The sequence below is a fragment of the Rhineura floridana genome, chromosome 6 (assembly GCF_030035675.1).
Source record: "Rhineura floridana isolate rRhiFlo1 chromosome 6, rRhiFlo1.hap2, whole genome shotgun sequence".
Lineage (NCBI taxonomy): Eukaryota > Metazoa > Chordata > Lepidosauria > Squamata > Rhineuridae > Rhineura > Rhineura floridana.
This window is the reverse complement of record NC_084485.1, coordinates 81838075-81910163: the sequence shown is the minus strand read 5'-3', so window position 1 is coordinate 81910163 and position 72089 is coordinate 81838075.

Here is a 72089-nt window from a genome sequence, read left to right as displayed (position 1 = left end):
TGGATAAGGCATCTGCTCTCTGGTTTTTGGCTTGGGCATGATAAGTAATTTTGAAGTTAAACCTAGTGAAGAACTGGGACCATCTTATCTGTCTCTGGTTCAGCTTTCTGGCTGTTTGGAGGCTTTCAAGATTCTTGTGGTCGGAGCGCACTTCAATCTGATGAGAGGTCCCCTCTAGGTATTGTCTCCAGTTTTCAAAAGAATCCTTGATGACCAGCAGCTCCTTCTCCCATACTGTGTAGTTCTTCTCTGCAGGCTTTAACTTCCTAGAGAAGTACGCGCAGGGGTGCAGCTCCTTCCCTTCTTGGTCTAATTGCAGAAGGACCCTCACCGATGGCAAAATCCGAAGCATCTGCTTCCACGACGAAAGGGCGGTTCGGATCAGCAAAGCGCAGAATGGGCTCGGTAGCAAACCTCCTCTTCAGCTCCTCAAAGGCCTTGGTGGCGTTCTCTGTCCATTGAAACTTCTTCTTTCCCCTTAAACAGTCAGTCAGAGGAGCTGTTAATTTGGAAAACCCTGGAATGAACTTTCTGTAATAATTGGCAAACCCTAGAAACCGTTGTACATCCTTTTTGGTAACAGGTTGGCCCCAGTCCAATATACAGCTTACTTTCCCTGGGTCCATCTCCACGCCTTCCGCTGAGATTCGATACCCAAGGAAGTCCAAAGACTTGAGGTCAAATCCACATTTCTCTAACTTAGCATACAAGTGATTCTCTCTCAGTCTCTTCAACACCGTTTTCACATGCTGGTCGTGGTCTTCCTGGTTCTTTGAGAACACCAGGATATCATCTAAGTAACAGATTACATACGTGTCCAACAGGTCTCTAAACACGTCGTTCATGAACTTTTGAAACACGCCTGGGCTTCCACAAAGCCCGAACGGCATGACCAGGTACTCAAACTGTCCATAAGTGGTCAAGAATCCTGTTTTCCATTCATCTCCCTCCTTCATTCTGATCAGATTGTACGCTCCTCTCAAATCCAGCTTCGTGAAGATTTTTGCGGAGCGCAGTCGGTCTAGCAGCTCTGAGATCAGGGGCAGCGGGTAGCTGTTAGGGAAGGTGATCTGGTTCAATGCGTGATAGTCGTTACGAGGTCTGAGTCCCCCCCCTTCTTTTTCACAAACAATAGTGGCGCTCCCGCAGGCGACTGTGAGGGGCGTATGAATCCTCGCCTCAGGTTTTTATCCAGAAATTCCTTCAGGGCCTCCCTCTCAGTCTCTGTCAGAGAGTAAATTCTCCCCGATGGGATGCTGGCTCCTGGCACGAGATCAATCGCACAGTCGTAAGGGCGGTGGGGGGGTAGAGTCTCTGCCTCTTTTTCATCAAATACATCTTTGAATTCCTCATACTTCAGCGGCAGGGTCACTTGCTCAATCTCTTGCACTGCCCCCGCTAAGGTGTTCTTGATTCCTTCAGGTTGACAGTTCTCCTGACAATACTGTGAGGTGAACCACACCACCGCCTCCTTCCAACTTATTTTGGGTTCCTGCTTGGCTAGCCAGGGCATTCCCAGAATCACCTCAAAGTTCGAGAGATCTGACACGTATAGCGAAATGAACTCTTCATGCCCAGGGATTTGAAGTTTCACTTCCTCCGTGGCTTGTGTCACCCCTCCTGACTTCAGGGGTCTCCCATCGATGGTCTCCACAGATAAGGGAGCGTCCAGTCTCCACCGGGAAATTCCATGACACTTGACTAGCTTTGCATCAATAAAATTTGTGGAGGCTCCACTGTCAGTTAAGGCGGTAGAATTAAACACCACTCCTCTGGAAGTTGTAATCCGAATAGGTAAGACTAACACCCCTTTTGAGGGAGGTTGGATCATTGGGGGACCTTTATACAACGCTGCCCCCAGTCCACCGGCCTGCACGTGGACTGGGTGTTCTAGTTTCCCAACGGCTCGGCTTTCCCCCCTTTCAGTCCACAGTCTCTGGCCACATGGCCCGGTTTTGAACAATAAAAGCATAAACGTTCTCGGCGTCGTCTTTCCTTTTCTTCTTCTGACAGTCTTGGCCTAGCCCCTCCCTGTCCCTCAGTTGCATTACCTGCCATCCCTGCAGTGGAAAGGGTCTTGCTGCGGGATGCTGAGGCTGAGTATCTCGGGACCTCCTGCTTCTTTTCCAGGCGCCTTCCTTCCAGCCGGTGATCTATCTGTAGGCATAGCCGGATTAGCTCTGGCAGGTCAGTGGGGGGGGGGGAGGTCCTGGCCAGCTCATCCAGGATTTCAGCATTTAATCCACTCCGGTACATAAACACCAGGCCGCATCATTATAACCAGTTTCCTGGGACAAAATTTTAAAAGTGTTAGTGTACTCGGAAACAGTCCCTTTAGCTTGCTTCAGAGCGCCTAGCTGCCGCGCCACTGTTTCAGCTCTTTGCGGGTCTTTTTTTTTTTTTTTTACAATAATTTTTATTCAAATTTTCATAAAACATAGAAAACAAAATCATAAAACATTCAAAGACAAAAAACAAAACAAAACAAAAATGATTAAACAAAAAAAATAAAATGTTGACTTCCCATTTGTCACATATCAAATCAGTTATAGGTCTACAATATATAACAATCCTGTCTCTTAAATCATATTATAAAATCACTTTCCTCCAGTAGTTATCTTAATTAATCATCAAATCTCATAAACATTACTTTATTCTTTCCACAAAAAGTCAAAGAGAGGTTTCAATTCTTTAAGAAATATATCTATCAATTTTTCTCCAAATAAACATGTCAATTAATCCATCTCGTTAATAATTATAATAATCTTATTGTCATAACCATAGTCCAAATAAACATTTCGATTAATCCATCTCATCAGAATCTGTTAGGTCCAATAATTTCAATAGCCATTATTCCATTATCCCTATTAGTTCCATCTTCCATCTTCAATAATCCTGTTAAGTCCAGTAATTTCAGTGTCCAATCTTCCATTATCAGTATTCCATAATAATCTTGCTGTTGTAACCATAGTCATATAATAAGAGTCTGATGGGAATTTCCTCTATCCCAAATATTTTCTTGCCATCCATTCTGAATAAGTTGCTGAAATACTGTTGTAAAGTCATATCTGTGTTCTTCTTTTTTACAAAATGCACTGGCTCATCTCTTAAGAGTTTTTCCATTGTCACATGGCTGCAGTTAATTCCATAGATTTTCTCTATATCAAGCTCCATCACATCATTCCAGTCCAGAAGATTATCCAAGCCATTGATAACTTTATCTCTAATATCTTCATTAATTTCTTCAGAGATAACGTTAAATTCCAAACAGTAGATTTTATTTCTAAAATCCATAAACTCCAGATCTTTTTCCAATTCCACATTTGTTCCAATCTCCAGGGCTTGTATCTTCCCTTTATTTTTTCTTTTCTCATCTCTGATCTCATTCTCCTCTCTCACAGGATCCCCTATTTCTTTAAGCTCCTGTGTCATTTTGCTCAGTTCAATTTTCAGCTCCTTACTACCCTGTCGCAGGGTTTGTTTCGTTATCTCGATCTCATCCATTATTTTCTGAAACATAGTTACTTCCAGATTCTCAGCCACTTTCTTGATTGCCATTTTTAAAACCACGAAAACAAAGCAAAACAAAAATAAAGAAGAACCACTTCTTATTTCAGCAACAATTGGGTTAATATTCCAGGCTTGATGACATCACAGTATAAACAGAGCAACCTGCCTTATCTCTCTATGTTCAAGAATGCAAAACAAATTTAGTTCCCAGCATCAAAACAGTTAGTGGCGTCGTGAAGAAGCAGATTCGTCAAAATAAAATAGACCAAAAAGAGAATAGTCCCAGACAATATAATATTCCTCGGAGTAGAAATCAGGAATAGAAATCCCTCTTCTGTTTATTATCTTTAGAATGCACTTCCAGGACAGCTTTTTGCGACAGAAACAGAGATAAGCTGTTAATTTCGTGAATAACAGAAAAGAGTAATATCTCACCCAGAAGTTGTCCAAAGCCGATCAATCTGACAAATCTCCTTTTGCTGTAACAATTTAAACCAAGTAAAAAAAATAATAGAAAGAAGGGTGCTTGCCTGTTAGTCCGTTCTCTCTTTAAAGAAAAGATAAACGTATCGCTTAAGCAGATAGAGCTTGTTAGAAAGTCCGTCCGGCATTGTTGGCTGGACCTTATCTCATAAATTAATGAAATCCAGTCCTCCCAACAAAAACAGGCTTTTGAGGTTGATCTCTACGTTTCTCCCTGCCCGGGAGAAATTTCATCAGTCAAAAAAAAAATGTTCTGACTGATTTATATCTGAATAAGCTTCTTTTGAGGCGGGAGCCCGTCCCAAAAGCAGGCACAAGCGAAGTCACCCTTCCCGGAAGTCCCAGCTCTTTGCGGGTCTTGAAACATCTCGGTCTTCTCCTGTGTAAATCCTCTGTATCTTCTTAAGACAGTATCCTTTCTCACCAGATACGGAGTCACCCATTTTGCAGCTTCTCCCTCCAGGAGGCTAATCACGAAGGCTACTTTAGCCCCATCGTCTGGAAATTCTGTGTGCCTGACATCCAGATATAACTCACATTGAGCCACGAAAGTTGCCAACTGATCACTCTGTCCCGCATATTTTGGGGGCAATCCAATGGGAACCTTTACTGCGGCAACTGGAGGAGCTGTTCGCATCTGGTCTATTGTGGCCTTCAAGGCTTGATTATCCGTTTTCAGCGCCTTGACTGCTGCTAGCAGGGCTTGAACATCCGTCTGCAAATCAGCTACCTTAGTCCTCAAGAGTTTCACTTCTTCCGTCTCAGAAGTGGGGTTCGTTCGCCCCACTGCTCCCTTTGACATCTTGTCCCAGTCAAGTGAAGAGAGCGTTGAGGGTGATTGAGGTGGCTCTGTCAAGCTGTCAGGCCCAGGATGAGACTCAGGAACCAGACCAGGGGTTGTAAGTAATTCAGTTTTTATTAGAGTAATGTCCAAAGAAAGACTGCGTCTTCTCATGAAGCAGTACAGAAATACAGGTCCTGCAACATTGAGAGAAAATTGACAGAGCAAGGAGCTGCTTCCCGCCTTTTCTTTAAGAAGGGGCCAAACGGGCACGCAACCTTTCGCTCCTCCTTAACTGCCCCTCAGGTACCACCCGCCTTCCCCCCCTTCTCTCTTGTCTTTTCAGATGTCTTGTGTGCGCGGCGAAGGGGGAAGCATCGGCCCCTCCTCTTCTGAAGTTTCCGATTCCAGTATGGGGGATGGGGGGGCTGATGGTAAACTGCCTCGCGGCTTTTCTGCCTTGGGCAGCCCTCCCTCTTCTCCCTCCTGTTCTGAGCTTCGGAGAAGGGGAGGCGTGGGAATGTCCAGGGAAGATTCTGAAACTCCAAAGCTCTCAGGCTCCCCGTTGCTAGGCAACCCTATCTCTGGCATTTCCTCTACTTCGTCTTCACTCCACTCGGGCGAAGTTGCTCCCCCTCCTCCCTGCCATCCGTCTGAATCCTCTCCTTCCAACCCCCCGGGACCCCAACTCTGCCTCCCGACACCATCCAAGACAGGTTGAATCCCTATTCCCTGATCTGCTGTTCGACTGACCAAGAATGCTTCTATTTTAAGTTTCTATTTGTTCACCCTCATCCAGATCATTACTGACACCCGACACTGATTCAGAACTGGAACAGCTTCCTTTGATTTACATAGAAAGGAGAGGTAGAGTTGGGTGATCCACACCAAAACTCAAAATCTTGGACAACTTTCCTAGCAGTTTCATGTAGATGTCAAATATAATCGGGGACAAGATGGGACCCTGATAGGCACCATAGATCAATGACCAAGACATCAAACAGCACCATCTACTAGAACACCCTCCCTGGAAGGAATGGATCTGCTGCAAAACAGTGCCTTCCAGCCAGGTGTTCTGGAAGGATGCTGGTGTGCACCACCCTAATCTCCGAGCAGTGTGACACTTCCAGGGGTACCCACGGTTTGGTTTCCTGTTGGGTATGCTTTAATTTGGATTCTTGCATTGAGCAGGGGGTTTGACTTGATGGTCTTATAGGCCCCTTCCAACTCTATGATTCCTTGGAAAGTTCCCAGCTTCTTCCTCCTAGACTAAAAACACAAGCTTCTCCTTGGCTTAAGGTTGGGGAGGAGAGAGAGGGCCTCTGTCCTGAAAAGAGTTCCAATAACAACAAGATATCTCTGGCCCAAAATCTATTCACCTGTTAATGGGCACTTGACAGACCCATTAACTCACCTGGCCACTCTATTAGATTAACCAAGGAGATTAGTCCTTTGCAGGTTGTATCTCTTACAGGCATGCAATTATAAATTAGAAAGGGTCTCACAGATATCATCCAAACTCACCCCCACAATCCTGTAACAATACATTGGTTTAATGGCATTGAAAGCCACAGAGAGATCCATCAGAACCAGCAGGAATACATTCCCCCTATCAACTTCCTATCATAGGTCATCCACCAAGGCAATCAGACTTGTGCCTCAGTCACACAACCAGGCTTGAAGATAGAATGAAATGGATCAAGATAATCAACATAATCCAGGAACACTGGCATTATGATGCTACCATTCACTCAGGCACCTAGCCCAAGTATATTAGAGACTCATCAGAAATTATCCGATATGGTAGAGCAGGGAGGGTTTCTGTTAGAAGGGCTTTCCCACTACCTCTTTAAGGTTCAGTGGAATAATGTCCCCTTGTAAAGAGGTGTTCACCACGCCACATACTCACTTGGCTAGATCCCCATTCTCAAGCAGCTCTTATAAGCCAGAAACAGCTCAGATCAAGCACATATATGAAACTTGTCCACATCCTCAGACTACACAAAATGAAAAGTATCCATTATAACTTACAAAAAAGTGCTGAAATTATATCAACCTGACAATTTCTTGAGGCATATTACTAATTACAACAAAATGCCCATAATTATTATAGAGTGTGTTTATGTATGCAGAGGGTTTATGTATTGCAAAGATACTTGGGTGGTGCAGATATCACCAGCTAATAAAAACACTCTGCGTTGCTACATTTCTTATCATTAGCAGATAGTAGCTTTGTAAAACAGTCTATCAAATATTATCAAGTATTTAGCAAGAGTTTACTAAAAAGTAATGGCCATGCGTCCTGCTTTATAGGGGCAGTTCTCTATTTGATGTCCCAGGCTATGGTCTGAAGGCACATGAGGCCACCACGTTGCTGAAGCTAAGCAAGTCCGGGTCTGGTGAGTGCCTGGATGGGAGACCACCTGGGAATCATATGTATGCCACTTTGGGTTCCATGGTGAAAGAAAGGTGGGGTATAAATGTAACTAATAAATAAATATTTGAAGGGCTGTCTGGTCCAAGTTCAGTTCAAGGATAAAGAACCATAAGAAGGGAGAACTGGGCCTTGAAGCTGTCAATCAGCAGTTAGCACCTGGAGAGCAGACTAAGCAAACACCCAGGACAGTTGATCAGTCTTCTCCACTACGATGATTGTATTTCTATTTTTAAAAAATGATTTTTAATATTTGAGTATGATTCACCTGTAAAAAATGACAAATCATAGGTGCATAGACCAGCCTTTCCCAACCGGTGTGCCTCCAGATGTTGTTGGACCACAACTCCCATCAGCCTCTGCTGGCTGAGGCTGATGAGAGTTGTGGTCCAACAACATCTGGAGGCACACCGGTTGGGAAAGGCTGGCATAGACACACAAAATAAAGTGAATTACACACTTACAAATTGTTAAATCGGGATATCTACAATTCATACATTACAGAGACTTGAGGAATACCTAAATCAACTTTATGAAATATATTTGTAGCTTTATAAAAAACTCCAGCTTGAAAATGTATATTTCTATTATAATTCATTTTATTTATTATTATTTATTTCATTTATGATTCACTTCCTGTGATGTATCTCAAAGCAGTTAATTACATTAAATAAACAAATTGTAATGTATTTCTGTTAAAATTATGGTAATAATTTGTAAATTAGCCAATGTAAACGTATGTTCTGTACTTTAATGGTTTGGTAATGCATTTTCATTGCTGCAAAAAATTACAGGTGAAATCAAAGGGAGCATGGGCAGAGCTAAACCAGAAACCTTTCTGTTTACATCAGGTCAATTCACTGATTATGCAAGAGATCTTGAAAAACAGAAACCTATATACATATATTAAACCTCTGACTTTGGCTTGTATCCATTGTTAGTCCTACTCAGAGTAGACCCACTGATATTAATGGACATGACCAACTTGGATCCATTAATTTCAATGGATTTACATTTAGTAAAACTAACATTGCCTACAACACTTGGCTTTGTAGTTTCACTATCAAAAATATTCACCAGGCCATGCCATATTTGTCATTGGTGCATAACTTGTTTTATTTACATCTGTGCCACTGACTTTAATTCTAAGCTGTAGATTTTGTTTCCTGCTAACTTATGGATAGGCTAGTGGGGGGTTGTGGGGGTGGAGCCATGGGGTCTTCCTGGTGGTGGCACTATAGTCATCAGGATGTGGATGGGGAAGGTCAAGGTGATACCAGCAAGGGTGAGGCATGGCAGCTCCAACCTTGCCTCACCTCATTCCTGCCCTGAGAACTGCAATGCCACTGCCAGGAAGTTGCCACTGTCTCGGCCCCCCATGAGGTGGTGCTTGTTTAGGCTCTAATTATTTAGTTTTTCTTAGTGTCCACATTTATTTCACTGGCTGCCAATCTGAATGCCTTTTTCCATGTAGATCTTCCATTCACTAAGATCTTTGGGGGAGGCGCTCCTAGTTATGCTGCAGCCTGCAGAGGTTCATCTTGCTGCAACTTGGAAGAAAGCTTTCTCCACAGTGACCCCCCAGCCTGTGGAATGAACTACCGCTGAGATACGGCAGGCACCTGCTGTGGTGGGCTTCTGTTGGCTGTTAAAATGTATCTGTTCAGCTTTTGCTGGCCTCTGATACTTAGTTGATTGAGTTCTAGCTATTGTCATTGTGATATGTTGCTTTTATTAGATTGTTTTCTTGTACTGAATTGTTTTGTTGTACACCACCTTGGTATTATTTTAATGTGACATGGTATATATATATGTCCCCCTTTTGGATGCACACCTTAATGTGGTGAGGGGGTTTGAGAGTGTTGAAGAAGCTGAGAGCAATGCTGTCAAGAGTCTAGACCAAGAGGCTAGACTCCTAGCAGGGGCACCCAAGGCGGAATGGTCAAAACTCAGACACCAGACTAAGATGCATTCAAACTCAGAGGAAGGCAATGGTAAACCACCTCTGAATACCTCTTACCCCGAAAACCTTATGAACAAAGTATCCAAAATATAACACGAGATAGTGCTGGAAGATGAGACCCCCAGGTCAGAAGGCACTCACTGAGCTACTGGGGAAAGAACAAAGAACAAGTACGAGTAGTGCTGTGACTAATGACACCGTTGAGTCAAAGCCAAAAGGAAGCCCAGAGGCTGATGCGCACAGATGCGAAAGGAGAGTCCGCAATTGTATGATGAACACAACAGGAACATGGAATGTGAGAAGCATGAACCAGGGAAAGTTAGAAGTTGTCAAGCATGAAATGGAATGTATCAACATCACAATACTTGTCGTGAGTGAATTAAAATGGATGGGAATGGGACATTTTCAATCGGGCAACTACAAAATATCTCATGCAGGAAATGAGAAATTAAGAAGAAACGGGGTTGCTTTAATAGTGAGAAGTGATGTAGCAAAAGCAATCAGGAGCTATAATGCAAGGTCTGAGTGAATGATATCAATGAGATTAAACGGGAAGCCTATTAACATAACCATCATGCAAGTCTATGCTCCAATGGCAAATGCAGAAGAAGAGGAATTGGAGAGATTTTATGCCGAAGTACAGGAAGAAATTGATCACACACCAAAACAAGATGCGCTGATAATCATGGGGGACTGGAATGCAAAAGTAGGGAACAGAGAAGAACTAGGAATTGTGGGGAAATGCAGCTTAGGAGACGGAAACAAAGCAGGAGAAAGACTTATTGAATTCTGTGAAGCCAATCATTTGTTTCTTGAGAACACATTTTTTGAGCAACTGAAAAGATGACTGTACACATGGACAACACCAAATGGTCAATATAAGAATCAAATTGATTATATAATTGGTAGCAGAAGATGGAGAAGTTCCACACTTTCTGCAAAAACAAGACCAGGAGCAGACTGCAGTACAGATCATGAACTGGTCATATCGAAAATCAGAGTAAAGCTAAAGAAGAAGAACAAAGCAATAATAATGCCAAAATACAATTTAAATAACATCCCAGAAGAATATAAAGATCAGATAAGGAACAGGGTTGAGGCTTTAAACTTAGTTGACAGAGAACCAGAAGAACTATGGAGTGAAGTCAGAGACCTTATCAGGGAAGAATGCAAAAAGACAATGGCTCTAGTTAAAAAGAGAGAAAGACCCCAATGGATGACTGAAGAAACTCTTAGAATGGTTAAAGAGAGAAGGAAAGCAAAAGCAAAAGGAGATAGAAACATGGTCAGAACCCTAAATGCAACGATACAGCGACTAGTACGCAGGAACAAAGAGAACTATGACAATAGTTATTGTATAGAAATAGAAGAGGACAACAAAAAGGGAAGAACAAGAGCCCTATTTCAAAAGATTAGAGAAATTAAAGGGAAATTTAAACCACGGGCAGGGATGTTGAATAATCAACAGGAGGACACACTGGCTGACCGAGATGAAATAAAAGGAAGATGGAAGCAATACACTGAAGAACTCTATGAAAGAGATGCCAGGATGACAGATTCATTCACTGTATGATGAAGAACCAGGAATTTTAGAATGTGAGGTGAAAGCTGCTCTAAAAATTCTTGGAAGAAACAAATCACCAGGAACAGATGGCATACCAATAGTTGCTACAAGCTACTGAGACTGAATCTGTCCAAATTTTGACAAAAAATTGTCAACAAATATGGAAAACTAAACAATGGCCCACTGACAGAAAGTGTTCAATATACATCCCAATTCCAAAGAAAGGTGATCCCAGAGAATGCAGTAATTATAGAACTATTGTCTTAATATCCCATGCAAGTAAAGTAATGCTCTTACCATATATGGAGCAAGAAATGCTAGACGTCCAAGCTGGATTTAGAAAGGGAAGAGGCACCAGAGATCATATTGTAAACATACATTGGATAATAGAACGGAGCAAGGAATTTCAGAAGAAAATCACCCTGTGCTTTATAGATTACCGCAAAGACTTTGAATGTGTAGATCATGAAAAACTATGGAATGCTTTAAAAGAAATGGGGGTGCCACAGCATCTGACTGTCCTGATGCGCAACATATACTCTGCACAAGAGGCTACTGTAAGGACAGAATATGGAGAAAACGATTGGTTCCCAATAGGAAAGGGTGTGAGACAGGGGTGTATTTTATCACTTCATTTGCTTAATCTATACGCAGACCATATCACACGGAAAGCCGGATTGGACCAAGATGAAGGAGGTGTGAAAATAGGAGGGAGAATTATCAATAATCTAAGATATGCCAACAAAACCATACTCTTAGCAAAAACCAGTAATGATTTGAAACAAATGCTGATGAAAGTTATAGAGGAAAGCACAAAAGCAGGACTACAGCTGAAGGTCAAAAAGACTAAAGTAATGACAACAGAAGAGTTATGTAACTTTAAAGGTGACAATGAGGACATTGAACTTGTCAAGGATTATCAATACCTAGGCACAGTCCTTAACCAAAATGGAGACAATAGTCAAGAAATCAGAAGAAGGCTAGGATTGGGGAGGGCAGCTATAAGAGAACTAGAAAAGGTCCTCAAATGCAAAGATGTGTCACTGAAGACTCAAGTCAGGATTATTCAGACCATGGTATTCCCGATCTCTGTGTATGGATATGTACGTTGGACAGTGAAATAAGTGGATAAGAGAAAAATCCTCATTTGAAATGTGGTGTTGGAGGAGAGCTTTGCGCATGCCATGGACTGCGAAAAAGACAAATAACTGGGTGTTAGAATAAATTAAACCAGAACTGTCACTAGAAGCTAGAATGATGAAACTGAAGTTATCATACTTTGGACACATTATGAGAAGACATGATTCACTAGAAAAGACCATAATGCTTGGAAAAACAGAAGGGAGTAGAAAAAGAGGAAGGCCAAACAAGAGATGGATTGATTTCATAAAGGAAGCCACAGACCTGAACTTACAAGATCTGAACAGGGTGGTTCATGACAGATGCTATTGGAGGTCACTGGTTTATAGGGTCACCATAAGTTGTAATCGACTTGAAGGCACATAACAACAACATACATACATGTATGTATATGTATACATTTAAATAAATAAGTGTATGCTATGGGTTGTTATTACTTTGAAGTGATACATTTTGTTAACATAAAAATAAAACGTTTATAGAAAGTACTTATAATATATGCTTCTATTATCACATTCTGCTTTCATCTGTGTATTAGAGTTCATTGGTTATTTATTATTTTATTCTTCATTAGAACATGCTTGTCTTATTTTATTTTACAAACAATGGCTCCTGCATAAAATGTCATTTGAACTAACCCAGAGATCAGTTGATCCTGATGAATGGAGTGCCAGTTGTTTATGCAAGGGTAAATGGAAAGCCATGTGAGATCTAATACCACCACAAATTATTTCACCCTGAGTCTCACACCAGTATTTATTTTATTTTTATTTGTTTAAAACATTTATATACCACTTAAGCATTTGCATTTCTAAGCAGTGTACATAAAAACAAACCATATATGAAATAAACAATAGGACAATAAAATCATCATAAAATGAAACATTCCCTTAAAATGCTTTTTGGAACAAGAAAGTTTTAGTCATACTGTATGCTTGAAGTTCAACAAGGAGGATGCCTGTCTGGGAAAACAGCTATGAAAGTTTAAGATTCTGATATTTAGGATGGGGGGTGAGGTAGAGGAAAGTGCCTTGAGCACCTATTGGATAGTGCTTCTGACTTCATTAGTGAACATAAGAACATAAGAAGAGCCTGCTGGATCAGGCCAGTGGCCCATCTAGTCCAGCATCCTGTTCTCACAGTGGCCAACCAGGTGCCTGGGGGAAGCCTGCAAGCAGGACCCGAGTGCAAGAACACTCTCCCCTCCTGAGGCTTCCGGCAACTGGTTTTCAGAAGGATGCTGCCTCTGACTAGGGTGGCACAGCACAGCCATCACGGCTAGTAGCCATGTGACAGGTAGCACAGTTCCTCTCCTCATGCCCACTCTATAATGAAATTTTTGAATAAACTGACAATTGTTGAGGCTGAATGAGGTGAGGGGGTATGTAGAAGGGCCTTCTCTGCAATAGGGCCCCAACTTTGGAATGATCTTTCCTTAGAGGTGCACCTATATCCCACATTGTTAAGTTTCAGACACAAAAGGAAAACCTTTTTATTATCCAGGCTTTTGCAGTTTGACAAATAGGAGCTGCATTCCTCATCAACAAAGCTTTAACGATTTGCTACTATTGTTTTAATGATTGGCTACTAGTATACGTTTTTAATATTGTGTACGGTATATTTTGTTCTTATATTTGACGTACATTGCTGTGGGCTCTTTCCAAGAAAAAGAAATGTATAAATAAATAAATACTAATGCTAACCTTAATACTACACAATGGAAAGGAAATTTATTTATTTTATTTATTTATTTAAAATATTTATACCCCGCCCTATTTCCAAGGAACTCAGGGCGGCTTACAAATAAAAACCATAATCAATTAAAAACAAGCAATATACAGTTTAAAACAATTAAAAATAGATTAAATCAGTAAAAGTTAAAAAATGACAATATTAGTTAAAAGCCCGTCTGAATAAAATAGTCTTAACCTGGGCACGAAAGGATGAAAGTGAGGCAGCCAGTCGAACCTTGCTAGGGAGGGAATTCCACAATCTAGGGGCAGCCACTGAAAAGGCCCTATTCTGTGTTTTTACAAAGCAAGCTTGTGAGAAAGATGGAATAGTGAGCAGGGCCTCACCAGATGATCTCAAAGCTCGGACAGGGTCATAGAGGGAGACACGATCTAACAGATAGCCTGGACCTAAGCCGTATAGGGCTTTATAGGTTAAAACCAGCACTTTGAATTGTGCTCGGAAACAGATTGGAAGCCAGTGGAGCTGGTACAACAGCGGGGTTGTATGTTCTCTGAGCCCAGCTCCAGTTAACTTCCTGGCTGCAGCTCTTTGTACCAGTTTAAGTTTCCGAGCAGTCTTCAAGGGCAGCCCTACGTAGAGCGCATTACAGTAGTCCAATCGGGATGTAACTAAGGCATGTGTCACCGTAGTCAAGTCTGACAGGTCAAGGAACGGGCGCAGTTGGCGTACGAATCTTAGTTGAGCAAAGGCACTCCTTGCCACAGCCGAGACCTGTGCCTCAAGATTCAAGGCCGAGTCCAGGAGAACTCCCAAACTGCAAACCTGTGATTTCGGGGGAGTGTAACCCCGTCCAGCACAAGTTGGATCCCTATTCCCTGATCCACCCTTTGACTGACAAGGAGCACCTCTGTCTTGTCAGGATTTAATTTCAGCTTGTTCGCTCCCATCCAATCCATCACTGATACCAGGCAACGGTTCAGAACCTTGACGGCTTCCTTAGTTTCGTTAGATGGAAAAGAAAAGTAGAGTTGGGTGTCATCCGCATATTGGTGACATCGAACCCCAAAACTACGGATAACCTCTCCCAGCGGCTTCATATATATATTAAATAACAAGGGGGACAGAACAGAACCCTGGGGGACTCCATAGGTCAATGGCCAAGGGGTCGAACAGACATCCCCCATAATCACCTTCTGGGTTCGTCCCCCTAGGAAGGACCGGAGCCACCGTAAAACCATGCCTCCAAGTCCCATCCCAGCTAGGGACCCAAAAGGATACCATAGTCGATGGTATCAAAAGCAGCTGAGAGGTCCAGCAAAATTAACAGGGACACACTCCCCCTGTCCATTTCCCTGCGTAGGTCATCCACTAAGGCGACCAAAGCCGTCTCAGTCCCATAGCCGGGCCTGAAACCAGATTGAAAGGGATCTAGATAATTGATCTAGCAAAGGTTGTCTGCATAGCTAAAACAGTGGTTTACCAGATCTGTCATTTGGATCCATATGGCAGTAATAATCTTGTCTTGATGCCACATATCAGTCAAGAGGAGGGATAGCCTCATCTTAATAACAAAGTCTGAGGAGATAAATGTATTTGAAAACTAAGGTGGGAGCTCTATTAGCATCTCCTTCCTTTATTTTCATATAGCACGTTTTCAGGCAGAGCCATGAAAATTACCTCTCTGCCTGTGAAACACAAAGACTTTTTACTCCTTTCCCTGAGAAAAGGGCAGAAACTGCAGGTCAAATCCACCGGTCTGCCCAAAGCGATTTGTATTGGCTACTTCTCTCTTGCTGCTGGTTTCTTGTGTTTTAAGGAAGATCTTTCATGTGGTTTTAATATGTGTTTTCATTTTTATGGGTTTTAATGTTTTATTATTACTAAGGGGCACTGCCCTCCTGCTCACTCTGCTCACCAACCCTCCCACTTGTCAACCCCCCCCTCACCAACCCCCACACTCCGGGCAAGCTCACTCCCCTCCCAACCTGCTTGTCTCGCTTGTTCCTCCACCACCACTCTCACTCCAGACAAACACTGCCACCACACAGCACACCCAGGCCACACACCAGAGGATCACCACCCCATCACCTCCCCTGGAGAAACTCCACCGCTATGTAGGCCATAGGGTTGCCAGATGTCCAGGTTTTGCCCAGAGACTCCAGATTTTTGGGGTCCTCTCCGGGTCTCTGGGTGAGTCAGCTTAATCTCCGGACTCTCAGCTTTCATTTTAAAAAAAGTTTCTAGGTGGTCTGGTTCACGAGATATACACCAAAATGTCAGTCCTCCCTCCCCCACAACTTCAGTGAAATGATCTCTTAGCTGGCTGCTCTAACCCTGCCCTTTCAGGTTTGTAGCCAATAAGTGAAGTCAGAGTTGTGATTGACAAGATATTTCTGGGCCTCCAGGCAGTACCTAGACTGCTTTGCAAAGGTAGAAAACTGTTGTTTTTTCCTGTTTATCTGAAAATCTCATAAATTAAGTAAGTATATAGCTTTCAGCAGTACCAAAAGTCTTTTTTTCGTTTGTGTGCAGGAGTCAAACAAGTTTAAATTATCCTGGGCTGTTGAAGAGGGGATTGTTTTGAAAACATTCACAGTATGAAGCTTTAATCCAATATTTGCTTTTCTAGGAGTAAAGCTGCAATGTTAATCCCACATACCCGGAGTAAACCCCACTGAATTCAATAGGACTTACTTTTGAGTAGACATGGTTAGGATTGTGCTGTAAATTAATGGGACTTTTGAGTGAACATAGCAAAGGATTGTGTTTGTGTTGTAAATCTCTCTTCCTCTCTATACTTATTTTTTAAAGCAGTTAGGCAGGGCTTACATAGGTGTTACTGCTTTTATTATGTAGGAAACTAATAATGATGCTATTTTTTAAAAAAAAGTTCTGCAATGACCAACTGGTTTTGACAATAAACTATTATATGGGGTCTATGTATTTTTATATCTCCAATGTGTGTATATATAGAGAGAGTCTTCCCAACAACTCTGTGAGGTAGGATTGCTGATTGGAAACCAAGGCAGCTCACAAGAAGAAATAAATCCCTTTAAAATCCAATAACCGTAAAACGTATAAGCAGTTGCAAAACAGCTTAAAGTGGCGTGATTCTGAATTTTGGGTTGGGTGAGTGTTCCTTATCACTTGAGGCTGTAGTTCTGTGCACGCTTCCCTGTTTGAGTAAGTCCCATTGAATACATTGAGACTTGCTTCTGAGTAAACAATCATGGATTGCACTACAAATATCTTTACAGGTTGTGTAAATAATAAACATCTTTGACAGTCATGCTTATATAAATATTTTTTCTTACTGTGTCCCAATGAGTATTTGATTTCACACTATGGTTGTAAATTATTGCTTCCTCTACATTTTAAGTGTGCCCTTCTTCCTTGGAGTCCTTAGTCATGACTCCCCTTTGTTAATATCATCCTGAGGGGCAGATTAGGCTGAGAGATGGTGAGTAGGTCATGGTCACCCAGTAAACTTTATAGCTTCTTTCCATTTAAAAAAATTAATTAAAACTATTTACATGCAGGCAAAGTTTATTAAGTAGATCCACACAATAAGTTTAAAGCACATCCAACTAGCATTTAAAGTTCATGGCTTCCCCTAAAGAATCCTGGGAAGTTTCCCCCTCACAGTTATTGTTCCCACTACACTTAACAAGCTACAGTTCCCATGATTCTGTAGTGGGATTCATGTCTTTCAAATGTGTATTTAATGTACTTTAAATGAATGATGTGGATCTGCCCTAGGTATGCTGTGCATTCATTAGTGAATTTAAAAGAACAATTTTAAAATATGCTTTTTTAAACAGGGAAAGTGCTGTAGCTCAGTGGCAGGGCATATGCTTTGCATGCAAAGGTCCAAAAGTAAATTTCTGGAAAATATTGCCTGGAATCCTGGAAAGCCAATGCTAGTCCATGTCACCAGTACTGAGCTACATGGTATCAAATGTCCTGAGTCAGTATAAGGCAGATTCCTTTGTTCCTAAAAGTGGAAAGAGACCCAAGGGCCACAGTGACTCCAAAATTACTTATGTATTTTACTTACAACATTTATATACCACTTTAGTGTAAAAATCTCAAAGCAGTTTATAGAAAGAATTAAAACGATAAAATTATTGGCAAAAACAGTTAAACACAGGTATTTGAAAACATTCAAAAAAATAAAACCAACAATGAGTTAAAAACAGGTTAAAAACACAATAGCTTCTACCTGCCTGGGTAGGCTTGCCTAAACAAAAATGTTTTTACAGGTGCTGAAAAGAGTACAATGAAGATGTCTGCCTAATGTCAATAGGCATGGAGTTCCAAAGCGTAGGTGCTGCCACACTAAAAGACTGATTTCTTACAAGGGCAGACAAATGATTTGTGGCACCTGTAACATGGAAAACACACCCTGAACTTGGCCTGGTAGCAAATCCGGAAGCAGTGCAGAGGTATTATGTACTAATAGGGTCTCACTCTTGTGAGCAATCATGACACAGTATTCTGCACTAACTGCAGCCCCTGGGTCAGGTTGTGCTGCATGGGGATTTCTGTGATCTTGGCTGACTGGCTGCCAGGATTGTTTAAGTTTTGGTTTTTGATTAGGAATCCTCGCTTGTGGGATGTACATAAGAATTTTGTTGTGGTTGATATGGTATTGCATTTAGGAAATCATCACTGTCTCTTTTTCTGTTTGCATTTCATTTACCTTTAACCTCATTCCCTTACAGCCATAGAAGCAACAACAGTGGTTCCATGTGCTCAGCTCAACCCCCTTAAACCCACTAATGATGCACCTTGTTTTCATGACAGTTTGTTTCTTGCCTAATAGTGGTAAAAGAGAATTCACATACTGGGAAGTGTGACTGCAATCATTGTCATTCCCAAGTTGCTGCCTGTGAAGGTAGACTAAACCATGTGTGTTTTCTTTCTGTCAGTTATTACTCACTGGAATTGGGTTGGCTGTCAAAGTGAGTTTATAACAGCCCACGAGGCAGACAGAAAATGATAGAGGATCTTCTTACTCTTACTCATTTCTCAGACCCCTTTCTGAAGTGAAGGGTCAAAGGAGCAGCCATGTTTGAAAGATAGGGGCAGGGCATTCAAACAGGGGGTTGCTAACCCTGCTTGGATATGGCCATTTTTGCAGAGAATCCCTAGTCAAGCTTTACCAACAGCACAATCCAAACCATATCTGCTCAGAAGTAAGTCCTGTTGAGTTATATGGGGCTTGGTAAGTGTGTTTAGAATTGCAACATTCAGGGGAATCCATCTGTACCCCTAGTGCTCCTATCTAATGGCTCCACAACACTAGGCTGCTTCCTACAGTGGCCTTCTAGTGACTGGGCTGGCCTCAGGGCACTTAAACCCTTCCTCTGAGAAGCAAGTAGACTAGATTAAATATTCCCTACCCAGGCCCTATCTTTTAGCTAAGATTTCTATCTTAATTTCCAATCAGAGAAATGTTTTTGTTTCAATTGTATGCTCCAAGCAACTGTGGTTGATGCTTAAGGTATCATGCTTAATGACATCACTAAGGCCTGCCCCTGTGACATCACTTGGGCCTGCCCCTGTGACATCACTAGGGCCTGCCCCTGAAATCTCAGAGTTTGGGATGCTTCTGACCTGGCAACCCTAGTAGGCCACCCACCCACATATACCACCTGCTCACTTGCCAAAGCTGCCATCACCATTGCCTTGCCTGCTTACCAAGGCAGGCAGTGGCGGACAGTGTGAGTGGCATGCAGGGGGAAGCATTCATGCTGCATGACACTTACACTTTTACTTACAGTAGATTGTTAGCCAGCTGGAACTGTCAGGAAAGGTGGGATATAAATTTGTGAAATAAAAGAGTTCAACCACCTCACAAAAATTTGAGAGAAAGGTTCTTCCTGTACCAGAAACATTGGCAACCAGATCTTGGAGTTCAGGACTTGGAAATGCTGCACAGCTTTGCAAAGAATTAAAATAGTGGCTGAAAAGAGACCACTAAAATGGATTACTCCAATGGCACCACTGTTACCCACCATCCCTTAACAGTTCAGTCCTAGCAGTTATCACCAACTGGGTTATTTTTCTCCTAGCATTATTTATTTATTTATTTGTTTATTATTTCAGAATCTATAGACAGCTATACATTCAAGGAATACCTGAGCAGTGTATAGAAATAAAATAAATAACCTAAAGAAACATCTGTTCTACATTCTTGCTTGTTGGCTACCTGAAGCATGTTTTGTAGCAGGATCCTGATTTCCATCCTTAGGTTAATTTCTGTCCCAGTTAATTACTGGGTCTTGTTTTCTAATTGAAAAATAACCAGTTTTAGATACAATCTCGTCATTCTTGTTCCAAGTTTCCTGGTCTGACTGAGCATGAGTGTTGCTGTCAGAGACAATAAAAGCATCTGAATATGAAATCTAAACATTAGAGGAGATGGAATGTGAAAAAGAGCAAGGGATGAGCATTGAAGCCTAAGCCCAGTGTGAGAGAGTCCCTTTTATGAGCTGTTGTTGGTATATTTCCCAAAGGGACCAGGTACACAGGACATTGACTTAAAATGTGACAATGAACTAGGTAGTTTGTTCCCTAGGGGACTGCAGATGTTAATAACTGATAATGATCTCTGAGTTGGATGTACATTCAGCGGGTCCCTGTTGCGTTACAGAATGAACTTCCATTGGGTTCTGTTAAGTAGCTGGTAGCATACAGAAACTGGTACAAATAAGGTGAGATTTCTAAAAAGAAATCTTTTTAGAAGATTTCTGGGCTCCTGCCAGGAGGAAGGGAAGGATATAAATCAAATAATAAATAAATAAAAGATCTGGCAGAGACAAATCGACCAACAACTGAAAATTCAAATCATGAGTTTTGACTTCTTTTCCTAATTTTGACCTTTTAGTATCAGTTAACTACTTATTACCCTCAATATAATGTTTCCAACAATGCTGGCAGCAAAGCCAATAAAAGGAGGCTAGGCTTTTCATATTTATTCTGGTCACTTTCTTAAACTATGAATGTTCAAAGCTAAGCCATTAAAGACATTTAAGAATTTTAAATGCATTTTGTTCTGTTTGGCTCTTAAATAAATTCTAATCTGAAATGAGCTACAGTTCATCTCTTCTGCTGCAGTCCTATACATAATTTCCTAGGAGTTACTCCCATTGAATTCAGTGAGGTTTACTTTGAATAGGCATGTGTAGAATTGCGCTGTGATAGTGCTTGGTCACTTCTGTGCCATTCTGGAAAAAATGTAACAGTCCCTGAAAGTTGGCCATCTCTGTTGCAAAGCTGCTAAAACTTGTCATATTTAACATGCTGTTTTGAAGTCATCAGATCCAGATGCCTATGGACCTGGTCTTTCCCCCAAGCCCATTGATGATCTCCAGCTGGACCAAGGTAATGTGGGGCTACTTGAATTTGATGCTCTGACCAGACCTAGCACAAGCCTCAGGAGTTCACACAAGGAAGGAGAAAGGGAAGTTAAAGGTAGTTCAGCTCCTGGGAGAGGCAGGGATAGGGGCCACTCATTGCTTCCTCACATGCATGGGCAAGTGAGAGGTACCAGCCCTAGACTTGTTCTGCCAGCTTTGGTTTGAGTCATCACAAAGCCTGGCAACCTTTCTCTGACTAGGTCTGTCATTACTCTCAACTTGGCAGCCACGGCTGATAAGCTCCAGAAAGTAGGAGCTGCAACAGAAGGACAACTTGAAGAAGGTGCCACCAAACTTTAACTATCTCACATTCTGCACTGCACATTCCCCACCTTGCATTTAGGAACCATCCTATCTAGGGTACTGATATCTTGCTTTGGATACACAATATCCAAAGTACCACAGAATGAAAAAAACCTGATCTAGTGTGATAGGTAAACTAAATACATCCAATCTGACTTCAGTTAATAGTTTCTAGACTGCTGTTTGATTGCTGTAAGCTGAGCAGGGCAGCCAGGTGAAAAACCTCCTGACTCATAAGAGTAGCTCACACTTACAAAATAACCCAAAGCATATTTACTCAGAGGAAAGTTCCTCTGAGTTCAGTTGTACAAATATGGATGCTTGAGATTGATTTTTTTTTAAAAAAACTACCCATCACCATTTCACAAATGAAAATGAGCACACACTGGTTAAAAAAATGGTTCTCCCTCCAAGGGGCATATGCAGCTTTCTTATACTAGGTCAAACTATTCTTCATCTAGCCCTGTATTACATATTTGGACCAGCAGCTGGTGGGAGGCTAGCTGGAAAATGGCACAGGCTCCTGCACTGTTAACCGTTGTGCATAAGACGAGTTTTCAGGAGATGGAAGCTTGCATGAAAAGCCTATGCCTGCTGAAGTCCCTTCTTATGCACAAGTATTAAAGGTACAGAAGCCCTGTCCTCTTTTTCAGCTGGTTACTCTACTGGCAGCAGCTCTCCAGGGTCAGGCAGAGGTTTTCTACATCACCTACTACCTGATGTTTTTTAACTGGAGATGCCAGGACTGAACCAGAGACCTTCTGCATGCAAAGCATATGAGCACCACTGAGCTAAAGTGCCTTTCCTATAGGGAGCATTCCACATCCTTTCATGTTATTCTCTTTTATACCTCTTGAGCTGTCTTCAGAGAAGTCTATGGGCCTTTCCAGGCAAGTTAATTTAACATAATATTGTGCCCATGTTTTGAGGGTGATCGGAGATTTCACATACAACAGCCCTGTGAGATGGACCACATAGATTGCTGGGAGTTTGGGGTCACTGGTCAAGCTGCCCCCATCCAGTAAACATTTCTTAAGTCTCTTTTTCTGCCGCCTCCTTGCTGTATTAATCTATTCTGCGATAGTTAACCTGTCTTGCACTAGCTTTCAAACAGGGTGTGTTAGTAAACTGACCATAAATGTTTCCTTTTTAAAAACAAAAGGATGCTTATCAGAATACTTAATCTCTCTGTGGATCTTGTTATTTTTATAGAAGGGCAGCAACACAACATTTATTTACATGTTTGTGCAGTTAAATGTCAAGACACTCATCACCACTCAGATTTTTACTTTCTAGGGACATGGGGAACGGGGCTAGAATCTGAAAAACTCTTAATTCACATGTGTGTATACTCACATTTTAATAAAGATTCCAACATCTCTCAGAAGTCAAAATAGGAACAGTGCTTTACGAGGCACAGAAGAGTGGTCAGATGAAAAAGAGGGCAGGGCTTCTGCACTTTTAGTAGCTGTGTAGAAGAAGGAATTTCAACAGGTGTAGCTTGTCATGCAGACTTACATATGCTGAAATTCTCTTGTTTACAGAGCAATTAAAGGTGCAGGAACCCTGTTTTCTTTTTTATCTGGCCATCATAACACAGAGAGAGGGAGAAAAGGGACAATGGTGTATTTAAAACAGGTCAGGGGGGTAGAATTACATAACACCTATCAAGGAAGTTAAGGCCCATTGTATTAAATGAGACTTATGCCCAGGTAAGAATACAGAGGACTGCAGCCTACTCTACACATGTATGGTTCAGTAGCCCAAATAGCCCATTTCATTATTATCATTATTATATATTATTCACACTTAGAAGGGTCAGCAGGGATGTACTGCTACCACCATCCCCAACATTACATGGCTCCCTGTGCCTGACATCCATGCTAGGATGTAAATAGGGGGAGCCTATCCACATGAACATAGCCCCCCTGGGTTCCTACTGGGAGAAAGGGCGGGATATAAAGCAAATAAATAAATAAATAAATAATGAACATGTGTAAGTCCTTCATGATCTAGACCGCCAATCACACAAAGTTCCAGGCTGCATGGAAGCCTACACATGCATGATTCCACTATGCCAATGTTAGGGCTGGAACTGGGGAGCAGCATGATTTCAGGGGGAGGAAGTGGGCCAGTGTTAATCTACCATTGGTGGGGAACTTGATCTGACCAGTGGGATGGATTGTTGTCACCCCCACCCACTTTGTGGGTCACATTTGACAGGTGGGTTGGTTTGGAACAAAATGCACAGCCTGCAAAGTGCCTTTTGAAGTGCTCCGCAAGATCTGACAATCAGCTGGTTCTGAATGTGAGTTTTTCACATGTTAAAGTTTGGGAACTTCTGACTTGCAGGCCTCATTAGGCCTGCCAGGCCATTTTGGCCAAGCCACACCCACCTGCAAGGGCTCTGCAAGTCTTGCTAAGTGCTTTGCAACGGGCTTCCCAAGACCTGACAACCAGACTTGTGGGCCAAATGGAGAGGCCTGACAGTTCTAATTAATTAATTAATTCTGGTGGGCCAGACGTTTCTATCTCTGTTTTACCATGTGAAAAACTCACATTCAAATTCCTGTTCAGCCACAAGGTTCTTTGGGTAGTAATGATGAGCTATTTACTGTCTTGCAGCCCAATCTACATCATAAGGTTATTATGAAGATGAAATGAACTAATTTATGATATACTGAGCACTTCGGAAGAAGAGTGTGAGATGAATGTGATAACTAAATCAAATACCCTTTGCTAGCAGTAAACACAGCTGCAGTTTTACCTAGAATTATTACACGCTGGCTGATTGGAAGCCTACTTCCAAGCATCGCTCCACTACATCTCGGGCTATGTATCAGTCCAACCCAGATCATCTCTTCACTTGGAAGGAGAAGAGTAGAGTGCAGCTTGTGCAATGAGCCTGACAGTGTTTCTAAAACACATTAAGGCAGATTTGTCCGAGTCTGGCTCATGTGATGCTTCATCATTTTTTAATTTCCCTAATATTAATGGCATCCCCACCAGTTAATTTGTAAGTAGTAAAATTGTATGGTTGCAGGTCAAATCTGGGCAAGGCCAGCATCTCCAGCCAGCATCCTTAGCCAGCTGCCAGGGCTTCAGCATCTTTGGAGGACCCACAGCTGATGCCTATCCTAGGCTCCCCTCTTCCCCAAAAAGAATTCCAACTAGAGTGCTGCCATTTTAATTTCCCACAATGCCCCTATATTGCTGACCCGGACCACTGTGGGAAATTACAATGGCATTTAGACTCAGTGGCCCAGCCTTTCATGGGAATGTGGTTGTTTCCCACCACCACTAAGTAAGTGCAGCACTGGAAGTGTTCTACCAAAGGGCACTTTGTAGAGAGTCCCTTCAAACCTGGAAGCAGCTTGGGATCTGGATTTCAGATGTGTCTATTTCAGCCTTTCCCAGCCTGGTGCCTTCCAGGAGTTTTAGACTACAATTCCTTTCACCCCAGCCAGCATTGCCAATGGCCATGGATAATGGGAGTTGAGTTGTAGTCCAAAGTATTTCAAGGCTACCATGTGGGGGGAAGGCTGTTCTGTATAAATGATTTTAGGGTCAAGCTGTGTTTAGATCAATTTTCTAACCTATGATTCAGGTTGAGAGCCAATGTGGTGTAGTGGTTAAGGTGTTGGACTACAACCTGGGAGACCAGGGTTTGAATCTCCACATAGCCATGAAGCTCCCTGGGTGACCTTGGGCCAGTCACTGCCTCTCAGCCTCATGAAAACCCTATTCATAGGGTCGCCATAAGTCGGAATCGACTTGAAGGCAGTACATACATACATATATGATTCAGGCAACAGTCGGTCTTGTAAATATAGGCTTTTACAGGGCTCTGACTTCTTGGTTGGATTTTCCAGTTAGAAACTAGAGTACAAGAGGTCCTAATTCTGGTACAATTCTGTGTAAATGTCTGCTCCAAGTCAAAGCCTATGACTCCTTGCAGAAGGAGTGTGGTCTAGGGAGAGTCCTGAAGATTGGCTAGAGAGGTCTAGAGGGCCACATTTGGCCCCCAAACCTGAGGTTCTTTCAACTCCCTTCCTAGAATAGATTGTCAAGGCTGAGTACTTAACTCCGTCCACTGCAGCAGATAAAGTAGTTCAGTTTCAAGTCTGAGATATTTTCACTGTTATTACTCCTTTCTCCATCCAACTGGGACTTCAAATCCTGTAAACATATTTTATGCCCCACTCTTCTTCCAAAGAGCTCAGGATGGCATACATAGTCCCTCACCCCCCATTTTATGCTTAGAACAACCCTGTGAGGTAGGTTAGGCAGAAAGAGAAGGTGACTAGACCAAGATCACCCAGGAAACTTCACAGCTGAGACAGGATTTGAAACTGGGTCTTCCCAGGCATCTGACCACTGTTCCATATTGGCTGTCCACATATCTCTGAACTTTAGGATGAATGTTTTGTTCAATTAAAGTGAGTTGGACAAGTCTTTTTTTATTGTGTTTCTCTTTTATTTTTTTCAGATAACAAAGATACAACATAAAAAACAAGACACTCGCCTCCTACCATATATACCAAATGATCAATCCCAATACATGTCATGTCTATCATCCCAGAGTATTTCTTCCCAAATGATCATGTATTTCAGGTTGATGGAAGCTATGTTCCTTTGATGTTACATAAGAAATAAAGCATGATCAAATTTCATAAAATTTATCAGATGTCTGTTAATTTCTGCTTGCACAAAGCTTCTGGGTCAGTTTTTCCATTAGTGCCACTCATTTTGCAGAGCTATGAATAAACAGTCCCCAAAGATTCAGAACAATGGGGTACTGAACCCTGTTTGTATTTGAAGGATGTAGCGTACAACTAGTAAGTAACAAACCAGTATAACAACATTACTTAATATTTCCAGTAATATTGGCTCTGGATAATTCATTGACAAATTGGGAAATCAAATATGCTTAATTTGCATGAATGAGGAATGTGGGAGGGGAGCGGGATATAGCTCCATCTCCTACCCAGACTAGCTGTAAATCCAATATCAATAGAAACCCATCAAAGCAGAGAGTGATAGGCTGGCCTAATAATGTCTGGCCGGATTCTTTTGGCTGGTATAATTCCTTCTCCCCAGTGGCAATTAACATAAATAAATAAATAAATAAAGCTTACATTTGCTGTTGGTGGACACTAATTTTCCTTCAGATGTGCTAAATAACCAGGAGAAGCTGTATTAAATATGCACACCCATGGTTGATGGGCTCCTAGGGGAATATGTAACACACATTAAATGATTTCCCAGTCTGCAACCTTTTTCCCCCACAGACAGTTCTACTTATAACTGAGATGTGACAGGCAGAAATTCAACACGTGCATTTCCCCCATGTAATGATGGGGAAAGCTGTCCTGTTGACTTTCTGCTTTTTGTGCTCCTGTTTAAAAAAGCCCATTTGCAGGGAAGATTCTATGGACAGATAAGGTTTTGCTGAGAAGGCAAACCTTACTTTTCTTTTCATCAGCTAGCCATAAAAAATATTCATAAATGGGTCCATTCACAAATGGGCCTGTCCTGGATTTTGGCTTATCAGTTTAGGGTTATGGCATAGGAAAGCAAAGAGGACATGCTATGGGAGAGCTGCATATCTGACAGCTGACCCATTTTATGGAATAGCAATACTTTCCATAGATTTAAGAAGAGCTAATAAGCAGCATTTTTATGGAAAGCTCGTGTGCTTTTTTATTGGTACTCCTAATATAATCTGATATTTCACAACTAATGTGGAGCATTCTATTTTTCTTTCCCACCCATTTCTCTCTCTCTCTCTCTCTTTCTGTGTGCGTGTTTCTGCAACTATGACTAAGCCCTGCCCTCCCAAGACCATGGTGTAGCTGTTCTCCCCAGGGATACTTTACAGGAGGAATATGGTGCAAGGTGCTCCTTTCCTCCTGAGATTTGGGCCACACCTGTTGCAGTGAGTTTCCTTTCGGATGCTGTTATTACCCAGGTATGTTACTAATTCAGCTGTGTGGGAGCAGCCTTGCTCTGGTTGCCAGCTCCCACACTGTCTCCTTCACTAATGGGCAGGTGTCACTATAGTTTGTTTACAGCTGTGCAACAGGTTGACAGCTCTTTTCTTTGTCCCTGTCTCTTACCCATTAGTGTGCAAATCCAAGCATGCCCTTTGATGTTGTGCCCCACTGCTACTCACATACAGCTATGTGAACACATGATTCAGAGAGCAGGAAATGGCCTTAGCTAATGAAGCAACTAGGTAAGATTATCTAGGTTTATTAGGACTAGAATAAAACAACAGTGAACAGGTTCCATTGACATTGTAGCTGCCAGTAGCATAGCATTTCCTGCAACAGCTGGAAACCAGACACACACATCCCCCAAAAGGGATGCATAAAAATCAAAGAGGGATTAAAATAAAATGTACAAATATTACAGGAGTGAATCCTGCAAGGTGCTTAGGACAATGCTTTCTTGACAGCTCAGCACCAGGAAGCTTAGTTTCTAATTCTGCAGAATGAAGGGTCATGTAAGTGCTGTCCCTTGAACAAACTGAGTGGCTCACACAGCATTGCTAACTGCAAAACAAACAAATATAACCTGTTTATAAGCACCACGTAGGCAGTCCACTGGAGTCCCCATAAAAAGGTACACACACACACACACACACACACACACACACACAGATGTAAGGTTTTCCTTGAGCTCAGTCTGTTCAGTGGGATGGCAATGAAGGAACATCCTGCAGCAGCTCCAAATATTATTATTGCTGAACACTTTACTTCCTCTCATTGGCATCCTTTCCCCAAGAGGCTGCTGATGCAGGATAAGGAGCATATTTTAGTAAATGGCTTGACTAGTCAAACTGGTCAAGCCAAATGTAGGTATTTAACTGGGCAGGCACAAAGAAAGATTAAAAAAAACATGGTAGATATTATGCCAAGAACAGAGCAGAATCATAGTGGAAAGGTGATGTGCACCATAGCATCTCATGAAGGCTTTGCACCACTAAATTTATGTTTGTAGATCAAATTAATAGGATGTACAGTAGATCATTAATCCCTCTATTTCCAAAGTCTAGAAGTATGTGTGGATCTTTATGCAATTGAAATGGCAACATCCATGCACAAGGGGGGAGTATCCACAGACCTACTGAAATCCCAAGGTTAGTGGAAGTACAAAAAAAATTCCTTAGGGAAAAAGACTGAGCATGCTTGGTGGCCATGGAATGCTGACTGACTGCTGGGAGGATAAGACTGCACGGGAGGGGGAACGCTCCATACTGCCACATTTTGTTACAAGTTCCACTTGTTTTCCTTGACACTTTTGTATCTTTAATAATTTTTATTTATTCAAACACAACAAAGCAACGGGCAAAACAACAGTACAAAACAGAAATAAAAGAAAAGTAGCATGAGTCAGGCACATTACAGCTCAAAATATTAAGAAACTCATTCCCTTTCAGCACAGGGTGGTCAAACTGATGTACAGATATCAGTATTAAGTATTCCATACCTCAAGAGATACTGCTGGGAGCTGTTGCTGAATATTTTTATTGTTAACGTATAGGATAAAATTCTACCAAATTACATAGAAAATTGGGATGGGTTCTTACCCTTGCAGGAATCTCATTTGATGCATTATCTTCTCTGTAATGGCAATGTTCCTTATGTTTTCAGATCATAAAGAAACGGTTAAATATTGCATTTTTGTGCAGTCAACATCTGTGTGGTATGCAGGAGGAAAATTAAAAGGTCCTCAGACTTAATATTTACATTTAAACCTTCAAATAAAGATAGCAAACATAATTGTGCTGTAGCTTGTACAGGTTCATTAATTATGTTGACAATCCCTTGCTTAAACTTGGACCAAAATAGAACCACTGGTGGGCACTCCCGCCAAAGGTGGTAGTACATGCCCCTAAATCCCCAATCCCACCAACATAGTGGACTTAAGGAGGAGGTCATATGGGACAATTTGATTGGGTTTTAATGTCTGCTATCATACAGGAAACCACTCTTAATAGTACATCAGTAACAATTTTGTTTCTTGAACTAATCTGATCTCGAGCTTGTTCAGTCGTGGGATTGGAGGGTTTTAAGTAAACAACTGTTACTATCCTGGGGAGGAAAAAAATAGGAAACAGACACTGTGTCCATGCCTGCTTCTTCCACTGTTCCATTTCCCTGCTGCCTACTGTGGGGTAAAGTTAGTGTGTGTAAGGAAGAATGTGTGGAAGGGTCCAGTGAAGGAATGGGGTGGGAGATGCAGTTATTGATTTCTCGCTTTTACTGTATTTAAAGATATATGCATAATTTCCCAGTTAAAACCCACCAGCTTTACCTAAGTGTATTCAAGGTCCTTTAGCAATTGGTGGTGATGAAGATGGTGGCAGTGTGGTACGTGGTGGGTATATTATTGAAAGGTGATCCTTCAAATTCTGTATAGATGTGTCCGTGGACAAGTGGCATGTTGGTGTAATCCAAACCACCCCTGGAATGAAGAATGAGAAAAAAGTCCCATGCAAAAGTTACAAGTCATCATCAGCTCGGAGTTCATCATATTTAAGAGGTATAATCTGACAATAAGTGAAAGTCCATTTGTTTTGCAACTGGCGTGTTCAGATCTCTTTCTTTTAGGGAGGGCCCTGATTGTCCAGAACACAGGACTAGAGTCATAGCACAAGAATTTTCTAATGACATCAGTGGACAACATTACTGTCCTTTGTGAGACTCAGCTGCCCAAAGAGGGACATGTAAAGAAAGGATGTGGGCAATGTATTGTATTGTACTGGACAACTCACTGTATTAGCCAAATGGAAGCAGTGAGATATGAAGTTATAAGTTTTGAAGTGAAGAACTGTATTTGTAACTGGAAGAAGGCCATGAGCCAATAACATAATATTTCCCAGAAGGGTAGCTGTGTGAATTCATGTTGCAGCAAAATCCCAAAGAGTCCTTGACACTTTAAATACTAACAAATTTATCATGGCATCAACTTTAGGGAACTTTCGAGCCCACTTCATCAGATGTACATACATCTGTGTTGTTTTTTCAGAATCTTACAATTCCAGCTCCAGCTGCATAGCGAACAGCATTTGCTTTTGTTTCTGCTTTGTGTTTGGGTCATTACAGAGAGGATATAAAGGATTATTTCTCCTTTGCTCCAGTATAGTGACACAATAATCTATTCACATAGAATTTGGGTTGGGAGGCAGGATAGTCTTGCTACAGTAAGAATAGTTATGTGGTGGGATAAGGAAATATCCTGTTCCTTGTGCCTTTTAAACCATTCACCCCAAGTGAATTCCTGATTCCACACTAATTCCAACACTGAAAAAGGGGGAGCAGTTCACTAATGATATGATAGCAGAGACACAGATCACAAAATTACAGAGTATGGTGGGATGAAGGTGACTTTGCTATTTGTTTTTTCATTTCCAAATCATTAAGAAGTTATTTAAGTACTTCTGAATAATCAGAAAAATATTTTCAGTGTTAGAAAACCTTGATTTAAAAAGGTTCTGAAAACAGAGTGAATCTGGGCCATGGAGAAGAATGCCACTGGTCAGCCATGATGCCACAGACAGTAGCAAAAAGGCTCCTGTGATTCACAGATGCAACCACATTCCACATGACACTCTAAATTAGCCCAGAAGCAACATGTGGCAGTTTATTGTTCGGAAAATGCAGTTTGCCCCAAAACAGAAATGTTCTTTTCTGTATCTCCAGTAAATAAGTACAGTACATTTTGTTGTTGTTATGTGCCTCCAAATCGACTATGACTTATGGCGACCCTATGAATCAGTGACCTCCAAGAGCATCTGTCATGAACCACCCTATTCAGATCTTGTAAGTTCAGGTCTGTGGCTTCCTTTATGGAATCAATCCATCTCTTATTTGGCCTTCCTCTTTTTCTACTTCCTTCTGTTTTTCCAAGCATTATTATCTTTTCTAATGAATCATGTCTTCTTATGATGTGTCCAAAGTATGATAACCTCAGTTTCATCATTTTAGCTTCTAGTGATAGTTCTGGTTTAATTTGTTCTAACACCCAATTATTTGTCTTTTTCACAAAGTATCCGCAAAGCTCTTCTCCAACACCACATTTCAAATGTGTTGATTTTTCTCTTACCAGCTTTTTTCACTGTCCAACTTTCACATCCATACATAGAGATCGGGAATATCATGGTCTGAATGATCCTGACTTTAGTGTTCAGTGATACATCTTTACATTTGAGGACCTTTTCTAGTTCTCTCATAGCTGCCCTCCCCAGTCCTAGCCTTCTTCTGATTTCTTGACTATTGTCTCCATTTTTGTTAATGATTGTGCCAAGATAAAATCCTTGACAAGTTCAATGTCCACGTTGTCAACTGTAAAGTTGCATAAATCTTCTGTTGTCATTACCTTAGTCTTTTTGACCTTCAGCTGTAGTCCTGCTTTTGTGCTTTCCTCTATAACATCAGCATTCATTTCAAATAATTACTGGTTTCTGCTAGTAGTATGGTATCGTCTGCATATCTTAAATTATTGATATTTCTCCCCCCAATTTTCACACCTCCTTCAGCTTGGTCCAATCCTGCTTTCTGTAAGATATGTTCTGCGTATAGATTAAATAAATAGGGTGATAAAATACACCCGTCTCACACCCTTTCCGATGGGGAAGCAATCTGTTTCTCCATATTCTGTCCTTACAGTAGCCTCTTGTGCAGAGTATAGGCTGCGCATCAGGACAATCAGATGCTGTGGCACCCCCATTTCTTTTAAAGCATTCCATAGTTTTTCATGATCTACACATTCAAAGTCTTTGCGGTAATCTATAAAGCACAGGGTGATTTTCTTCTGAAATTCCTTGCTCCGTTCCATTATCCAACGTATGTTTGCGATATGATCTCTGGTGCCTCTTCGCTTTCTAAATCCAGCTTGGACATCTGGCATTTCTCGCTCCATATATGGCAAGAGCCTTTGTTGTAGTACATTTATTGTTAAATAAAATCATTTTTTGGAAAGGCCTTTTGTCTACTTGTATGGCTGAATATAACAATAGGCTTTAATGGGATCTGCGTCTGAAATCTTGGAAAGCTGCTGCCTAGCCTTATTGAGATAGATGGACCAATGGTCTGATGACAGCTTTCCTGTATTCCATAAATAATCTCATCTCTGAATAGAGATCAGAAGCTGAAGAAGTTGGCCAAAATGCTTGCTATGCAAGGAGATTTTTTGCTCATTTCTTTTGCCAGCTCTCCTTCTTTTGGTATTAGAGTACCAAAGAACATTATTTATTCCTATATTATCTTTTAATCTACTTACCAAGTTTTATTTTTGTATTTATCAAGACTTTTTTACACAAAATATTTCTGCAAGAGCTAATCTACTGGTCCTAAGAAGAGATCTGTAAATTAATTAAGATCAAGTGGTGAGAAATTAGTGGCAATTTAATTTAGAATTTGCATAGTGACTAAAGAAAACTAAAGAAGGAAGAGATACAGTGTGACTCAGAAGCTGTTGGGGGTATAATTCATATATCCCTAAAACTCTTTACAGCTTAGGACCCCAATATCTTCTATAACACCTCTCCCAATATGAACCCACTTAGATCTTCATCTGAGGCCCAGGACCGGCACCAGAGGGTGGCCAGGTTGGGCCCTGGCAGAGAGCCTCAGTGGCCCAGAGAGGCTCACCCTTAGGGTGGGAGGGTGGTGCTCCCATTCCACAGCAGCATCAGGTCCTGCAATCCAATGCTGCCATGGATCATGGACTGGGAACTCCCAGGCTCTCCCAATACAGTCAGTGCGGTCTTTAGTAAGCCCGCCCATGTGCCCCACCTACCATCATCCAAAATGGCAGGGGGAGCTTCCCTAAGGGCTTGATGCCACTCCCACCATCTTGGTTGATAGCAGGCATGCGCACATAGCACACATGCCATGCACACTGACATGAGAGATAGGTGGGGTACACGGGTGGGCTTATCTGCATCGGGTGTTGGGCTAGAGTGCTGCAGGCCCAGGACAGACTGGTGCCCAAGGGTCCAGTCATGCCTGGCACCAGCCCTGCTGAGGCCCTTCTGAGGAAGGCTCAGAGGGTGATGACAAGTGAAAATTAGGCTCTAAATTTGTCCCAATGGGCAAGAGGATGGTTACCAAACAGGCCATGAGAAGCTAAAATCCATTAGAAAATATTTATTTTAAAGATATAAGCAGAAGGCCAGTGAACCCATTGCAGCCTATAGAATATATGAATGTAATAATATCAAAAATAAATTGACAGCACATTATATAGGAATGAACTTGGGGGAGGGAGAACAATATATGCAAATTATTATATATATGGAAAACAAAATAGAATACGGATATGTAAACTTAACATTTAAACTTTTACTCAGAAGAACAATATGCAGATTAAATTACCCACAACTAAACTATTACTGATTCCCACACTGGCCCACCAAAACTCCACCAGCCCTCTTGTTAAAGCTTCCTACATTATCTCAGCTGTCCCTACATGGCCTTTTAGCTTAAGATAAGAACATAGCTACCATGCTAGACTGAAATTCCAGGAATCAGGCTCCTGTGGTCTTAGATGCATGCTACTAGAGATCAATCTGGTGTCCAGGATATGGAAAACCCAAAGAGAAAATTAGTCCAAGTAAAAATTAAAGAAAAATGTTTAAAAACAAAATAGTGAAGTCTGACCCTCATCCAAGAATAAAATAATCAGAGCTGTACAAAAAGTATATGAAAATGTGAAAGAATGTGAAAATGCTCTGAAAACTTTGCATTATTGGTACAATGAACAAAATTGCCAAGACAAATGCTTTCAATTGGAGGAAATTTATTTATTTATTTATTTATTATTACATTTATATATTGGCCCATAGCCAAAGCTCTCTGGGCGGTTTACAGCAATTAAATGTGGGAACTAAGGTTCCCTCTTCCACATGTGGTGGTCCTGCCCAAAATTCCAGCTTTTGGACAAACATTTTTCCTGAGACTGAATTGATTACAGATCAAACCATTGTCGATATTGGTCTTTTGTCATTATACGACTCAGAAGCACGAGACCTTAGTCAAAAAGACTTTATTACCCCACAGCAGTTAAATTAACTATATCAAAATTTTGGAGATTCTTAAATGTAAACTTAATGGACATTTGGTTTCAACAAGTATGGGACTTGGTCCTCATGGAGAAATTAACCAACAAAATCTGTGAACAAAGAAAGAAATTGTACATTGTGTGGTTCAGCTTTATTAGGTATACTACAGCAACAGAACATGGTTACAGAGTGCCAGCCACTCATGGTAATTTACTGGGGGGGGGAAGTATTTGATGGACATACCAACTGGACTTGCTTTTATTTTGACCTGTGATGTTGCACTTATCTATGGGGTGGGGGTTAAATGTAAATGTTTTTGTTTGTTTAAACTTGAAAATCCAATAAAATAAAATTTTAAAAGGTTGTGAAAAACTCAGCACAGAAAAATTTAACCAGTGTAAAATTATTACGAGCAGAAAGAATAGACTCTGAAAGCAAAGTTTTCTTCTGTGTGTGTATGTTCCACAGAAGATATGTTACCGCACAAAGATGTCATAAAAAGCTGCTTGTGTAGAGAAAAAGATGAAGCTAAAATAGAGTCCATAAAAGAAAGTGCTATTTCTCTCTGTTCCCTGACATCCCGGAAAACTTTTTCTGCTCACTGATTGGTTCCTTTTTAATTACCCCCTTCCTTACAATTAAAATTGGTTCTATATTGGTAAATAACAGGTCATGGGACAAATGCCTGCGGAAACAGTTTTCCATTGTTTTAGGGGTTGATATGATCCTGGGCCTTATCTGGGTACAGGGAGACTCAGAAAGGTTACTAAGAGCTGCTAATGAGCCTTGTATCATCCTCACACTGGTACATGCTCTCAGCTCGACTAAGGCCTTGCCAAGCCTTCTGTTCTCATGTTCCAGCATGGGGTCCAGGCAGACAGAGATGTTTCTGCCCTCAAGACAGACATCCAGGCCTATTTCACTCAACAGCCAAAGTTTTGCTTTCATTCCACTTAGGGTTGCCAGGTCAGAAGCATCCCAAACCCTGAGATTTCAGGGGCGGGCCCTAGTGATGTCATAGGGGCAGTCCCTAGTGATGTTATTAAGCATGGTACATTAAGCATCAACCACAGTTGCTTGGAGTATACCACTCAAGCAAAAAAAATTATCTTATTGGAAATTTAGATAGAAATCCTATCTAAATGAGGGTGTTTCCAGGTCCAGCTGAAGTGACAGGATCATTCCTTCTTACCTGCTTAGAGAGCCTGACTAAGGAACCTTTAATCTAACCTACTTCCTTCTGGTAAGAAGCGATTAAGTGCCCTCAGGCCAGGCCAGTCACCAGAAGGCCATTGTAGGAAGAACGCCTAGTGTTGTTGAGATGTTAGATGGGAGCACTCAGAAGGAAAGATGGATGCCCCTGAAGGCTGCAATTCTAAACACACTTACTAAGGGACTAAGCCCCATAGAACTCAACAGGACTTCTGAGTAGATAGTTAGGATTGTGCTGTTGGTAAGGCTTGACTAGGAATCCTATCCTCTGCAACAATATCCATATCAAAGCAAAGTTTGCAACCCCTTGCCTGGAATGCCCTGCCTGCCTTTTAATGTGGCAGGTCTAAACTTCTTTATAGACTTGACCCTTCACTGCAGAGAGAGGTTTGAGAAATGAGTAAGAGTTAAGAAGATTCTTTACTCTTTCCTGCCTACCCTGTGGGCTGCTATAAACTCACGTTGACAGCCAACCCAATTCCAGTGAGTAATAATTGACAGACAGAAAACACACATGGTTTGGTGTACCTTCACAGGCAGTAGATTGGAAACAACAGCAATTGAAGCCACACACCCCAGTATGTGAATTCTCTTTTACCACTATTGGGCAAGAAACAAACATCATGCCAACAACAAGGTGCATCATCATTGGGTTTAAGGGGGTTGAGTAGACCACATGGAACCACAGAGTGGTAAGCGGCAGTAATGCAGCTGAAGCTCTGCTCACAGCTGGAGTTCGATTCCAACGGAAGGAGGAAGTCGAATCTCCAGTAAAAGGGGTCGAGGTCCACTCAGCCTTCCATCCATCCATGGTTGGTAAAATGAGTACCCGGCATATGCTGGGGGGTAAAGAAAGGCCAGGGAAGGAACTGGCAATCCCACCCCATATATACAGTCTGCCTAGTAAACGTCGCAAGACGTCACCCTAAGAATCGGAAACGACTCGCACTATAAGTGCGGGGATACCTTTACCTTTTTAAGGGAGTAAGGTCAGAGGTAAATAAAATGCAAATAGAAAAAGAAAAAGACAAAGACAATGATGATTTCCTAAATGCAATTCCATACCAACAACAAGATTCCTATCTGTGAGACAGAAACTCAGCATACCACAACCAGTCTGGGATCTTAACCAAACCAAAAAAAAAATCCTGGCAGCCAGTTAGCCAAGGTCACGGAAATCCCCACGCAGCACAATCTGACCCGGGAGTTGCAGTTAGTGCAGAATGCTGTGGCATGATTGCTGACATGAGTGAGACCCTATCAGCACATAATACTCTGGCTCTGAAATCTGAACTGGTTGCTGATTTGCTACCAGGCCAAGTTCAAGGTGTGTTTTCTATGTTACAGGTTCCACATAGTATTTGCTATGCTCTTGTAAGAAATTGATCCTTTAGTGTGCAGTACCTACATTTTGGAACTCTCTGCCTATTTATATTAGGCAGGTGCCTTCATTGTACTCATTTTGGCACCTGCTAAAAACATTTTTGTTTAGGCAAGCCTACCTTGGCATATAGAAGCTATTATGTTTTTTATCTGTTTTTAACTCATCGTTGGTTTTATTATTTTGGAATGCTTTTAAATACCTGTCTTTAACTGTTTTTGCCAATAATTTTATCGTTTTAATTCTTTCTATAAACTGCTTTGAGATTTTTACAATAAAGTGGTATATAAATGCTGTAAATACAATAGATAAATAAATTTCAGGGTCACTGTGGCCCTTGGGTCTCTTTCCTCTTTTATACCAGGTCAAGCCATTTGGTACCATCTAGCTCAGTAATGATGACATGGACTAGCATTGGCTCTCCAGAATTCCAGGCAATAGTCTCTTCCCCAGATTGAATTTTAGACCTTTGCATGCAAAGCATGTGCCCTACCACTGAGCACAGCTCTGTTTAAAAAGGTATCTTTTAAAATTGTTATTTTCAATTCACTAATGAATGCACATCATATCTAGAGCAGATCCACACCATGCATTTAAAGCACATTCAACATACATATGAAGCACATGAATCCCACCACAGAATCCTGAGAACTGTAGTTTGTTAAGGGTGGTGGAAACTATACCTGTGAGGGGGAAACTACGCTTCCCAGGATTCTTTAGGGGAAGACTGTGCTTTAAATGTATTATGTGGACCTGCATTATTTCATAAACTTTTAAAGTTACAGAAGACCTCTTGGAGGCTGGGTCTGGCAACCAAGAGGTCTTTTGTATCTTTAAAAGTTGTGCAGGGGGGAGGGAGAATTCCACCTTGTGGTTTTTCCCATTACAGGGTTGCAAGAACACCTGCACTTGGCTGACTTTCTCTTCTCCTAAAGATACAGGATCAGTCTCAGGGATTGAACCTGGCAACCCTACTCACAGGGTTATGGGAAATATTCCATATACACACACACTGGAGATGTAAAATTACACCAATTGGCCATTGCTGAACTTTTTTTTTTTTAAAAATCAGTATTAGTTTCCTGCCAAATAAAAGCAGTGACATCTAAGTAAACCCTACCCAACTGCTTAAAAAAAGATTGGAGGAGAGAAAGATTTATAACACAATCCTTTTCTACGTTCACTCAGAAATCCCACTGATTTTCGGCACAATCCTAATCATGTCTACTCAAAGGTAAGTCCTACTGAATTCAATGGGGCTAGCTCCCAGGTATGTGGAATTAGCACTGCAGCTTTACTCCAAGAAAAGCTTCACATTGGGAAGATTTTCAAAATAGATTATGAATAAGACAAATAAACTGCCCTCTTCAACAGTCCAGTAAAATTTAAACTTGTTTGACTCCTTAATTAGAAAAGTATAACTGCAGCATGTACACTTTTTTAAACTTCTGTTCAAAAATTATTTGAAAGATAAAATGTATAATATGCCATTTTTGCACGTAATTAAAAAACCCTGCATGTATACTTGTATGCCTACCAAGATCCTGCTGTGATCTTCTGTTATAATGCAATCCTATGCATGTTTACTCAGAAGCAAGTCCCAATCCTGTACAGAGAAAGTAATCTTTATGCTGCTGAAAGATATATATTTACTGAGTTCCTGATGAGGGACGAGCAGGAAAAGGAAACTGTGGGTTTAGGTATTGCCTGGGAGTTAACAAATCTTGTCAATCACAACTCTGACTTCCGTTATTGGCTAAAAATCTGAAAGGGCAGGGATTACTAACAGCAGTTGCAAGGGCCAGGGGCTGACATTTTGGGTTATATCTTCTCAAGCTGACCACCTAGAAACTTACTTTTAAAAAAAAAAAATGAAAGCTAGGAGTCTGGATATTAAGGTGATTCACTCAAAGTCCCAGAGAGGACCTAAAAAAACTGGAATCTCCGGGCAAAAACTGGAGACTTGGGAACCCTAATTCCACTCCACAGCTCCTTGGATGATCATCTTCACCATGCATGCAGATTTGCCCCCCCCTTGACCTGAATATCAAGTGAGAGGGCCTTTTCAGTTGTGACTCTCTATTTGTAGAATGCAATCCCCAGTGAGATCCACCTGGATTTTTGGTGCCAGGTAAAGACTTAAACCTTTCCCCCCCTAGCCTTTGATGCACTGAGATCATTCTGTTTTATTGTTAGCATGCTGCCAAAGCTTCCAATGGCTGTTGGAGGGGAGAAAGCAAGGAACTTTTTTTTTTTGCTTTTTGTATGTTGTATGAAAATGTTAATGTTTATATGATTTTTCCCCTATAGTATAATATTTATGCTTATGCTTAAAAATTAGTTATCTGGAGATCTTTTAGGTAATAATAATAGTAGTAGTTGTAGTAGTATTAACAACAACAACAACAATAATAATACAACATCCCAATTAGTCAACTGAAGATATCTCCATTCACCTTAATTGACATGGGCTGCATGCTTGGAGCAGGTCTGAGAAACCTTGGACTTAATCCCTGCTTCTTCATAGACCAACCAGGTGTCTTTAGAAAAGCTGCCATTGCTAACATTTACACTTGTGACATGAAATGGGAATAGCAATCTACTTCATAAGGTTGCTTTGAGGATGAGGCAAAATAAAGATGGTAAAGTTCCCTGCACAGATCCAAACAGTGATATAAATTATACCTAATAACAACTGAAATCAACTATTGAGTCTTAAATATAGGAGTATGAAATGTCTCAAAGTAGCTCCTACTAAACAAAAATGTGGCCCTGCAACCCTTTGTCCTTCCTGGTTTCTTTGCTGCAGGGATTGTGAAATCCTGTCATGTTCTTGTTTTTTTTATAAGGCTCATTTCCACTTGCAATTAGAGCTGTCTCATCCACAGGCTCAGGCCTCTAATTTGCTGTTGATGTTGATAATGCGTCACTCTTGGGAGGGCCTCTCACGTGGATGCTCACTGGGTTTTCCCCTTCCAGGAAAGGTTACCACTTTTTCTTTTCTTTTTAGTTCTCCTCCAGTTCTTTTAACAGCAGCCTGACACACTCCAGTGTAGCAGGTCAAACTTTTCCCTGCAGGGAGATGTGGTGGAAAAAACTTTGCTTACTGTCAGGCTGCTGTTAAGAGACACAGAGCAGGGCCTGTAAGGATGATGATGATCATCATCTCACTCTTCACTGTAAGATCCCAGGGTGGGTTACATAAAAAAACCCACTGGCCTGTGGGTGTTGTTGCTTAATGCCAGATCGCTACACAATAAGACCACACTTATCCATGTTTTTATCATGCATGAGGGTGCCGATTTGGTGTGCATTACTGAGACCTGGATGGGTAAGCTGGGAGGAGTTGAACTGACCCAAATATGCCCATCTGGATACTTGGTGTAACACCAGCACAGGCTGCAGGGATGGGGGGAGGGGTTGCTGTGGTCTACAGAACTTCCAATTCTGTCACCAGGAAACCACTCTATCTTGGAGCTGGCTGTGAGGGCTTGCACCTGGTATTGAGCCAAGGACACAGTAAAATAGGGCTGCTGCTGGTGTGCCGTCCACCCTGCTGCCCAGCAGTTTCTCTAATCCAGCTGGCAGAGGACATCTCAGCTGTGGTATTGGAGCCCAGAATGATAGTCCTGGGTGATTTCAGTGTCCATGCTAAGGCTGCCTCTAGTGTTCCAGGGACTTCATGGCCTCCATGACAACGATGAGGCTGTCTCAAGTTGTCACTGGCCCATCGCATAGAGCAGGGTACACCCTCAACTTGGTTTTTGCTCCAGTTGGAGGAAGGGGTGTTCTGGAGATGGGGAGGTAGATGTTACACCATTGTTATGGTCAGACCACTTCCTGGTGAAGTTTAGACTGATGGCTCCAATCCTCCCCTGCAGGGGTGGTGGACAGATTAAGATGGTCCGCCTCCGGAGACTAATGGAATCCACTGCATTCCTGAATGCCCTGGGGGAGGTCCCAGTAAACAAAGCAGGCGATCCTGTTGAAGCCCTTATCATACTGTGAAACAGTGAGGCATGTCAGGTTCTTAACATGGCTGCCCCTGAGTGCCCTCTCCGGCATTGTGGAGCCTGGTTTGCACCTTGGTACCCCAGTGAACTAAGGGCAATGAAACAGGCTGGATGACAGCTAGAGCACAAGTGGTGAAATACATGCTGTGAGGCTGATCAGGCACTAATAAAACATAACTGTGCCTACTGTGTGGAGGTGAGGGCGGCAAAGAAGGCCCACTTCTCTGCCACCATTGTACCCTCAAGTAGCCATCCAATGGAGCTTTTCCATATTGTCAGGGGTCTGTTGACATCAACTTCAGGAAATGGAGTTTTAGACTCTTCAGAAGCCCACTGTGAATTGTCTGCAAGGCACCTTGAGGGTAAAGTTGCTTGCCTCCATAGCAGTCTTGATGCCCCATCCACATCTACTGTAGTCCCCAATGAGGTGTCCAGTGCAACGTCTGCTGCAACTTCTTGGAATTGGTTTCAGTTGATACGGCCTGATGACATGGACAAGGTGCTTTCAACAATGCGGCCAGCAATGTGTCCTCTCGTCCCTTGCCCTTCTTGGCTTATTAAAGCTTGCCAAGGGGTTTTGACCGAGTGAAACTAGAATGTGGTCAATGCATCGTCGTGGGAGGGAATGGTCCCATCCGACCTGAAAGAGGTGGTGATCTGACTGCTCCTGAAAAAGCCCTGGACCCGTTGGTATGTGACAACTATTGCCTGGTTGCAAATACTGAGAGGGTTATGGTGCAGCAATAGCAAGTACTCTTGAATGAAATGGATTATCTTGACCCATTACAATCTGGGTTCAGGTCTGATTATGGGACTGAATTGGCCTTTGTTGCCCTGCTGGATGACCTTTAGTCACAGAAGGACAGGGAGTGCAACCCTGTTATTCGTACTTGATCTCTTGGTGGCTTTTGATACTATTGGTCATGCTATCCTTCTGAGCCGAGATAGTGGGATGGGTATCAGAGGTGCTGTTTTACAGTGGTTCTGATCTTACCTCCAGGATTGTTTTCAGAAAATAGCATTAGGTGATTGTCTTTCAGCCCTCTGGCAGTTGTGTTGTGAGGTGCCGCACACTACCACCTTGTCCCCCATGCTGTTTAACATCTATATGAAGCCCTTGGGAGTGGATATTAGGAGATTTGGGGCGGGGTATCAGCAGTGCACTGATGATACCCAGCTCTATGTCTCTGTAACATCTGAATCGGGAGAGACTGTGCAAGCCCTGGACTGGTACCTAGACTCAGTGGTAGGCTGGATGAGGGCCAATAAACAGTCTGAATCCTAGCAAGATGGAGGCCCTGTGGGTTGGTGGTTCCTGAGTTTCGGATAATTGGTCAGTTGCCTGCTTTGGATGGGGTCGTACTCCTCTGAAAGCATAGGTTCATAGTCTGGGGGTTCTCCTGGATCCATCTTTGTCCTAGAGGCCCAGGTGACCTCAGTGGCTAGGAGTGCCTTTTACCAGCTTTGGCTGGTAAGACAGCTGCAGCTGTTTGTGGACCAGGATAGCCTGACGGCTGTTGTCCATACACTGGTACCTTCCAAGCTAGATTACTGTAATGCGCTCAGTGTGGGGCTGCCCTTGAGGTTGGCCCAGAAGCTGCAGCTGGTGCAAAATGTGGTGACGCAACTGCTCACTGGGCAGGGTAACCTCTAAATTAGATTACTGCAATGCACTCTACGTGGGGCTGCCTTTGAAGACGGTTCGGAAACTGCAGCTTGTGCAAAATGCAGCAGCCAGATTGGTAACAGGGACCAGACGGTCCGAACATATAAAACCGATTCTGGCCCGCTTGCACTGGCTGCCTTTATGTTTCCAAGCTCGATTCAAGGTGCTGGCTTTGACCTATAAAGCCTTACACGGCTTAGGACCACAATACCTGATGGAACGCCTCTCCCTATACGAACCCACCTGTACACTACGTTCAAGATCAAAGGCCCTCCTCTGGGTGCCTACTTTGAGGGAAGCTCAGAGAATGGCAACAAGGGAGAGGGCCTTCTCAGTGGTGGCCTCCAAATTATGGAATGACTTTTGTGACCAGGTGCGCCTGGCGCCAACACTGTTATCTTTTCGGCGCCAGGTCAAGACTTTCCTCTTCTCCCAGGCATTTTAGTATGTGTTTTATATTGTTTAACATTTTTAAATTGTGTTTTAAATTGTTTTTTAAAAGATGTATCTTAAGTTGTATTTATGTTTAGTTACTGTAAACCGCCCAGAGAGCTTCGGCTATGGGGCGGTATACAAGTTTAATTAATCAATTAATCAATCAATCAATCAATCAACATGTCACCCTGCTGCTGAAAGAATTACACTGGCTGCCCATTAGCTACAGGGCTAAGTCAGAGCTTGGAAGATTACTTTTAAAAAGTAATTAATTACAGTTACAGTTACATGGCCCAAAAAGTAGTAATTACTGTTACAATTACAATTGCTGTGAAAGTAACTGATTACTTTACTTTTCCTCCAAAGTAATCACTACAATTACATTTCAGTTACTTAAAAAAAACGCCTACAAGGTGCTGGCCTTGGCTGCTGCCTAAAACAACATTAAAAATAAACAAACACATACAGAGGTAGTAGAATAATTATTTTTATTCATAAGATAGCAATGGTGGTCTCTCCACTGGTAAGGGAGGTGGGGAGGGAGGCTGGGGCCACTACTCAGATCTTTGCACATCAAACCAAGTGCAACCCCCCCACTCAGCCAGCCAGCATAATCTCTCTCACTTGAACACCTCCCAGACCCTGCCCTGCCACCAACTAAGGGACACTCACTCAAGCAAACATTTTCCCCTGAGATGCAAAAAAGTTAAAATACTGCAAATGCAGCACAGTAGCCAGAGAGGGTGGTGGAGGCCACTTTGTGTGCTAAGTGCAAACACAGTATTCACACACACACACACACACGTTGTCATCTTTCACCTCCACAGTTCTTTTTTTTTAATAATTTTTATTCAATTTTTTCAAAAGACAAACAAAACAAAGTCAAAAAACATAACAATACAACAAAAAAAATAAAAATAAAATAGTTGACTTCCGATTTGTCGCAGATCAGCTATAAGTATATAATATATATCAAACCTGTCCCTTAATGTATACATACAGGATCACTTTTCTCCATAGGCTGTCTTAGTTAATCGTCAAATCCCAATATCATCATTTTATTTTGATCTTTCAACAAAAAGTCTAAGAGAGGCTTCCATTCCTTAAGAAATGTATCTGTCGATTTTTCTCTAAGTAGACATGTCAATTTATCCATTTCTACTAAGTCCATTAATTTCAATAGCCATTCTTCCGTTGTTGGTGTTGATTCCATTTTCCACTTTTGTGCATATAATAATCTTGCTGCCGTAATCATATATAATATTATTCTTCCATATTTCTTTTCTATTTGTTTATCCATAAAACCCAATAAAAAAAATTCTGGTTTTGACTGAATATTTATCTTTAGAATTTTTTGCATCTTCCTACCTATCTGTGCCCAAAATGATTTTGCCTTTTTACACAGCCACCACATATGATAAAATGATCCTTCTTGTTGTTTACATTTCCAACAAACATTAGAAACATTACTATACATTTTTGACAACTTTTCTGGAGTCATGTACCAATGGTACATCATTTTATAGAAATTTTCTTTAAAATTATAGCATAGTGTAAATCTCAAGCCTTTTTTCCTCATATTTTCCCATTGATCCATTTGTATGTTATAACCAAAATTTTTTGCCCACTTTACCATACACTCTTTTACTTGTTCTTCCTCCATATCCATTTTCAGTAAGAGTTTATACATTTTCGCAATTATATTTTCATCATTTGTACACAATCCTATTTCAAAATCAGATTTACTTATTTCAAACCCATACATTTTCTTGTCCATTTTATATCTTTCTAACCATTGTAAATAGGCAAACCATTGAAAACTATATCCTTCCTTTGTCAGTTGTTCTCTCTCTTTCATTATATATTCTCCATGTACATTTTCTAATAGTTCTTGATAAGTTAACCATTTCTCTTTTCCAGCCATTTCTCTTCTGTAAAACGCTTCTTGACTTGAGACACATAATGGTATTTTCGAATAAAACCTTGGTTTATATCTATTCCATATTTTCAACAGAGGACGTCTTATAAAATGATTGTTAAAGTCTACATTTACTTTTACTTTGTCATACCATAGATATCCATGCCATCCCCACTTCAAATTATGGCCCTCCAAATCCAATAGTCTTTTATTCCTCAATAAGATCCACCTCCACAGTTCTTTATCTCCATTCTGCTGCTGCCTCCTTCTCCTTTATCCATGTTTTTGACCTCCAGATCTTTTTTCCCTCCACTCCATTCTTCACCACCACTGTTTTTTTAAATAATTGTTTTCTCCACTCCACCCCGTCTCACTCTCCGCCTCCTCCCTCGTCACCTCCTACCCACCCACAGAGCATGAGGAAAGAGCAACGCTGCACAGAAGCCTAGTTTGAGGCACATGATTTTCATCTACAAATCAGAGGAGCAGAAGACCCCCCAAGTAATGCCCAAAAGTAATTCTGGAAACGTTACAATTACTCCACAATAGTAGTAAAATTACTCCTAGTTCTATTACAATCCAAATGTAAAGGAATTACCCACTCGTTACTCAAAAAAGTAATGAATTACAAGTAATTCGTTACTTGTAACTAGTTACTTCCAAGCTCTGGGCTAAGTTCAAGGTTCTGGTTTTGGTATACAAACCCCTATACAGCTTGGGACTAGGATCCCTGAACGATTGTCTTACCGCTTATATACCCAGTCGATCACTGCGCTCTGCAGGTGAAGGCCTCCTGCAGATCATATCAGGAAGCCTATTCCACACAACATAAGAAGCAGACCTTTAGTGTAGTGGCACCTACTCTTTGGAATTCGCACCCCTTAGACAGATGTCATCATCTCTGTTTTCGGCGCCTATTGAAGCCCTTCCTCTTTCAACAAGCCTTTTAAGTAGAGATCTTATCCCAGTCTTCATCTGTGTTGGAATTGTTTTTTAAGATGTATTTAAAGCTTTCCAAAAATGCTTTTAAAGATGTTTTGTTTTAATATGTTTTTAAAGATGTTTGTTTGTTTATATCCTGCCCTTTCTCCCAGCAGGAGCCCAATAATAATGTTTTATTTTAATATATTTTAAAGTCTGATTTTAAGATGTTTTAGAGTGTTTTTGTTTGCTGGCTCCTACTGGGGGGAAAGGGTGGGATATAAAAGAAAGAAAGAAAGAAAGAAAGAAAGAAAGAAAGAAAGAAAGAAAGAAAGAAAGAAAGAAAGAAAGAAAGAAAGAAAGAAAGAAAGAAAGAAAGAAAGAAAGAACAGGATATAAATTCAATAAAGAAATGAATATATCTTCAGCAACTGTCTAAAGCTCTAAAGGGATGGTGCCTGATGCATCCCTATAAGGAGAGAGTTTTACAGTTTGGGGATCAGTACAGAGAAGGTTCTCCCACTTGCTGTCATCCCTTGCACCTCCAAGGGAGATGGCACCATACAATAAAACAGATATGGCACAACACTAAAATCAATGTTTAAAAAGAGTCATAAATAATAGCAACAGGTAAATAAGAGCAAATGCAAGCCAAAATCATATATATTAATCACACCAAGAGCTAAACAGCCTTATAGGGCAAAACACTACACAACCACCATAAAAACAGAAACTGAAGTGGATTAAACTGGAGTGAGGAAATATTTGCAAATGCATAAACAGAGGTATTCTACTATAGATATCTCTAAAGGTTGGCCTACAGGGCCAATCCTCTCATTATGCAAAACGAGCTCCTTGCCTCCCTCAAGTGGTGAACTGGAAGAGGCGATGGACCAGTGCCCCCCAGTTTATCCACTGTTGCCTCACATATGAGGCTGTCAGCTGCAACTACTGCTTGCTTCATACCTGCTGCTGCCCCCCACCCCAATCCATTGTGGTGTAGCCTCTAGGAGTGCTGCCATCACTTGGCTGCTGTGACACAGTGGCAGCAGTGCTCTTAAAGTGCTCTGTGGAATGCTGCCTATGTCTCAGTCTGACATTTTGTTTGCAAGGTGTGCGAGGTGTGCAGTTGTAGGCAAGGGGTGTCCCACAGAATGCTTGTTTAAAGTGTCACTGTTTGCCCCTGTGAAGGTTTAAGCAGTATATGCCATTAAGAACATAAGAAAAGCCCTGCTAGATCAGGCCAAAGGCCAATCTAGTCCAGCATCCTGTTTTCACAGTGGCCAGCCAGATACTTGGGGGAAGACTGCAAGGAGGACCTGAGTGCAACAGCACTCTCCCTAATTCTGCTTTCCAGCAATTGATATTTAGAGGCATACAGCCTCCAGCAGTGTAGGTAGACTATTTCTGCAAATACTGTTTAAAGTTTCACAGTAGTAAATTGTGAAACTTTAAACAATACTTGCCACCACCTCAACACAATGGCAGCACAGGCACTCTCCATGGCCACCTCACCCACATTTCCATATTCTGTGGAAGGACCCTTCTTCAGAGAAACATTGTACGGTGAGATGGCCTGGAAGGTCTTGAATGCCTGTGCTGTCACCAGTAGTAGACCAGCAAAAATTACAGATAAAAAAATCTCAAAAGAGGTAGCAGCTGGTCCACCTGCCTCAAGTGCCACAATGTGTTGTGCCGGCCCTGCTGCTATAATTGGTACTTCCATTCTGGAGATAGAAATCAGCCTGCTTTGGGTGCTAAACCACACTAAGATGATGCTCAGTTTGACATGATAGTATGCGAATGAGTGAAATGGGACTTGGTGAATCTAGATTTGCCTCATGCCTATGACATGAAAAAGCCTGTCTCTCTCTCAAAAAGACTACCTTCTGGAGGCATCGATACAATATTCATCATGTGAAATATTATATGGGTCAGCTTGACCCACTGCAGTCTAAGATGGCCACTTCCACATTGCAGAAAAAGAGGAAATGCATTACCAGAAAAAAGATGACACAGATTTACATAAAATTTGCATGTGCTAATTTGTATGTAGATTTATAATTATATGTACAGATGCTAATTTAAAAAAAATACTATAATTTGAATAAAAATACAATAAATCTCACCATAGTGGGAAAGACTATGAACAGGTTACCTATGTGGCTGCTCAGTCTTCTGAGGTGCTGTTTAAGTCGCCAAGTCGCTTCTTAGCCACTGCTGGTCTTGGACCGAATTAAATAAATTCAATTCTTAGCCCAATTAAAGGTGCTTATGCTGACATATATAGCCCATAAAAAGGGCTTGGGTCCAGAATATCTAAAACAGTGCATCCTCCTGGGTATTTTTTACAGTGAAGGCCCTTAGGATTTAGCCACCAAGTGAGGTTCTGGAGAGAAAGAGTGACAGTACATGAGAGAGTTTTCTCTATGGTGCCCCCCCCCAGGCTGTGGAATGCCAACCCCTCTGAGGTGTGTCTTGCTTTGACACTATATGCCTTTCATTGGCAATTAAAGATGCATCACTGTGGTTGGGCCTTGAAGAAGCATGAGGTGGAGGGGGTGTATACTAGGAAGGTAGTTGCCTCCTACCATTGAATGCTGTTTTAAATGGTTTTGATCATGATTTTAAAGGTTTTATGATATTATACATTTTAGATTTGATACCATATTGTTTTGTCTATGTATGCACCCTTTCCTCAGACTATTGAAGGGCCAGTTATAAATGCTACAATATATAATAAACAAATAAACAAACTGTTGAGCAATTCAGGGCCATAGTTCTCCCTCCCTAAGGTTCTTTATCTTTAACTGGAGTTGGACAGGACAGCCCTTCAAACAGAGGACTGTCCTCTGTAAAGCAAGACACATGGCTTTTGGCTGTAGGATTCTTAGGCTGCTACATTTATTTATTTATTTATTTATTTTATTACATTTTTAGACCGCCCTATAGCAATAAGCTCCCAGGGTGGTGAACAGCATAATAAAACAGATTAAAATACAAGCGGATGTAAATACAATACAGTACACAATAAAACATAATTAAAATTCCAAATTTAAATTCAATTTTAAAATTTTTAAAATTTTTAAAATGCCTGGGCAAAGAGGTAGGTCTTTACCTGGCGCCGAAAAGATAACAGAGAAGGCGCCAGGCGTATCTCGTCAGGGAGGGCGTTCCATAGTTCGGGGGCCACCACCGAGAAGGGCCTAGCTCTAGTTGTCGTTCTCCGTGCCTCCTTATGCGTTGGGTCACGGAGAAGGGCCTTCGATGTCGAGCGCAGTGACCGGGTAGGTACATAGCGGGAGAGGCGTTCCGCCAGGTATTGCGGTCCGATGCCGTTAAGGGCTTTATAGGTAAGAACCAACACTTTGAATCTGGCCCGGAAACATATTGGTAGCCAGTGCAGCTGGGCCAGAACAGGTGTTATATGATCAAATTTTTTAGTCCCAGTAAGGACTCTGGCCGCAGCATTCTGCACCAGCTGAAGTTTCCGAACCGTCTTCAGAGGTAACCCTACGTAGAGTGCATTACAGTAGTCCAATCTAGAGGTTACCAGAGCATGGATAACTGTGGCGAGGTTCTCCCTCTCCAGATAGGGTTGTAGTTGGGCTACCAGCCGAAGCTGGTAGAACGCATTCCGTGCCACCGAGGCTACTTGAGCCTCCAGTGACAGGAGCGGATCTAATAAGACCCCCAAACTACGGACCTGCTCCTTTAGGGGGAGTGTAACCCCATCTAGGGCAGGTCGGACATCATCCATCTGGGCAGAGATCCTCCCCACCAACAGCATCTCAGTCTTGTCAGGATTGAGTCTCAGTTTGTTAGCTCTCATCCAGTCCATTATCGCGGCCAGGCAGCGGTTTAGTACATTAACAGCCTCACCGGAGGAAGATGAAAAGGAGAAGTAGAGCTGCGTATCATCAGCATATTGCTGGAAACACACTCCAAATCTCCTAATGACCTCACCCAGTGGCTTCATATAGATATTAAAGAGCATGGGGGACAGAACTGAACCCTGTGGGACCCCATATTGGAGTATCCAGGGGTTCGAGTAATGCTCCCCAAGCATCAACTTCTGGAGACGATTCTCGAGGTAGGAGCACAGCCACTGCCAAGCAGTGCCTCCAACTCCTAAGTCCGCAAGATGTCCCAGAAGGATACCATGGTCGATGGTATCAAAAGCCGCTGAGAGATCAAGGAGAACCAACAGAGTTACACTCCCTCTGTCTTTCTCCCGACAGAGGTCATCATACAGGGCAACCAAGGCTGTTTCTGTACCAAACCCCGGCCGAAAGCCCGATTGACATGGATCCAGATAATCAGTTTCATCCAAGAGAGCCTGGAGCTGGCGAGCGACCACACGCTCTAAGACCTTGCCCAAGAACGGAACATTTGCTACCGGTCTATAGTTGTCAAAATTTTCAGGGTCCAAGGAGGGTTTCTTTAGGAGCGGTCTCACCACTCACATACATCCCTATGTATGCCCCATTAAACTAAATTTGACTTATTTCTGAGTAGACATGCATATAGGATTGTGCTCTTAGTCACAGTAGATAACTTTGTACATAGCTTTTAACCACACTGGATCTTGGTTAAACCTCTTGTAGCCTCCTCATAGCAAAGAAAAGGAAGGAAAAGGTACATGACAATGAGCAAAGAGAGACTTTTATATAACTCAGAAACATCTTTTAAACTCTTACCTGGGAATAAGTCCCATTGAAATCAATAAGACTTAATTCTGGGTAGACATGTTTAGGATTGCATTTTAAGAGGTTCCTCTAGGCCTCAGGCTCTGTTCTCAATAGTATCCATACAAAGCATTCCTGCTGAGCTGAGTCACTGAGTTGCTGTTTAGAATTTTCCCTTTAGTAGCCCATTAACATCTCCTCACATGTTTTAACTTAACATTCAGGTTTATCAGAAAGAACAGCCATCATTAGCCAGACTTCTGTTGCACACAAAGAGATTCTGCAGTGAGCTGCTAACTGGCCCATCTTAATTTAAATAAGAGGTCTAATCTAATTAAGTCTGCAAAACACCAGTCTTCTATCTTTAAGACTTTTACAAAATGCAGACAGATGTTTTTCCATTGTTCCACTTTTATCTCTCTCTACTTTGTGTGTGTGTGCATGCGCACTTAAAGTGTCTTATTTCCTTAGCCTGAAGAAGAGTTCTGGGGAATTTGAAAATGTGCTTACTATTCCTGACATTTCAGTTGGTCCTAATAAAGTTATTCCACTGCTGTTTAGATTTTTTTTACTATCTTGGAATTTTTATCAATGTTGCATCCCCTTGAACTTCCTATTTCCAGTTTTAATACTATCAAATGTACTCAAAGAGTACTTAGGAAAAATCAGACATTTTATATTAATTATAGGGAAGCTCACTAAGAAGCTCACAAGGTTTGAAAAACTTTGCTTCTACTTTTAATGCAGTATAGCACTTCAAATAACTTTGCATGTATTATCTTGACCAACCCTGTAAGACTGATCAGTGTTTGGAGATGGGGTGTGTGGCTGAAAGAAAGAGGGGTTTGCCTAAGGCTATCTAGAAGTTCATTAGAGATCAGAGTGAAACCATTGAGGAATTTTATAATTTGCAGCTCATGTCTCCTAGCAACAGCAGCTATCACTGTATGCCCTGAGTGGAGAGAATGAAGAGATTAATTCACTAATAGGCAAAAAACCTTGCGGTTTAAGAACGTACCTATAGCCAGCTATACCATGGACTGCAAAAAAGACAAATAATTGGTTGTTAGAACAAATTAAACCAGAACTGTCACTAGAAGCTAACATGATGAAACTGAGGTTATCATACTTTGGACACATCATGAGAAGACATGATTCACTAGAGAAGACAATAATGCTGGGGAAAACAGAACGGAGTAGAAAAGGAGGAAGGCTAAACGAGAGATGGATTGATTCCATAAACGAAGCTACAGACCTGAACTTACGAGATCTGAACAGGGTGGTTCATGATAGATGCTCTTGGAGGTCACTGATTCATAGGGTCGCCATAAGTCGTAATTGACTTGAAGGCACATAACAACAACAACAACAATAGCCAACAGATATTTCTATATAACTTTAAAAAGCAGGGAAATTGGGCAGCTATAGTAAATGCGCCAGGGGAGCAGGAGCCCTGACCTCCTCTCTGAGATATTGGACTGTGTCAGGATCCCTCCTGCTGCCACCTCCTGTCAGGTCCCTCCAGTCAGGATCCTGGTTTTTATTTGTTCTCTCACTGGCTCTAGCACAGATCTCGCAAGATCCCACTGCTAGGCAGCACCACCAGCCACTCACTATTTCACAATATCGCTTTGAGACTGTTGGGTATGGAAATATTACTGACTTGATATAAAGTAGATATCGGTTTATTTCCCAATGACCTGACCCCAAGACTTTGCCTTAGTCTCCTTCTGGCTTATTGTTACTTTGTGTCTGGGTGCACTTGCAGGCCACAACCCCCCTGTATCTTTGTGCCAATAAAGCATACAGCCCTGGGTTGTTCTGGATACTTGATGATACACTATCTCTTCACCACTGCCACCATTTGATACTGTTTCTCCACCTTGGTAAATACCCTGCCTACCCCTCTGGTCTGTGAAAGCCCTAGCCAAGGATCAGGCCTTTGGTAAACCAAGAAATATTTATTTATAAACACCAGGAAATAACAAGATTACTTAAGGTATATTTAACAAGCGTATGGTTTCATATATTGCTTTACTCTTTATGTTTCTAGTCATATATAATCTGCCTCAATACCTGTCTAATACAATCCAACCCACAACCAACTCTAACCCACAACAACCACAAACTACCGACCCCCTCTCAACTGTCATTCTCTCATTTATACCTTCAGCCACTCAAACACTCAGCCAATCATCATACAGCATTCTCCAGCATTCTAGCCCATGTACTTCCCCTCTCACTCCGCCTACTTACCTCATTTACTCTAATAAACCTGCACTTGCCATATTTACAGTAATATCTATATACAGGGACATCACAGACTGCCCTACATATTTGTCAAAATGCAAACACAATTTGGGTTGGTCTTTCACAGTCCAGTCCACTTCTTGTGTAGCTTGGAAGAATTTGGTAACATGTGCCTCTGAGCCTATGGTGAGTGGTGGCAACACCTGCAATCAGCCCAAATAATAGAAACAAGACATGTGCTGTACTGATCTTGTTTTAACAAGGAGGAAGTAACAATATTAAAACAGTTGATATAGTTCAGATTTGTTGTTATGTGCCTTCAACTTGATTACGATTTATGGTGACCCTATGACTCAGCAACCTCCAACAGCAGCTGCCGTGAACCACCCTGTTCAGATCTTGTAAGTTCAGGTCTGTGGCTTCCTTTATGGAATCAATCCATCTCTTGTTTGGCCTTCCTCTTTTTCTACTCCCTTCATAGTTCAGATAGTCACTTTAAACATGTTTACTTTGCAATTTTAGTGTCCTATAGCAAATCATTTTGGGGGGGGGAAGGCAGGTCTGATCATTTGCATGCTTATTGAGTTCGATGGGATTTACTCCCATGCAATCATGGCTAGGATAAGTAAAACTGACCATGGGGGAGGAGGGGAAAGGGAGATAAGAGGTAAAGAGAAAGGGAGGAGAGGGGAGCAGAAGGAGGGGGAGGGGGAAGAAGGGGATTGGAAGGGGAGGGGGAGGGATGAGGGAAGGAGCAAAAGGGAGGTGATGGGAGGGAGGAGTAGGGGAAGGCAGATTTGATCATTTGCACACTTATTCAGTTCAGTGGGATTTACTCCTATGTGGTTATGCTTAGGATAGGTGAAACTGACCTGGGGGAGGGACAGAGAGGGAAGGAGGAGGGAAGGAAGGGGAGGGGGAGGGAAGGAAGGGGGGAAAGAGGGGAAGGGGAGGAGATTGGATGTGTGGGCACTGGGCAGAGGGGAAGTCCCTTTCTTTTCCAAAAGGAAAACATTGTGAACAGTATAATTCTTTTTCAGGGTTTCCCCCACCTTTTTATTCTACAGCAGGCACAAGTAGCCTCCCACCCAAATTTAAACCAAAGCTGTCCCTGGCCACAACCATACCAGATCTTTATTTCCCTTTAGACAGTCAAGCTTCTCCCAAAGAATCCTGGGAAGTGTAGTTAGTGAAGGGTGCTGAGAGTTGCTAGGAAAGGCCTTGTTCCCCTCCCAGAGCTTCAATCAGAGAGGCTGGGTGTTAAACCACTCTGGCCACTGGAGCTCTGTCAAGGGAATAGGAGTCTCCTCTCAGCACCCTCCACAAACTACACTTCCCAGGATTCTTTGGGGGAAGCCATGACAAGTGAAATCAAAGTCTGGTGTGGGTGTGACTCCCTGATTAGGCAAGCCAAGCAGCTGAGTGTCTGGCTTTTAGAACACTGACATTTGGTTCTTACTGAGCATGCCTGGCCTTATGATTGAGTTCAATGCTAAATTTCTTAAATTAATAAAAATCAGCCAGGCATTTTTTTAAACTGCAGAAGATGAAGGTCAGAGTATGGGACAAGGTCAGTAATAGGATTACAGGTGCTCTGTGAACATGGCTGATTTTTAATTAATTTCAACATATTGTGAGAACTCTGACAGAAAAAAGTCCAAAACGGGTCTGGTTTCTCTCTCTCTCTCTTTTTACACTTTGAACTCTCAATTCTCTCTGTTTTGTGTATCGCCATGAAAATTTAGAGGGTTGTTAAGCAAGCATTTCTGAGTTCAGGACTATAAGTTTTGTAAGGTTTTGTTTGAAATGAGCTTAAGGGAAGCATCAGAATGGCATGGGGGGTATTTTTGATTTAACATTGTGGAATGCAAAAAATCCATGCTGATTATAGTATACAGCCACAGAGTGGCTGTATAATTAATTACCAGCACCTGAACAGAAAACAGTAAGACTGATTTCAAGAAATCAGGCAGCCACTTTAGGACTTATAAAAGGACTTTTTAAAGAGCTGGCTACAGCTATTCCATGAAATTAATTGATACAGCGATGGCTAATAATGTGACTAAGACTAAAATTAATGGAATAAATGCTCATTTAAAGGATACATAGGAAGCTGCTTTTTGTCTGTCTGTCTAGCCTAGAATTGTCTGCAGTTCTCCATGATCTTACCTCCTACCTGATCCTCTTTTAGCTGAATATGCTAAGGACTGGACCTGGGACCTTCTGCCTTGAAGAATGCACTCTATCACTGAGCTAAGATCCTTCCCCTAAGACTAAGTAGTAGTGTAGCAGCAAATTCAAAAGTGCAGGGTCCCTTCATGATAGTCACAACCATGCCCCCACAGCAACACACCCTTCTAAGTTTATACAACCTTCTAAGATTATAGACCATCATACAGGCTGAAGCTTGTGGTGCAGGGAGCATATCTGACCCAGGCTGAGACAAGAGTCCTGCTGGGTGGGGATTTCCTGAATGAAGCGTGGGGTGTCAGGAGGAATAATCCCTAGGGAAGGGTGGGTTCACAACAAAGTGGCAGCAGTAGCGGTGGGGTCCGAAATAAAAGAGTTTTATTTCATGGTCAGCTTCAGGCTACTGAATAAAAATGAATCTTGTTTTGTCACAAGGTGGTGACAAGCAAGGAGTGCACTGGTGAAACAATATATCAAACCATAATCCAGCTCAGAGAAAGTGAAGTGGAAACATTGGGTGTGAAATGAAAGGGGGAAATAGAAATTATGTCAATGAAGAAGGAAAGTTTATTTGACAAATGTAGACAACTAAATCTTGCTCATGAAGGAAATTCAGTGGATGTGTTAAAGCTGATGGTTTTAGATTACCTCAGTGTCCAGCCCAGAGCCAAAAGAATGAGGCTGGAGCGTGTGTGCAAGTAAATCTCATTTTATTAGAGTAATGGATACATCAAAAGCGTTGCGCTTCATAGGAAATCCTAGGCTAACTCACTAAAGTCCCTAACTATACTCTAGACATGCTCTGCAGCGTGTGAAGGAAGTTGACTTAGCGACCCCCCCCCCCTGAGAGCAGCAGGCTTATATAGGAAATGTTTTTGAACGTAATCTCTGACTCCTTCGTAACTCCTGTCTTTGCCCTGTCCATTTCTCGCGGCGGCGGGAACGAGGAGACAGGGGCGGCGCCTCCACTTGCTCATCTGAAGACATCTGCTCCCGAGCAACAGGCTCGAGGTCAAGAGGCGGTGCCTCATTGGAAACCTCATGGGAACTGCTTGGGAAAGGAGGAGTTGGCACTGCCTCTGAAACTTCCTCCTCCAAGTTCTCTGCCTCAATTGGGGGCGGTGCGCTAGGCTCCTCGGAAAGGATGTTACCCATGGGAAATGGCTGAAGAGCAGGCTGCCCCCCTCCCGGACGCTCCTGTTCAGACACAACAATCCCCAACTCTGCTTCTTCTGACTGTGGAGGCGCCTGAAATCCATGCCTCCCCCCTTCCTGTCCCTTCTGAGTTGGCTGCAGCATAACACTCAGAGGTAAAGGTGCTGGGGAAGCAAAGGGAATGCCAGATAGACCCACACCTATAGAAATTAATCCTCAGTATTTAGAGTTTCAGAGGGAGAAACTGAGGACAGAAATGCAACAGAAAGAAGCAGAACTTAGACAAAGAGAGATGGATAGCGAATTGGAATTTGAAAGACTCCAAATGGAAAAAGAAAAACTGCTGAGGGAAGATAGGAGGAGGTTTGAGGAGGAATCCAGACCTGTGAAAGTTTCTGCTCAGGATTTCAGTTCCTATGAAAGCAGGGAGGATCCCCAGATATTTTTTAATACCTTTGAGAAAGCTGCTCAAATGTAGAATGTGGATCCTAGGGAATATGTATTCTGAATTTATTAAAAGGAGAACTGACTGAAATATATAATAGTTTCTCTGTTGATGAGGCAGTGGATTTTCACACCTTCAAGGCTGCTGTCTATCAAAGGTTTAGGCTTGGACCTGAATTCTTTAGAAAGAAATTCAGAAGTACCACAGTAACTTTGTTTAAATCATATGTGGAATTAGAGCTCACTGACTATTTTAATAAATGGATCGGTTGTGCTAATGCCAAAACAAAAGGTGGTATTAGAGATCTCATGATTTTGGATCAGTTTATTTTCCAGTTACCTCACGAAATCAGATTGCTTGTGTGGGATAGAAATCCAAGAAATGTCAAAGAAGCTACTGGTTTGGCAGACAATTTTTTTTTAATAGAGGCCTTAACCTTGTTGGTAGAACAAGCAAAGATGACCACAATAAAAATACTCTGAATAAAAGTGGGGGATTTAAGAGAGATATGGAAAAAGGCAAAATTCAGCAGACACCAGCCAGTCCAGAGAAACAGCTGTCTGTTAAACCACTGTTTGGCAATACAGACAAAGCATGTTTCCAGTGCGGATTAATTGGACATCTTAAGTCTGCATGTCCCTGAATGGGAATTAATAAAGGAAAAATCACCTCAGTGAGGTGGGTCCAGGTTCAGAGTAACACTGTGTCGGACAAACCTGAGGGGTTACAGTGCTATATGTTGAAATGGAATAGAGTGCCTGAGTTTGACAACTCTCTCAGGGGAAAAGTGACTGTGAATGAATGCGGTTATTTGGCAGTTTTGCACAAGGGGCAGAAATATCATTTATACATGTAGATCTGGTTAAACCCCAAAATATTTTACCTCAGAAAACAATTACTATCAGGTGTATAAGGAGAGAGCTGGTTCAAATTCCGTTGACCAGAGTTGCAGTGAACTTGAGAGGTTTTGAAGGAGAATATGAAGTAGGGGTTAACAATGAGCAGAGTGAGTCTTTTATTCTGGGGAATAATATTATGTCCCATAATAAACAAGAATACATTGTCACTAGGTCTCAGAAAGGAAGAGGGGAGAAAGTTTCAATGTTGACTGAGGAAAATGATGCCTGTAAGAATGTATCAGAATAAAATCCAATGTTGGCCCTGTTGACTAGCAACCAGGAAGAGGCCCAGTCATGTGATGCAAGTACCTTGCTGTCTTCTGCAGTCACACTTCGGGGAGATAGTGAATTTAAAAGCACTACTAGGAATGATGAGAGCTTGACATCTTTGAGAGCTGTAGCACAAAAGGAAGAAAGTTCTTTTGGGGAATCTCAAAGGGAACAAATCTGGGAGAATGGCTAGCTATATAGAAAATGGCTACCAGTTATCAGAGGTGAATGTTGTGTGGCTGAAAAACAGCTGATAGTTCCAAAGATCTACAGACTACAGTTGTTAAGATTGGCCCATAACATACCTGTGGCTGGACATTTGGAAACTGGGAAAATGCACAGACATTTAGCACTCAATTTCTATTGGCCAAATATCTCCAGAGAGGTTACAGAATACTGTAAATCCTGTAAGACATGTCAATGTGTGGGAAAGGGTGGAGGAAGCATGAAAGCACCCTTACAACCAATGCCCTTAATTGGGAAAGCCTTTTGTAGAGTGACTATGGACATAGTAGGTCCTTTAACAAAACCCACTCAGAGTGGAAAACATTTTGTAATCACTGTGGTGGATTTTGCAACTCATTATGCTGATGCTGAAGCTCTCAGAAACATTGATGCATTTACAGGGGCAGAAGCCCTATTAAAAATATTCTCATTTTTAGGATTTACTCATAAACTAGTATCTGATAGGGGAACTGTATTCTTATCAGATATAATTGTTTGAGGAAATGTTGTGGCATAGAGCATCTCACATTGACCGTGTATCATCCTCAGACCAGTGGTACGGTGGAAAAATATAATGGAACGTTAAAGAATTTGATTACATCATATGTGGCAGACCACCCATATGTTGTTTGCTTATCGTGATGTGCCCCAAGATTCAACTGGGTTTTCACCATTTGAATTGATATTTGGCAGAAGGCCAAGAAATCCTTTATCTCTTATGAGAGAATGTTGGGAAGGTGTTATGTCTGAAGAGAGAGTATCTGTAGTACAGTGTGTTATGGATCTACACCAAAAATTAAAGGAAACAATGGAACTAGCTCATGCAAACATAACCACTATGCAACAAAGACAGAAACAATGGTACAATCAGAAAGCTTGAGCAAGAAATTTTAAAACTGGGGACAAAGTTATGGTTTTCCAACCTAGGAAACATAATAAATTGGAAGCTGGATGGGAAAGGCCATATATAGTCAAGGATAAATATGACCTTACCATCTATACTGTTGTGAAAGTGGAGGGGTGAAAACAGAAAGTGGTGCACATTAATATGCTGAAACCATATTATGTTAGGAAAGCTCCTGCTTACCATCTCACAATATTACCCATATAAGATTAGAGAACTGCACAAGATCTTTTGCAAGGAAGCAAAGAGGGGGGAGGCCTAGATAAAATTAAATGGGCCTCACCAATAGTTTTAGTTAATAAACCTGATGGAACCATCAGATTCTGTGTGGATTATAGGAGGCTGAACAAAATCACAGCCATGGATGTCTATCCTATGCCACGAATGGATACCCTGTTAGATTTATTGAGTTTAGCCACAGTAATATCCACCACTGATTTATGTGATTCTGGCAAATGAACCTTGAGGAAAAGTCCAGAGAAATTTCAGCCTTTTTAACACCAAATGGGCTTTATGAGTTCACAGTGCTCCCTTTTGGCTTATTAAATAGCCCTGCATCCTTTCAAAGACAGGTTAATGAAGTGCTCCGTGGCATGTCAGATTTCACCCTGGCTTACATAGATGACATAGCCATTTATAGTGCGACTTTGGAGGAGCATCTGGAACATCTGAAAAGTGGGCTGACTGCCATTAGGAAGGCAGGATTAACGACGAAGGGCTCTAAATGCCAGTTCAGGAAAAGAGAGGATGCAGAGTGGGTCTTTAGCCCCACTAGAGGATAAGCTAGATGCTATGTTGGCCTACACTTGCAACCAAGAAGCAAGTTAGAGCTTTTATTGGGCTGGCCAGTTACTATCAGAAGTTCATACCCAAGTTTGGAGAGATTGCAGCCCCACTGCATGAATTGACTAAAAGGTTTGGAAGCTTGTCAACTTGCTTTTACACAGCTAAAGCAAGCCCTGTGTCAAGCTCCCATTGTTATGGCTCCTGATTTCAGGAAACCATTTATTGTAGCCACAGATTTCTCTGAAATAGGAATTAGAGCTGTGGTGCTTCAAGAGAAAGAGGGAGTAAAACACCTAATAGTCTGTTTCAGTAGAAAACTACTGGAGAGAGAGAAACTACTCTCCCATTCAGAAGGAGCGCTTAGCTGTCATCTGGGCACTTGAAAAGATCCAGCAATACGTTTGGGGTCAGAGGTTCATCATCCAGACTGATCATTGTGCTTTGATGTGGCTTCACCATAAAGAACCAGAACCAGCTGCTGCAATGGTGGTCCTGAAAGCTGCAGGAATACCACACAGACATCCAGCACATGCCTGGCAAGGACAATGTCATCTCCAATGGGTTGTCCAGCGAGATTGCGAGTTCTTCCATCAAGTGAGACTCTTCTAGCAACACTGGACTAAGGTACTGGTTTAGTTTGGGGTGGGTTTGTTTTCCAGAGAAGGAAGATCATCTTGCCTCAAGGACTTTGTCATCAAGGACTTTGTCATCAAGGACTTTGTCATCAAGGACATTTTTGTGAAAGACTGAGCCAATTGAAAGATGGAACTCTCCTGAAAATCCTCCAGATAGATCTTGGTGGGATCAAGCTTTATCCTTTGGATTTAATTGAAGGAGGGGGAATTGTAATGAAACCACTTGTTGGGAATTGTTATTTAATGTGTTACAGGTTTGAAGGAGTTAATGGAATGCCTGGGAGTACGAGTGATGTCAGACTGCCCGGTGGGAGGGGGTGTGGGAGGTTTGAAAAAAAGACAGTTGGTTTTGACAGGAGTTTTGTTGTTGGGATTTGGAGGGTGTGGAAAAGCGTGGATTACATATTAGAGGGGGGTAGGACAGGTAGGGAAGATAGGGACTATACATCAATATACTATTTAACTTCTTGTATTTTAATAAAGTTATTTTGTTCATATAAATTCCTGTGTGTCTACCTGGTCATGTGTGTTACCATATCACAGTCCTATTCAGTTCCTGAATCTGCATCCTGTTGTGCTAATAGGGCACACCAGTGGTCACTTTTTGGGTGGAACAAAAGGTGGAAGGGCTGAAGCTTGTGGTGTAGGGAGCATATCTGACCCAGGCTGAGACAAGAGTCCCGCTGGATGGGGATTTCCTGAACCAAGCGTGGGGTATCAGGAAGGATAATCCCTGTGGAAGGGTGGGTTTGCAACAGCCACCAACTTGGATGGCTTTGAAAGAGGATTAGACAAATTCATGGAGGATAAAGCTATTAGTGGCTACTAACCCTGATGGATGTGTTCTACCTTGACTGTCTGAGACAGTATGCTTCTGAATACCAGTTGCTAGAAAACGCAGATGGGGAGAGTGCTGTTCCGCTCAGGTCTTGCTTGTGGGCTTTCCATTGGCATCTGGTTGGCCACTGTGAGAACAGGATGCTAGCCTAGATGGATCATTGGCCTGATCCAGCAGGCTCTTCATATGTTCTAATGTTCTTAAGATGTTGAGGTGCAGCAGATGTCAGGGTGGTGCTCATTATCCAGTTCAGCATCACTGCAGAATATGGGAGATGGGAACAGATCACTGCACTCCCTTGTTTCTTACACAGTTTTCTCTGTAGCATTTTTGACTAACTGTCTTCGGAGAAAGATTGTTCTGTAGCACGGGCCTTTTGTATAGCACAGCCTGGCAATAACTATGACGTGTCATTCTTCTAGAGGTATCAAGTGAGAAAAATGGTATTGCTATGAAACCAAGCCACCTCTGGAAAATGTTGGGAATTTGGATGCAGGTCCCAAAATATGATCTGTCATTTCTATACTCTTTGATGTTCAAGTCCCCTGTTTTTACAACACTGGGGGGAAAATTCCTTTTGGATCACCAGTGTTGCAGATTGGAAAACATCTGCAGGCTGCCTAATAGGACCCCTTGATTCCATTTGAAAGTGCAACAGCTGAAATGCCACACAAATATCTGTCTTCCCCTGCGTTGCTGGCTGTGATTATAATTTTTTCCCCAAACAATGCAGTTTTTAATGGACAAATGGAATTGTACATATAGAGGACTGCATGTGATAAGCTGCCCGTATTGTTCCAAAACAAAAAGGCACGAGGACGGCAGATGTCCAGGCAAAAGACCACATGGCGTTCTCATTTATATATATATATATATATTGGTGGAAAAATTATTCTTTTGCCTGAATTACTGTCTGGGCAGGCAAATGGGGGATATTTCAGTCCTATGACATTTGGGATTAAAGGGGGGAAATCTTCATTATGGTTTGATGCAGAGATGTTGCTTTCCCAGATGGAGAGGCAATATTAGAAGTTAATTTCTTTTCCTTGCTGGAATAATTCTAGCAGGTTGAGAAACTCCCCGCTCTTGGGGACAGAATGAAGACAGCTTCTGAATGGGACTAGAGTAGGGGTGTGTGATATTCTAAAATCAGGGGACTGTCCTTTTAAAATAGAACATCAGAGAACTCCAGCAGTACTTTCCTAAATGAACACAATCCAGTTCTTAATTAAATATGAGAAATACCCTAAGGGTTGTTTCCTATTTCTTTTGGATTTTCAAAGTGCTTAATGACAGAACTACTGACTTGCTATGGTTTATGTGAAATTTCTCTCAACCCTGATAGAACTATAATATCAGGATCTTGTATAGTTCAACCCCCAGAAATATCAGGAGTTGCTAGTCTTGAACTGTATCTGATGTATCATACATTTTAAGACCCACCCTATTATTCTGATGTAAATTGCTTTAACTGATTTTAATATTCTGATGTAAATGTGAGCCAGTGTGATGTAGTAGTTAGAGTGTTGGACTGGGACCTGGGAGACCAGGGTTCAAATCCCCATTCCACCATGAAGCTTGCTGGATGACCTTGGGCCAATCACAGTCTCTCAGCCTAACCTACCTCGCAGGGTTGTTGTGGGGATAAAATAGAGAGGAAGGAGAACCATGTATGCCACCTTGAGCTCCTTGGAGGAAAGTTGGGATATAAATGCAATAATAAAAATAAAATCAAAAAGAGCCTGCTGGATCAGGTCAGAGGCCCATCTAGTCTACCATCCTGTTCTCACAGAGGCCAACCAGATGTCCATGGGAAACCTGCAAGCAAGACCTGAGCACAATAGCACTCTCCTCCCCACTTGCAGTTTCCAGCAACTGGTATTCAGAAGCATACTGCCTCCAGCTGTGGAGGCAGAGCATATCCATCGTGGCTAGCAGCCTTTGATACCATTATCCTCCAAGAATTTGTTTAATCCTCTTTTAAAGCCATCCCAGTTGGTGGCCATCACTGCCTCCTGTGGGAGAGAGTTACATAGTCCCATAGTTTAAGTATTTTTGATTGTTTTAACTTATTTTAATACAGTATTTTATTGTTGTAACTTACCCTGGAACCTTATGGTGAAGGGTGAATAAGAAATTCTATACATACATACATACATACCAGTCTCTTCATAATTTTTCTTTTCTTTCAAAATGGCTTCTCTTGTATGAACCTAGGTACTTTGATGAAGGAGAGACACTCTGTGATTAAACAGAGGGTGAGGGTGTAATCCCATTTCTCATCCTGGGATAAAAGGGATAATTGGTAAAGACTCTGAAAATGCCGCTAGTGTAAAGAGTGGACACAGTGTGCAAGATTGCCCAGGTGAAAACAGGAGTGGGAAGCTGCTTTAACAATCCTCTTTGTTGTTGCATTTTTGAAAACTCCAATTGCTGGGCTCAACATTGTTGTGGCATTTCTGTATCCTAACAATATTTTTTGTTGTTAACTACTTTATTTGAAGATTTTTTCCAGTTACAGAACAGCAACAGGAACATAGCAAGCTGCCTTATACTGAGTTAAACTAATGGTCCATCTAGGTCAGAATTGTTTGAGTGACAGTGCCTCTTCAGAATTTGACAGAGGTCATTGCCAGCCCTACCTAGAGCTACCAGGGACTGAACCTGGACTTTCTGAATGCAAAGCATATACTCTAACTCTGAACTATGACCCTTCCCCTACCAACGTTTCATATTCTTATATCAAACACAGGCTTGGATTTTCATGTATAAAATCTCTTTTCAGAGATAATAGGCAATTCTTTTACTTTTTAAATTTTTTTATGTTTTTCTATGATGCTGTATTGTTGACATGTCAGTATTATGTTTTGAAATGAAATGTTATTGAAATACTTGTGGATGTTCACTGTGTTGCTTTATCATGTAGTGCTGTTATTCATGCCTCTATTTTGTTTGAGTGAGATGCTTTTAATGCAATAACATTTGTGGAAAAGCAGCATACAAATTAAAGTCTAGTGAAATATAGTCTAGTTTAATCAATGGGCTTGCTGGAATATGAGTCTCTTGTGGCAGAAGTTGCACCTTCTCACTTTCAGCTGAATCATGAAGAACACAGAAAGATTCAAAGTCAGCTAGGCTGTCTTTCTTGCGCCACAAATCTCCACATAAATACCACTTTTAAGACAGCATATCTTGCTACCAAGGACCTTCGCACATTAATGAAACATGGGTGCCTCCCTTCCCAGCCAATGCTACATGCAGGGTGTCTATGCTACTGCAGTTCATCAGCCTTTGGGGGCTGGGAGAGTTACAGAGTACACCTTTCTGCCACAACCCCCTGGATGTGCTGCAGCACAAGACTGACCTCTGAGTGATTCTAGAAGCATGACCGTAAGATAACACTACCCTACCTGCCTGGAAACTACCCCATGGCTTGGCTATGTGCCATGACTTATAGGTTCATGTGTTTTGCAACAGGATGGAGTAAAGTGTGCTTATGTGTGTGATCGCATGTATATGATGCTTGAATTGAATGTAAGATATTGGCGAAGAACCTTCTCAGTTACTTACTGCTACAAAGCAGCAAATGCCAAAAGTTGATATCTCAAGTACCAAACTGATTTGAAGAGCACAGATCTGTGTCAACAGAAAACAACCAACTTCAGGCTGTCAGAGGGGCCACAACTATTGGGAGTAGCATCACATTAGCAAAAGGCTAAGTCAAAGAAGTCTACAAAGGAACTAGACAAAGAGGTGGAAGGTGGAAGATGGCTGAAAGCAGTTTCAAATGTAGTAGGTTGCCATAGAGAGAATGGAACAACTGTTTCTAGACCCATTAGGGGAAGTGCATGAAATAATGCTCAGTGGTAAAGCAGCTGCTGTGTATGCAGAAGGTCCCAGGCTAGATCCCTGGCATCTTCAAGTAAGGCTTAATGAAAACCCCGAAGAGCCACTGCCAGACAGTATTGACAGCACTGAGCTTAGAAGAACCTGTGGTCTGATTCAATATAAAACAGTTGAGCTTATGTTCCTTCTCATCTGATCTCAGAAGCTAAATAGAGTCAGGCCTAACTAGTACTCAGAAGGATGACCATCTAGGAATTCCAGATACAGTTTTTGAGTAGAGAGGGCATGGCTCAGTGTAGAGTACAGGTTCGTATGCAGAAGCCTCTAGGTTCAATCCCCAGCTTCTCCAGACAAGGCTAGGGAAGACTCCTGTCTGAAACCTTTGAGAGCTGCTGCCAGTCACTGTAGACAACACTGAGTTCGATGGACCATCAATCTAACTTATAAGGCAGCTTCCTCTGTTCCCAACAGGCTTATTGGGAATAATATCCTATGGGGCTGGGAACTGAACAAGTTGATTTAGCAGGTTAAAACTTCCCCTCCAGATCATTGTAAGGAGAGACTGGATTCATATTTGTTGAGATAATTTAAATCTAGGCCCAAGCTTGATAAAAGGACTGGATAAATAAAAAGTTACTTGGTTCTGATAACATAACAGAATGCCAGGCAAGCTTCCATGAAATGGGAATTCCAAAGCCAAGGAACCACTACCAAAAAGGTCCTATCTCTGAAGACAGGTAGACACAAAGAAGGACCTTTGAAGAGAATCTCAATATCTGGGCAGGTTCACATGGGAGCAGATGGTTGATGAGGTGCACTGATTCTAAGCCATAGGGAGATTTAAATAACAAGACCAGCACTTTGAAATGTACTATCCAGACTTAAGGTGGCCATGTATCCTACTATACAGAGGATGGGCTATCAAGAGGACAGACCTCTATTTTAAGGTGTCCTCTGTGAAGAGCAGGCGGGTTCCAGTCAGGTTTAAAGATAAAGAACCTTAAGAAGCAAGAGCACTTGCCCATCAACAGCACTTAAACAATAGAAACACAGGTCACCTGATCACAGTCCTCCCCACTATGGCGTGATGTGTTGCATTTCTGTTTAAATTATAGTCATTACTTCTAAATGTGCGCTTAAACATATAAATTAGCTTACACAAATTTTATACAAATCTCTTTTGTCTGTTCTGGGGATGCATTTCCTCTTTCTTGGCAATGCATGGGTGGTACCCTAACCAGGCCTGACCCCTTCAACACAGAGCAAAGAAATCTGTTTCCCCAACCCCATCACATTTTCAGCAAAATCCCATGTGCCTCAGGACTCAAATCATTTTAGGCAGGAAACATCCTGCCTGCTACTTCTACTGACTGGCAGTCTGCCCCATCAGAGGACTGTGTTTACATGCCTGGTACTCCCTAGATCTAATCTTTGCTTGTTTGCAGCAAGGTATGCAATTCCCTGGCAAATACCTGAAGAGGAGTAGTCATGGCTGTGTTTACAAATAATATTCTCAGTGTATTCTGTACACCCCTTTGCCATGAGTATTTCTGACTGAGACAGTCTCTTCTTAAAGAGCAGTCCCTTCTCTTTCCAAGGAATCTACAACAGTACACCCAGGAATATACAACGATGTAAGTACAAGCAGCAGAACAGAAGCCTGCTTGGATAGAATTTATATATTGTTTTTGAAGAAGCACAAAGCACTAATTCACCTGCCTCCAGTCCTCAGCATATTTACATGGAAGTGAGTTCCATCAAAACCAATTAAGTGTACTTTAATCTGCCTTTAGAGTTTTGTGTGTGTCTTGCTTCTGGAGTTTAGCAAAACTCTATTTCAGAAAAACTCTGTGCTTAATTTTTGATTCCCCTGCAATGCAAATACTTAGAACATGCCACACCATTCCTAAAGACCACCACGTTTTTGCTTTCAAATGCCTGTAACTGCAGCTAGCTCAGTTTGATTGGCATTGACCATTTCATTGGAAAGTTACTACCATCTAGAGAGCTGCTGATAATATCAATAAAGTTGCTAACATTGAACTAGCCCTGGTAGCTGTCTGTCTGGCAGCATTTTGAACTGCAGAAATTAGCAATTGATCCTGTTTAACTCCATGCCATGAAAAACTTCACCTGCTGATTTTTGCAAATCAAGCTTCTGTTAAAGGGATAAGAACAGGCAGGACCATCTGAAATTTGCACATTTTTATTACTGTAAATGTAAAACGTGTACATTTTGTATAGATCAAATTTAACTATTTTTTCTTTTAGACCAATGGAAAGGCTTATGCTTTTCCTACCTAGCCATGAAAGTGGGGGGGGGGCATGGATTTTATGAAATAGATAGGCTGCTTATTTCAAACAGAACAGTCTGGTTAGTAGGATGGCTGGATGCACACCTAATAGTCACACAACTGTTAAAGGTGCAGGAGCCCTGTCTGGCCACCCTACTGGTTAGGCCCATATTTTATCAGCCCTTGTCAGCTTATAGCTATGGAAAAGACTGGGGTTGGTATTCAATGCTAGTCCTACTCAAAGCAGACCCATTCAAGTTAACAGACATGATTAACGTAGGTTCATTAATTCAATGGGTCTAGTAGGCTTTAGTTGAATACAACCTTGGACAGACTTTACCAACCTTTGGGTCCCCAGATGTTGTTGGACTATAACTCCCATCAGCCCCAGCAAACATGGCCAATGGTCAGGAGTGATGGGAATTGTAATCCAGCAGCATATAGGGTCCCAAAGGTTGGGAAGGCTGATGTAGGACACTCAAACTTACCATTCTTGGGCAAGGCAGTTGAGCAGGTGGTGGCGAAGCAGTTGCAAGCGCATTTGGAGGAAGCGGATTATCTGGATCCATTTCAGTCGGACTTCAGGCCCGGACACGGGACTGAAACAGCCTTGGTCACCTTGGTGGATGATATGAGGAGAGTGTTGGATAGGGGTGAATGCACCTTCCTCGTCCTCCTGGATCTCTCAGCGGCTTTTGATACCGTTGACCACAGTATCCTTCTGGACCACCTGGAGAGGTTAGGCATAGGGGGCACTGTACTGCAGCGGTTCCATTCCTTCCTCTCTGGTAGGCACCAGAGAGTGGCATTGGGGGATGAGGTTTCGGACCCTTGGCCTCTCACTTGTGGGGTGCCACAGGGCTCCATCCTCTCTCCGATGCTATTTAACATCTATATAAAGCCACTGGGGATTTGGGCTGCAATGTCACCAATATGCAGATGACACGCAGATCTATCTCTCATTTAAATCTTCACCGAGAAATTTTGGGCAATAGTTATCCCTTGCATCTTAACATAATCCCAAGCAGGTTTATCGAAAGTAACTTTCACAGTTCAATGGAGCTTACTCTCAAGTAATTGTGCATAGGATTGTAGCCTTAATCTTATTTAATGCCTTATTTCCTTTACGTCTCAACTTTCCTGCAAAGAGCTCACTGTGGCATACGTAGTCCTGCACCTCCCCAATATATCCTCAGAATAGCCCTATGTGATAGTTTAGGCTGAGAAGGTGACTAGCCCAAAAGTCACCCAGTGAGTTTCATGGCTGAATAAGGGTTTGAATCCAGGTCTCCCAGGTCCTAGCCCAGTGCTCTTATCACTACACCACACTGGCCTTTGCAGAACCTGTACACTACAATACCTCTATAAATCCATTACCCACTATACTTCTCTTCCTTGGTCTTTTAAAACCTATTGAAATCAATGGTAAGGTAAATTCTGTTGTGTGCTTTCTATTTCCTCCTATAGGTCAAGAAAGAGAAATATAGCCAAGACTCTTCCAATAATTTGATGACAGGTCAGCAGAGATACATGGGGCGGGGGGAGAATGGCAGTGGCACAGAGATGGCAAGGTTGGGGGTACTTTGGTGGAATGCAGCACAAGCTTGCAGGTGTGTGCCCACCTGCAGCAGACACCTTGCCCTATTCAGTGAGTGGCCATGTTGCCATTACTGAGAGAGCACTGCTGTTGCAGAGTCTGCAATCCACCCTGTGTTTTACTAGAACCACCAACTGCAGCCAGCTGCAAAAGACATACGTCTAGTATGAAAGAACATGGCGTCTGAGAAGCTGCTGAGCACAGGGTTATCAGAACTGAGATGAACTCACAGTCTTTCCACACATAGGTCTATTCCTACTTTCCACAAGTATTCTTAATTTCAGTTGTCAAATTTCCAAACGGATGTGTCCTTTTGTTGCTATTGTTAAAAAACTGGAAGCCAGAAGCGCTTGCCAATTGACTATCTCCCAGGGATCTACCAATAGATTACAGTCTATCTTCTGGCCATCCCTGCACTAAATCATTTGTATGGACACAGACCTACCTTGCAGGGTTGTTGTAGCATGGTTCAAAGGAGTGTTTGCAAGAATGCAACTACAATAGCTGAGGTAAGACTCTTCAAAATATTGCCAAAGAAGGCATTCTCAAAAAAGCAATGTCACCTTTCTACTGTGTATCCAGAAATTAAGAAAAAAATTGTGGATTTGCTCATCTCTGTGCAGCTCTTACCTTCTATGTCAAGTGTCATGCATAAAAATTAGACACACCTGATGGTCAAACACATGATAATGGCTGACTCCATTAGAAACTGCTGTCAGAAGTAGCTGCATCACATGGTTTTATGGTAACACAAACCTGCCTTGTAGGGTTGTAATATTTTATGTATGTATTTATTATTTGATTTGTATCCTGCCCTTCCTCCCAGCAGGAGCCCAGGGTGGCAAATACTCTAGATCAGGATGGTTGGACTTCATGGTTAGACTAGATCAGGATCTAATACTTTAAATCAGGATGGTTAGACTTCAGGTTTTTGGTATTGATATTTATTATTATTACAAAAACCCAAGATCCGTCAACCAGAGCAAGCCACAAAATATATGCACTTATTCTTAGCCCAGGAATTTGTTTTGAGTTCCAAAATTGAATTGAGCTCACAGTATTTCCACACAAAAATCCACTCCTGATTACCCCCCACTTTCTTCTTTTCAGCAGTATAATGGTGGGGTGGTCATTTTCTTGTTTACATTGTGAAACAGGAGTCTGATATCATCACTGATCTTCTGCGAGTCATCCTGAGATACACCAATACATTTTGATCTACTTTCTGCCCACCCTGCATTTAAAGTGCTATCCAAAAGCTAAACATTATGACAGATTGGTGGTTCCCAACCTGGGGGCCACAAAGTAATCTAGAGGGGGCAGCAAACAGTAAAGAAATTATTAATTTTTTAAAAAAAGTCTTCACTCCCTGGACACTGTCTGCTCCCCACCGCCACTGCAGATGACGCCTCCTCCTTGCTCCAAACGAGAGGGGAGGACTTTTGCTCAAGTGCTAGAGCATCTTTCAGGCACACCAAAGGCAGGCATCTGCCTATAAAATACATGGCAGACACCAAAGGAGGCTGAGGGTGGAGCTACCAGAAAGAAGAGGGAATTACTACCACTGACTCCTGTCTCCTCACACTGCCATTGCTGATGACGCCCTTACTCAGAACGAGAGGGCTTTTTGTGAAGCAAGGAAAGGCTGCTTTCCCCCTTCCTTCCTGGCAGCCAAGCTACTTTCCTGGAGGGAGGGGGTCACAAAAAAGTTTGAGCTTATAAAGGGGGTCCCATTGTTACACAGGGGCAACGAATCTACCCCTTGTGTAACACCATACTCATAAAGGTTGGGAACCACTGACATAGATCATAAAAAGATACTCATGATCACTTTTTGATACTGAGCTACAAACATTTCCACTGAAAAACCACAGCCCAGAGCTTTCCTGTTTCCCAAATACCAGGAAAAGCTCTCCGGGGGACAGAGTATGTTACAGTGAGAACAGCAGGCTGGAAAGCCCAACTGATAATTTTCCCCACATTTGAGTGTAGTTTTGTGTATTAAAGCGCATGATGTCCTCAAGAAAGAATCAGGTGTACCATGTGGAAGAATTGTTACAGTTCATACTCTTTTAAGCAGCTTGTTTTTGTTGCAGCCCCCTCAAAATATTTTCATATATAAATATTCAATATATTTAGGTCTGAACTTTCACAGATTTATCTATAAGTCCTATTGATCTCTATAGGGCTGTATAGACATGTATAGGATTGTTCCATGAAAGCCTACATCAAAAACCATACATATTCTAATAACAGGCAGTGAAAAATGCAATATTTTAATAACTATAATTATGATAGTTGGTATTTTCTTTTAAAAAGTTGGTTTTGATTTAAAATACTTAACAATATGCAGGAAAAATGAAGAGTAAAACTACCCCCTTTCTACCAAAACTTCTATTGAATGTAGGCCTTAACAGGAAACAGTTTCAGGAAGTATAACAGACACAGCATGCCTTGCCTTGTTGCCAGTAAAAGGGAATTGCTTCAATGGCTCATTTAATAAGTGTCATTAAGCCATTTTCTTTCCCTGGCAGCAAATGTGTATGTAACAGAGACTACACTCGTTGAATGTTACATGTGAATAACTGTATGAGTGTACAGCCCAGCTAGTTGTGTACCCGGGTACACAGACTGTACACTCGTTGACTATTACATGTGAATAACTGTACGAGTGTACAGCCCAACTACTTCTGTACCCAGGAATACAGACTGTACATTCGTTGACTGTAACGTGTGAACAGGGCCAGTGAGTCAGTTGATTTCTCTCCCCCACCCCCACTCTCAAACACACACAATTTCTCTACTACTTGCAGGTTGGTGGGCAAAGTGAGGAACCTAATCCATGTTACTAACTACTTGAGTTAAGACCAACCTTCATCAATCTGGTGTCCTTCAATTGTTTGGGACTACAATTCCCATCAGTCCCAGCCAGTACAGCCATGCTAATGGGTATTGTAGTCCAAAACAATTGAAGGGCAACAGGTTGGTGAAGGCTGGTCTAGAATAAGGGATGGTATCTAGTCTGAATTTCTTAACAGAGGATACATGGATGTGATCATGTGCAGGTGATTCCAGCAAAGATTGTCCCCATATGCTTGGAAAGCACCGACAACATCCTGGATGCTTCTCTGAGCTGTTCATATAAATTAAAG